Raw genomic sequence first — 72,089 nt, 5'->3', positions numbered from 1 at the left:
TGAAGGAAGCACTAAACATGGAAAGGAACAATCGGTACCAGCCAATGAAAAAACATGCCAAATTTTAAAGACCATCGATGCTAGGAAGAAACTGCATCAACTAACGAGCAAAATAACCAGCTAAAGTCATAATGACAGGATCAAATTCACACATAACAATATTAAAGTTAAATGTAAATAGGCTAAATGCTCCAATTAAAAGACAAAGACTGGCAAATTGGATAAAGAGTCAAGACCCATCAGTGTGCTGTATTCAGGAGATCCATCTCACGTGCAGAGACACACACAGGCTCAAAATAAAGGGATGGAGGAAGATCTACTGAGCAAATGGAAAACAAAACCAAAAAAAAAGCAGGGGTTGCAATCCTAGTCTCTGATAAAACAGACTTTAAACCAACAAAGATCAGAAGAGACAAAGAAGGCCATTACATGATGGCATAGGGATCAATTCAAGAAGAAGAGCTAACTATCCTAAATATATATTCACCCAATACAGGAGCACCCAGATTCATAAAGCGAGTCCTTAGAGACCTACAAAGAGATTTAGACTCCCACACAATAATAATGGGAGACTTTAACACCCCACTGTCAGCATTAGACAGATCCGCAAGACAGAAAGTTAACAAGGATATCCAGGAATTGAGCTCAGCTCTGGACCAAGCGGACCTAATAGACATCTACAGAACTCTCCATCCCAAATCAACAGAATATATATTCTTCTCAGCACTACATCAGACTTATTCCAAAACTAACCACATAGTTGGAAGTAAAGCACTCCTCAGCAAATGTAAAAGAACAGAAATTATAACAAACTGTCTCTCAGACCACAGTGCAATCAAACTAGAACTCAGGATTAAGAAACTGACTCAAAACCATTCAACTGCATGGAAACTGAACAACCTGCTCCTGAACGACCACTGAGTACATAATGAAATGAAGGCAGAAATAAAGATGTTCTTTGAAACCAATGAGAACAAAGACACAACATACCAGAATCTCTGGGACACAATTAAAGCAGTGTGTAGAAGGAAATTTATAGCACTAAATGCCCACAAGAGAAAGCAAGAAAGATCTAAAATTGACACCCTAACATCACAATTGAAAGAACTAGAGAAGCAAGAGCAAACACATTCAAAAGCTAGCAGAACACATGAAATAACTAAGATCAGAGCAGAACTGAGGAAGATACAGACACAAAAAACCCTTCAAAAAATCAATGAATCCAGGAGCTGTTTTTTTGAAAAGATCAACAAAATTGATAGACCACTAGCAAGACTAATAAAGAAGAAAAGAGAGAAGAATCAAATAGACGCAATAAAAAATGAAAAAGGGGATATCACCACTGATCCCACAGAGATACAATCTACCATCAGAGAATACTATAAACACCTCTATGCAAATAAACCAGAAAGTCTAGAAAAAATGGATAAATTCCTGGACACATACACCCTCCCAAGACTAAACCAGGAAGAAGCTGAATCGCTGAATAGACCAATAACAGGCTCTGAAATTGAGGCAATAATTAAGAGCCTACCAACCAAAAAGGTCCAGGACCAGACGGATTCACAGCCGAATTCTACCAGAGATACAAAGAGGAGCTGGTACCATTCCTTCTGAAACTATTCCAATCAATAGAAAAAGAGGGAATCCTCCCTAACCCATTTTATGAGGCCAGCATCATCCTGACACCAAAGCCTGGCAGAGACACAACAAAAAAAGAGAATTTTAGACCAATATCCCTGATGAACATCGATGCAAAAATCCTCAATAAAATACTGGCAAACCGAATCCAGCAGCACATCAAAAAGCTTATCCACCATGATCAAGTGGCCTTCATCCCTGGGATGCAAGGCTGGTTCAACATATGCAAATCAATAAATATAATCCATCATATAAACAAAATCAAAGACAACAGATACATGATTATCTCAATAGATGCAGAAAAGGCCTTTGACAAAATTCAACAGCCCTTCATGCTAAAAACTCTCAATAAATTAGGTATTGATGGAACATATCTCAAAATAATAAGAGCTATTTGTGACAAACCCACAGCTAATATCATACTGAATGGGCAAAAACTGGTACAAGACAGGGATGCCGTCTCTCACCATTCCTATTCAACATAGTGTTAGAAGTTCTGGCCAGGGCAATCAGGCAGGAGAAGGAAATAAAGGGTATTCAATTAGGAAAAGAAGAAGTCAAATTGTCCCTGTTTGCAGATGACATGATGGTATATCTAGAAAACCCTGTTGTCTCAGCCCAAAATCTCCTTAAGCTGATTAGCAACTTCAGCAAAGTCTCAGGACACAAAATCAATGTGCAAAAATCACAAGCATTCTTATACACCAATAGCAGACAAACAGAGAGCCAAATCATGAGTGAACTCCCATTCACAATTGCTACTAAGAGAATAAAATACCTAGGAATCCAACTTACAAGGGATCTGAAGAACCTCTTCAAGGAGAACTACAAATCACTGCTCAACAAAATAAAAGAGGATACAAACAAATGGAAGAACATTCCATGCTCTTGGGTAGGAAGAATCAATATCGTGAAAATGGCCATACTGCCCAAGGTAATTTATAGATTCAATGCCATCCCCATCAAGCTACCAATGACTTTCTTCACAGAATTGGAAAAAACTACTTAAAAGTTCATATGGAACAAAAAAAGAGCCTACATTGCCAAGTCAATCTTAAGCCAAAAGAACAAAGCTGGAGGTGTCACGCTACCTGACTTCAAACTCTACTACAAGTTTACAGCAACCAAAACAGCATGGTACTCGGACCAAAACAGAGATACAGACCAACGGAACAGAACAGAGCCCTCAGAAATAATACCACACATCTACAACCATCTGATCTTTGACAAACCTGACAAAAACAAGAAATGGGGAAAAGATTCCCTATTTAATAAATGGTGTTGGGAAAACTGGCTAGCCATATGTAGAAAGCTGAAACTGGATCCCTTCCTTACACCTTCTACAAAAATTAATTCAAGATGGATTAAAGACTTAAATGTCAGACCTAAAACCATAAAAACCCTAGAAGAAAACCTAGGCAATACCATTCAGGACATAGGCATGGGCAAGGACTTCATGTCTAAAACACCAAAAGCAATGGCAACAAAAGCCAAAATTGACAAATGGGATCTCATTAAACTAAAGAGCTTCTGCACAGCAAAAGAAACTACCATCAGAGTGAACAGGCAACTGACAGAATGGGAGAAAATTTTTGCAATCTACCCATCTGACAAGGGGCTAATATCCATAATCTACAAAGAACTTAAACAAATTTACAAGAAAAAATAAAACAACTCCATCAAAAAGTGGATGAAGGATATGAACAGACACTTCTCAAAGGAAGACATTTATGCAGCCAACAGACACATGAAAAAATGCTCATCATTACTGACAATCAGAAAAATGCAAATCAAAATCATATTGAGATACCATCTCACACCAGTTAGAATAGCGATCATTAAAAAGTCAGGAAACAACAGGTGCTGGAGAGGATGTGGAGAAATAGAAACACTTTTACACTGTTGGTGGGACTGTAAACTAGCACAACCATTGTGGAAGACAATGTGGTGATTCCTCAAGGATATAGAACTAGAAATACCATTTGACCCAGCCATCCCATTACTGGGCATATACCCAAAGGATTATAAATCATGCTGCTATAAAGACACATGCACATGTATATTGTGGCACTATTCACAATAGCAAATACTTGGAACCAAGCCAAATGTCCATTAATGATACACTGGATTAAGAAAATGTGGCACATATACACCATGGCATATGTATAAATCATGAATTATACAACAGGCAAAAATGAGAAGCTGCAAAGGAATCAAACCTATATGGAAATAAATAAAACATACAAGCAAAGTAGCAATCTTGTTCATTCTGCTAATAAAATGTCCATCACAGGGGGCTTCTTATAAAATAATGGAATATTTTCATAGTAATTATTATTTTAGAATTTCAATGTAACTATAAAATAGTTGGTAATTAACAAGTAACTAGTGTTGGAAGTTCTCTGGAAGATAGAGCAGTGGCTCGTAAAATACCCATACACCACGAATGGGTCTCTTAGAACGGAAGCAAAAATAAAATACAATAAGCCCTTTCTGGATTGAATATAGTAGATTGTTCTTGGGGGGGCTCCTCTATCAGAATTCTTGATAATTGACAAAAAATGTAGTGTTTTGCTTTGGTTTTTTATTCCTGTGCATCTGTTTATATTATTGGTTATAAAGGATGGAAGCATGAATTGGAAATTTTAAAATCATTTTTATTCTGAAAAAATCAGGCTACATTGATTTGATCTTTTTTCTGTCATCATTGAATGTCCATTTGCAAGGGAAGTTGTTTTATTTGATGAACAATTTGACTTATATTTATGTCTCACCTCTTGTCCTTAGAGTCTTTAACAAACCATGCAATGAATTTACTTTATGTGAAACCATGTGCCCTGCTACTTGACATCATAAATTCTTTGTCCTTCATTTCTCCCTATAGCCCACCACTGCTTCATGGCCCAACCATCCTGGTCAAACAAAAACTCAACTTTAGGGTTGAATATTAAAAATAATTTGTCCAGAACATTTTTTAAATGGAGGCATTTAGCTGGAATTTGGAGAAGACAGGAGTTTGCAACCCTCCTGCACTCCACTCACGGGTCTATCCCTGATGGGCCGTATAGCTCAGCCAAATCTTGTCTCCATGATTTCCCTTGTGGTCAGGGTATTTCAATGGCTTCTAAAAGAATCAATGCACCACTTACATGACTCACTTTTCACCTTTATTAATCGGTCCCACAAGTAAGGGCAGGGTTAGGCTGAAGGAACTTATTATATTTATTGGCCAGAATTAAATTATTCACTCAGACTTTTAAAGAGGCCACAATACTTTGTGATCCATGACGACCACAGCAGCATTGCCCCAAGCTAAGTGGAGTCAGATTTCAATTTTTTAAAAGTATTAACTAGTTGTTAGAAAAGAAGGCAGAAAAGACACTTTATCCTGAGGGCTTCTTGGAAACACAGAGTTTATTCTCTCAGATCTGAGCACTTAGACTTAAGATTCTCTTACGACCAAACCGATATGTGGCACAGGGCATGCAGTAACGTCTATAATTATATGAGTTTAATTAGATGCAAACCAGGACACCAGATCAGTGATACCTCATTGTTTGATAAATAGAATATTACTTTATATATGTCTCACATTTTCTTCTCACAGTACTTTACAAACAATACCAAGAATTGCTTGCAAATTTCCTAAAAGGATCACGTTATAATGTCCAGTTCATTGACCAATTGACAGCTAGCTATTTGTAGCCTCAATCCACATAAACTCCAGATAATGTGCTTAATGATTCTAGAAATCTGTCTGACATTGTCAGCAGAATTGCAAGAATTAAGATTGGATATCTCTCAAATATTAAATATTGTCTTTATTCCCAAATCTACTTAATCTAAGCTTTTCCCTCACCCTGAAATTAGTAGGCATAGTTATGCCTTATTGAGGAAAGTTTGATATTTGTTAAGAAAACATTTTATTGAAATACAACATCCTAAATCATAAGCGTACACTTTAGTAAATTTTTCCAAAGTAAACACAACGGTGTATTCAGAACAAATATCCAAAATTAGGAGTTTATTACTTTTTTCCAGTCACTAATTCCCTTAAGACAATCAATATCTTGACTTCAGTCATCATGGATTCGTTTTGCTGATTTTTGAGTTACATATACATAGAGGCATATAGTGCATGATTTTTTGTGTGTCTATATTATGCTTGTAAGATTCATCTACGTTCACATATGTAGTAGTTGTTTATTCCTATTACTGTATAATATTCCATTGTATAAGTATACAATCATATTATTTAACTATTCTGCTGATAATGGATATTTGGATTTTTGTCAGTTTGGGGGAATTACACAGTGTTGTTATGAAGAGGTCTTTTTGTGCCTACATGTATTAGTCTCTTTTTTTTTTTTTTTTTTGAGACGGAGTCTTGCTCTGTTGCCCAGGCTGGAGTGCAGTGGCGCGATCTCAGCTCACTGCAAGCTCCACCTCCCGGGTTCACGCCATTCTCCTGCCTCAGCCTCCCGAGTAGCTGGGACATGTATTCGTTTCTAAAGGTATATACTTAAGAGTACAATTGCAGGATGATAGTGCTTACATATGCTTAACTTTAGCAGACACTGACAAAGGGTTTCCCAAAGTGATTGTACCAATTTACATTTCAAGCAGCAGACATATTTGTCATCTAACTGTAGCATTGATTTTATTTGCATTTACTGTACTTACTGATATGTGTGGATGGATGTATAGCTGCTATCTTCCTTTTTATTTTGTTTCCCTTGCTCCTTTCTTGACTTTCAATTTTTTAATTACTAAATTTTCCTTTGTATTAACTTGTTAATTATACACCTTTTATATCTAAGAATTTAAAATATGCCTATTTAATTAATATGGCAAGCTAATATAAATTTTTGACAGTTTGGTAATTTTAAATATGTTGTTTTTGAGAATTTTGCCCATGCCCTATTTTCTTGTTGCTTCAGAGGCATTTTTGAGTGATATCCTCAAATACCAGGTTTCCAATATTATCTACATTTTTTTTTTTAAGACAGAGTCTTGCTCTGTCACTCAGACTGGAGTGCAGTGGCACAGTCATAGCTCACTGCAGCCTCAAACTCCTGGGTTCAAGCTATCCTCCCACCTTAGTCTCCCCAGTAGCTGGGATTATAGGTGGATGCCATCACTCCGGCCTAATAATCCTCTACATTTTTATTTCTAAATTTAAATCTCTAGTCCTGATCTCTCTCTTAAGCTCTGTACCTAAATACAAAGGATTATATTCACCTGAATATCTACATGGAGTATGAATTTATTATAGGCAAAATTAAACTCAACATCTTCTCTAAATTAGGTCCTTCTCCTGTATTCTAGACTTCAATAAATAAATTCATCAAGATATACAAAAGAAACATACCTCTAACCATATGCCACTTGCCATATACCAAAATCCATATTTAGTTAAATGTTCATATTAACATGTTCCTTCTATTTTCACTCTATTGTACTAGTTGAGACTCTCATTTAATTTTTGACACTATTTCCAGAATTAAATTTTTAGGCACAGATCTGATCATTTTTAAATCCACAATCTTTCACTGACCTCCAATTCTTGAAAAGGTATATTTAAGTTACTAAGCGTTTGTATTTTCCCACATTTCCCCCAATTTTATCTTATTTCACATTTTCCTGCATTTCTCCTGTTTTGTCTTATTCCCAGCCCCTAATCTCTACCCCATTTATACTGAATCTCATTGATACAAATGTCTCATTGATACCGAAGTTTTATTTCTCCATTTCTTTCTTCATGCTATTTTAATCATCTAGAAATATGTTTTTTTCTTTCTTTTTTAATTTGGAAAACTCCTCTAAGGCCCATTATGATCATCTTTCCATGATGTCTTTTGTTTTCTTGCTACCAGCAAATTAACCATGATCATTTTTCGTGCACACTTTAAAAACACTTCTATATTTGAACTAAGAACCTTGTTTTGTAAGCATCTCTCACTTAACTATAAATTCCTTCTTAATAGTAATCATTTCTTATCAAATTTAATATTTGAAGAAACTAGCATAGTACATGACAACACATTTGATATTTAATACATATTAGAATGAAATTGAGTCAAGTTAAGCTTAATATATCAAAGAAGATTGTGTCTTACAGTTGAGTTAAGGTAACATCAAGCCATTAACACACATTCAATTTCTAGTCAATACAACAGTCCATTTGTCCAAGGTTTAGTTATTTGGCACATGTTATAGAAAGCCTGTTTGAGCCTAACTCTTGCTAGTTAACTTTTCTTCAGCTCTCACTTTGGATTAAAGGCTGCACCACTTAATCTTTTTTATTGTCTCGCAAATGTCTTGGTCACAGAAAGATATCAAAGTAAAGTAAATTCACTAATGAGCGAAGTGGTCCCTAAAAAACAGAAAGTAACCTCAAAATGCATGCTTTATAGATCATCAGCAGGTCTTTTTTTAAAAAAACAGAGAGTGAGTGGCACGATCATAACTCATTGTTCCTGACTTCCTAGGCTCATGTGATCCTCCCACCTCAGCCTACCAAGTAGCTGGGACTACAGGCATGTGCCACTATGCTTGGCTACTTTTTTATTATTTTTTTGTAGAGAGAGTCTCCCAACATTGCCGAGGCTAATCTTGAACTTCTGGCCTCAAGCAATCCTCCCACCTCAGCCTCCTAAAATGGTGGAATCATAGATGTAGGCCACTATGCCTGGCCAGTTCTTCTTTTAAATAGACTTGAGACTATATATTGTGGTCACATTACAGCAAGACAAATCATTGAAGTTATTCAGAAAGGAGTTTTTTAATATTAAAATAAATAAAAATTATTTAAATTGTGGAAATGCCCAGTCTTGTATTACTAGGGAGAAGATGAATGATAGTTTCCCAGTTGTAGAAATTTAGAGGAACTAAAGAAAATAAAAGAGGAGTGGAAAGGAGAGGTAGGAGTGCTACCAGAACAATGCTTCTCAAAGTCAGAAAACAGAAAGAAAGAAGACCATTTTAGAATAAGAGCACCAGAGCTCCTCAGTTCCAGAACCCAGCTGAACCTGTCTCCAGGCCTCCCTTAAGGAACAGAGGAATCCAGGCATCCTGGGTTCTCTAACAATCACAGGTATTAAAATTAAAATTAAAATGCAAGTCATTTATATTGCTAATACTGTGTACTTATCCTCCAGAATTCTACCTCCTAGAACATGGTCTCTTATCCAAAGGAACAAAGAGTACCAGTCTAGTTTCAACAATAAAAAATAAGAAATAAGAGTATTTTTAGAAATAATTCAAAAGAAACTTTAATGTAGTCAAAGGCCAAACAAGCAGCAAATCTGAAAGGCTCAGTATTAACAAAAAATCTCAGGGCCTGTACATAGAAAAATACTTGCTAAAAAAATCTCTAGCTGCAACTTAAATTTCTAATTAAATATTATAATACATGAAACAAATATATGATAATATTTGTATACTCCTTAATAATTCAAAATTAATTAATTCTCTGAGTTTGTTTGTGGAGGTTTCTGCTAAGTTGAGTACATTTTCCCACCATGTTTTTCACTTCAGGGAATTATGGAGAGGAAGTAACAAACTGCAGTGATTTTTTTTTTTTTTTAATTATACTTTAAGTTCTGTGTTACATGCGCAGAACGTGCAGTTTTGTTACATAGGTATACACGTGCCTTGGTGGTTTGCTGCACCCATCAACCCATCACCTACATTAGGTATTTGTCCTAATGTTATCCCTCCCCTAGCCCACCACCCCCGACAGGTCCCAGTGTGTGATGTTCCCCTCCCTGTGTCCATGTGTTCTCATTGTTCAACTCCCACTTATGAGTGAGAACATGTGGTGTTTGGTTTTCTGCCCTTGTGATACTTTGCTCAGAATGATGGTTTCCAGCTTCATCCACGTACCTGCAAAGGACATGACGCCATCCTTTCTATGGCTGCATAGTATTCCATGGTGTACATGTGCCACATTTTCTTAATCCAGTCTATCATTGGTAGTCCTCTGGGTTGGTTCCAAGTCTTTGCTCCTGTGAATAGTGCCACAATAAACATACGTGTGCATGTGTCTTTATCGTAGAATGATTTATAATCCTTTGGGTAAATGCCCAGTAATGGGATTGCTGGGTCGAATGGGATTGCTGGATTCTAGATCCTTGAGGTATCACCACACTCTTCCACAATGATTGAACTAATTTACACTCCCACCAACAGTGTAAAAGTGTTCCTATTTTTCCACAACCTCTGCAGCATCTGTTATTTCCTGACTTTTTAATGATCGCCATTCTAACTGGTGTGAGATGGTATCTCATTGTGGTTTTAATTTGCATTTCTCTAATGGCCAGTGATGACGAGCATTTTTTCATATGTCTGTTGGAGGCATAAATGTCTTCTTTTGAGAAGTGTCTGTTCATATCCTTTGCCCATTTTTTGATGGGGTTGTTTTTTTCTTGTAAATTTGTTTAAGTTCTTTGTAGATTCTGGATATTAGCCCTTTGTCAAATGGATAGATTGCAAAAATTTTCTCCCATTCTGTCAGTTGCCTGTTCACTTTGATGATAGTTTCTTTTGTTGTGCAGAAGCTCTTTAGTTTAATTAGATCCCATTTGCAATTTTGGCCTGTTGCTATTGCTTTTGGTGTTTTAGACATGAAGCCTTTTCCCATGCTTATGTCCTGAATGGTATTGTCCAGGTTTTCTTCTAGGATTTTTATGGTCTTAGGTCTTACATTTAAGTCTTTGATCCATCTTTATTGATTTTTGTACAAGGTGTAAGGAAGGGGTCCAGTATCAGTTTTCTGCATATGGCTAGTCAGTTTTCCCAACACCATTTATTAAATAGGGAATCTTTTCCCCATTTTCTTGTGTGTGTCAGGTTTGTCAAAGATCAGATGGTTGTAGATGTGTGGTGACCATGTTTTCTAAGAATTCGGGTAATAAAAATGAGAATGGTGACAATATCAATGCTAGACATCACCACTAAAAGAAGGCTAAATAGCTGTGTTGATTCAATGACAGGTGATACGATTAGGACAGAAAATAATGAAAACAGAGCATTCTACACAATATGTCAAAAATAATTTGGGATTGAGCACAATGAAGAAAGAGATATATCAGTCCATATGGACATGGAATCTCACAAATTCGGTATAAGGTAGGAAAATACTGCTAAATCAATACTTTTTTCTTTTCTTTCTTTTTTAATATCACTGATGCTCCTCTTGAAAATATCAGGCATCAATGAATTTGGACCTGCCAGGGAATGTGCACATACACTGCCCCATCACTCTCTTGATTATTCTATGAAACTGAGTAAACTTATAGTTCCTGATTCAAATATTGCAACTAAAATGTGGACAAACAAAAGTGGAAATTTTGATAACATATGTGTTAGTCCTTTACAGCCTCTATGCAGGTCATCCATCTGCATATTCAGTAGACACTGCAAATGTAAATTTTGGCAAATTCCATTTTGGCAAATTCCATTCAGTCTGTGATTTCTTATGCAAGACAGAAAAATATCTTAACTGCTAATATCCTGCACATTTTATACACAATAACATTACAAGGAGGTGTGATCTGTTGAGCTGAAATATAGTGCTTTTATACTGAAGTTTGGGTCACTTGCAGTTTCTTCAAAATGTGTAGAAGCACTTACTGACATTTTGCTTTACAGAAATGGAATGATACAGCCACGTAGGCACAATCCTGCAAGGTGGCTGTGATTGTTGTAGGCCATGAAAAAGACATTAAAATGTTGTCCCTCCATAAAATCATATTTTCAAGGAGTGCAGCAAAAAAAAAGACTATCTCTAATATGGGAACACATTGAGGATGAGAACAAAGAAAAGAACCATAGTAAAACAAACATTTTTGTATTGTTTTCCCAAAGCTATTTAGTAATTTTCCCCCTATTTTAGAGGCAGGATCTTGCTATGTTGTCTAGGCTGGACTTAAACTCTTGGGCAAAAGGCAGCCTTCACCTCATCTCCCAAGTAGCTGGGACTTCAGATGTGCACCACTGTGCCAGGCCTAGGTTTTTATTTGGTAATCCTTGATGGGACATAAGAAGAAAGATGAACTGATTGCCTTGGAGTTGTTCAATGTTAAGTGTAGGTTGAGACAAAAACTTTTACTGGAATGAAATGACTGTTTTGGTTGAAAAGAAGATTGTCTCAGAACTTAAGAAATGCCACTAGAAAAGGGCAGCCAAGTTAAATAGGACTTTCTCAGTTTCTTTGCTAAAACTCTTATTTGGAATTCAACTTTGACTTCACAAGTTCAAATGACCTCAGTGCTTTAAAACCATATTCTCTGACAAAGAAAGGTGTAACTTATGATGATATCCAATATGCTTTAAAATGATGACATTATAGACATAGATACACTATATAGTAAATTTAAAGATACAAAGGGTTTGATTGACAAACAGCTGCCTACCAAAATAAGTCTGTCAATAAAAAGTAAATTCAGTTTTGGAGAGGTGTAAGCGAATTTCTACAAGTTTAAAAATCTGCTGTTTGCAGTAAGTAAAATCTCAAGTATTCCATACTCAGATATTTTTGTTTAAAAGATATTTGACTTGATGTTCAGTTCACATTGAACTGACACTAGGAATGAGTGCAAGGTGGGCTTAATAAAAACAGATCTGCAAGTCAAAGTGAATTGTACAACACTTAACTACGCTAAGTTTTACCACTACATAAAAGAATGATATTCTAAAAGCTGCAGAAAATTCAAATAAGAATTACTAGGAAAGTAAACAGAAAAAAATAAAAATATGTATGGCACAAAAATATATCATTTTAAAATCAAATATAGGTAACATTTTTTAATTAGTCATATTAATGAGTTTATATTCTTTTAAAATGTATTTATAGGCTTTAGAAAATAACATAAATAGCCTTCCAATTTATGTACCCAACTAAGAGCTTTGTAAGAATTTAAAAATAAACCATTATACCACAGAACAAAAAGAAACATCATTAAATACTGCTATGTTTTCTCATATACATTATTTAATTAGTTCTACTATTAACTATTATTGTCATAATTATGTAACAGAAAAGTAAATAATACAGAATACTATAAATTTTATTTTAATACCTGTTCTGCATAAATTGTGATAAGGTCATAAAATATATTGTTTGGTCTGGCCATATCCCAGGTTGGCTCTCTGAAACTTTGGTCACCCTAGTTGGTAAAGAAATAGAAACCCAGTTTGAAGAAGGAGAAGGTGTATCAGTCAGCTTTTACAATATTAACAAACAACCACAAACATATCAGTGACTTAGGACAAGAAAGCTTTATCTCATGCATTCCTTGTTATGTTTTCGATGAATTTCTGTTGTTATTTGTCTTCAGTCTGGAAATAAGGCTGAAGGAACAGCCCTTATCTGGGCAAAGCTGATCTGATTGTGGCAGGAAGACAAAGCTTTCCTTAGATGTGGCATGCACCCTTTCTACTGACATTTTATTGACCAAGTGGGTCATGGTGCAATGCGTTAGGGATGTATTATCCTCCTAAAGTATGCAAGAAAGAGTGCTCAAGAAAAATAATATGACTTCCTAAGCTCTTCTCTTGGTCACAATTATTTGCTTCCCTTCCTTTATTCCCATAATACACTTAACAGTAATCCTACAGTAATCCAGGAAAGAAGTTATTGTATTGTACTCCAAGGTATTAGTAAGAGAGATTGTGATATATAGTCACATCCTGTATATAGAAATGGATCCAAGGTTACACTCAACCCCTTTCCTAAGGAAAGATAGTGTCTACCACCAATTGGAGGTAGTGCTGCTGCTTGTATTTATTTTTAGACTGAGACTGAAAAAGAATATCCTGTATGGGCCATGACGCTTTTGCAATGGAGAGAAAACGAATAATGATAAAACAATGGCTTTTAAATATCCTGCTCAGACATGACATGTGCCATCCGTTCACATTTTATTGGCCAGTGCAAGTCACTGTCACCACACCTGATATCAGTGGGTGGGGCATTACTATCTCCTTAAAAAGTATGGCAGCAGAAACTTGGAAATAATAGTCAATTTCCCCAAAAGAGAAAAAGAGATGTCAAGGTAGAAAGAAAGGGTTTGAAATAGAGTGGAAGACAGAACGTAGTGTGATTCTAGGAACCACAGGAGCCACTGCCCTTTCTATCAGGTGCCTGAAGCTTTGGTTTCACATGTAAAAAAGGTTTGATACATTACCCTATATGTTTAAAGTGAAGTTTCTGTCAAAATATCCCAACATTATAGCAACACATATACCTCCAATCATTATTGTTTGTATGGTACCTGCAATTCATAAGTGACTTTTCTTCCTAAGATTGAATAGGTATTCACAACTATTATTTCATTTATTCTTCCAAGGTTTTGTAAAATAATATGTGGAGGTGGTTGATAAATTCTACCATTCTTGATATAAAAAATACAAAACTTTAAGAATAAGAAGATGCCTCTTAAGCAAGGTGGAGAACACATCCTTTAAGTCCTCAGTGAACACAGCAATAAAGATTAAGCATTAGAAGCTTTTCCATAGATAGAATAAACTACTTGAATGAACCAGGGATGTACTACTACATCTATTATTAATATTTTCTGAAATTTTTCCATAATATACTAAAACCTAAAATAAGATTTGAAATAAGTATTTGCCACAATATTTAAATTAAATATTAGAAGGACAAAGCTCATATCATAGGCTATACAAGATAAATACATAAAAATCAATAGTTTCTTATACACCTACAGTTAGGAGATGTAATAGGAAAATAATATTCCATTTGCAAAGGCATCATAAGCTATAAGGAGAGACTGAACATTAAATTTGTTGTCAAATGGAACTGAATTTGTATCCCAGCTCTGCCACTTACTGTGTGTGTCTCTTATCAAATTGCTTAGCTCTCTACATTTCAATTTATCTTACTTGGAAAACATTGATAACAATAGTACTTATCTCATAAGATTGTTGCAGAGAATAAGGAATAACTAAAAATTTTAGAGAGTTTGCTATATGTGCAGTATAAATTTTTTTAATTTGCATGTTATTTTAGTTAATCAAAGATTAATTAGTTAGTCTTAAACATTGACTCCATGAGGTAGATAACCTTATTAACTCTCTGTTTTTTCCAGATAAGTAATGATATCACAAAATTCCAAGTACCTTGCAGTGTTACTCAGCTACTAAAGGCAGTGATGAAATTTGAACCCAAGCTGTTTGACTTCAGAGCCCACACTCCTAACAACTGCATATATTCATTAATATTTATTGATGGGTTGTTAAGTGCTTGGGATGCATTAATGAACAAATAAAAATGTGTGACCTCAAGGAGGTTATACTCCAGCCAGTAGAAGTACATAAATAATAAATTGATTTTACAGCATGCCAGGAGTCAAAAGTGCTGTGCCAAAAAATTTTAAAAATGAAGTGCCAGGAGGTGTAAAATCAGCCTCATTGAGAAGGTGATGAACAAAGTTGTGGAAGATAGGAGGGAGTTGGCCAAACAGATATCTGGGGAAATGTGTTCTAGGCAAACAGGACAACAAGATCAAAGGGTCTAAGCAGAATCACACATAGGCAGAAACCACAAGGATACATGGAGCCAGAGTGGACTGAACAAACAGGAGGATGGTAGAAGAGGAAACCACAAGTGAGGAGGAGCCAGTTCATATAGAACATTTGTGAGCTTCCCTTTGTGTAATATTTTGGCTTTTACTCTAAGTTAAATGGAGAGTCACTGCAGTGTTTTGAAAAGGAATGACAAAATCCAACTTACATTTAAATTGTCACTCTGGCTGCTGTGCTGAGATTGGGTTGTAGGGGAACAAGAGTAGGGTCAAGGGGACCTGCTGGGAGCTATTGCAGTAATCCAAGAAAGAAGTTATTGTATTGTAATACCAAGGTAGTAGTAAGACAGGTTGTGAGATATAGTCACATCCTGTATATAGAAATGGATCCAAGGTTAAGATTGGCTCCATGTGAAATACGAGAAAAATGGAGTAGTCAAAGATGTCGAGTTTTTGACCAAACTGATCTGAGCAACTGAAAAGATGGCGTTACCATTTGCTGAGGTGGGAAAACTGCAGGAGGAAAATATTTGGTAAAAAGACCAATGGTTTTTCTTACCAAAAATGGACACGTTTCTTACTAAATATGAACAGGTTGAATGTAAGCTATCTCTTCATTGTCCATGTAAAGATGTGGAATTGGCAGCTACATATACGAATGAAGAGTTTAGGAGTAAAGTCTGTGCTCGAGATATGAAACCAAGAGGCTGAAGGAGAACAAGAAGAATGCAAGTATAAATAAAGAGACAAGGACCAAGGACTCAGTCCTGGAGTGCTCCATTAGGAAGTTTGAAAAAAGAGGATCCAGCAAAGAAGACTGAGAAGAAGCAGGAAGCAAAGTCATAGGAAAACCAAAAATCCTGGAAGCAAAGTGAAGAAAGTGAATCAAAAAGAAGGAAGACAGTTGTGATAAATGATAGCAGGTCAAATGCTTCTGATAAGTCAAATTAGATGGAAATTGATCATTAACTACTAGATTTAGCAACAAATGGGTTATTAGAAATCCCAATTATAATATTTAGTAGCAATATTTAGTGGGACAAATGCCTAATTAAAGTGGCTTTAATAGAGAATAGGGTGAATTTTACAGTATGTGAATTATATCTCAATGAGAGAGGAAGAATATTATGGGAGGAGAGAAATTAGGGAGAGCATCTCAACCAAGGAGTTTTACAGCAAAAGTGGGCAAATGAGCAGTGAAACTTGCAAGAAGGTAAAGTCACAGATTTTAAAATTTTTCTTCTTTTTCATTTTTTTTGGTTAAGATGAAAGTATGTTTTGTTGATGAGTATAATGAAGAGTAAATATTTGATTAAAAAAAGACAAAGTGGGAAACACGTCTGCAAAAGTGCCCTCAAGTAGGGAAGAGAGATGGGATTTGAAAAGCAAGTGTTGATGTTGACCGTGGATGAGAGCACAGACATCTCAGGTTGGGTATACAGGTGTAGATGCTTCTACATGGGTAGATGTGGTCGTGGGAATCTATGGCACACCTCTTCTGTTTACCTCAATTTTTCAGTGAAGTTAAGAGACAAAATCTCTGAAACTGAAGAAGGCAGATGGGGCTGTTGGGTATTTTGAAAAGAGTGGAGAAGGGGTGAAACAGTCACCTAAAATAAGTAGAGAAATAAATGGACTGGGATGTATATCTGATTGCCTGGTGTCATCTAAGACCCAACTGAGGTCTGCGTATCACACTACAGGATAAATATGCAAAGCCCTAAGCCAAGTGCCTGCATAATGTAAATATTCAGTATATGTTAACGTGTCATTTGTTCTTTATTCATTTGGGCATTCAGCATGTATTATTTATCGCATGTTATCCATCCACTAGGCACAATCTTAAACATTGAGGATGCAGCACAAATGAGAAAAAAAAATCTTCTCTTATGAACTTTGCATTCTAGAGAAAGGAGTTAAAACTGAAAACATGCAAAATAACAAATGACAACAAACTGTAAGAAGTGCTGTGAAGGAAAACATTAGGAAAGCAGTCTGTGTTGTCAAAAAAGTCGTCTGGAAGTGAAACTTGCATTGAAATGTAAATAAATAGAAATGTGCAGCCCAATAAATTTGGGGAAAAGCGTAACCCAAAGGGGAAAACAAGTCAAATGCTCTGAATCTGAAGGCAAGCTAAGGAAACCTGGGAACCCTGGGAAAGGAGTTTGGATGTTTTCTCATTGCAGAGGGAACCAACCCTCTCGGAGGGTTGGTTGTAAGCTCTGATCATTCTCATTGCTGTTTGAGGAATGAATGATGGACCTGCAAAATGGTTAGCAAAGAGGACAGTTAGTTCAGAAGCTCTACAATGATCTAGTTAAGAAAGGAAGGAGTTAGGACCAGGATGATAGCAATGGAGATGACAAGAAGTTGTAGGACCCCATGCATATTATATTTTGGAGGGCATGTTAAGGTATTGAGAGTATGAAGAGAGTGTATATGAAAAAAAAAAAAGTCTAACCCTTAGAATAGTTGACCTCAGAAAGATGCTGTACAATTAACTAAGATGAGCAAAGAAGGATAACAACAGACTTGGGAAAGGGCAGAACACAAGTGACATTTACACATTTTATAGATATGTTGGTTTTCAGATACCTAATAGACCTCCAAGTATTGGGTTGATGCAAAAGTAATTGTGGTATTTGCCATTAAAAGTAACTTTTAATGGTAATAAACTTTACTTTAAAAGTTTGAAAGATACTTTTAATAACTTTACTCTTAAAGTTAAGCTTATTACCATGAAAAGTTATTTTAATGGCAAATACCGCAATTACTTTTGCATCAACCTAATAGAAATGCTGAGGAGCCCACTGGATACTAAGTCTGCAATCCAAACTAAAGATAGTTTAGGATAGTTTTAGATAGGACTAAAGATAGCGATTTGTGAATAGAATTTTCAGATTTATCAAATAATAAAAAAGATGTTCATTTAAATTTGAATTCAGATATCAATGAGTATTTTTAGTAGAAATATCTCATGTAATATTTGGGATATACCTATACTAAAAAATGTGCTGTCTATTTGAAATTTAAACCTAACTGGGCATCCTATATTTAATCTGGCAATTCTACCTGTGAGTCCAGTATGTATTTGTTTACTATCTTCATACATTATTTTGTTACTTGTCTTGAAACACCTTCAAAATAAATATGTAGGACTAACATACACAGAAATTTTTTAAAAAGAAAAACAGACACTGATATTTTAAAATCTTAAAACTTAAAAGGATTCAAGGAAATCACAATTTTTTAAAAGATGCATTTTTGCCCACAGAATTGTTAAAGTTATCAGAAAATATTATGGATTACCATCAAGAAATTTATGAAAAGGAAACTTGTATACACTATTAGTATAACCAAATTAAACGTTCCTAGGAGCAATTTGGCAATATGTATCAAAATTAGTTCAGAAATGTCACAGATTCCAGGAGGGTCTACCTCAAACCAAAATTGTCTCTGACATAAAAGTACTTAACTTGATACCATTATTCAACGTTGGGGTGCAAATATCACTGGAAAGGGCAATACATCAATTGCTATCGGTTGTAAATACTTGCTTATATTAGAACCATTCTTCAGGACAACAAGTTGGTAAAAACATCCCATAGATTAAACACATGATAGATAAACTATAATAGAGGAAAACAGCTCTGGGAATAGTTTGGAAAGAAAATCCTGCTCAGAGTTGAGGGAATGCTTTGTAACTAGGGAACTATAATGAGAGCCAGGACACCCAGTGGTGTGGGCTAGCAACTAGGGGAAAAATAATGGGTAGAAAACTGCTAAAAGCAGATGATACCCCAAATTTGCCTTTTATCATCCCACTTTGAAAAAAAACTATGAAGAAAATGTATTGCAAAAGAAGAGGGTGTGACTGAGAAAAGGCATCCAGCCCTACGAACAGAAATCACAAAGGTGATCCAGAAAAGGTTGTCCATCTCCGTCCCCTCTGGATTTTGCAAGCCTGGTCTCAGTACCACGCATATAATAAAGAAAACACAGGTTGTGCAGATGTTAAGCAGGACTTACTAGTAGATGCAGTCAAGGAAAGGACCCAGGGGAGAACTCACGCAGGAACTCATGCTCTCACATTTGTTAATATGATAAATGAGTTTGGGGCACCAGTTTCTTCTTTTTCCCTTCACACTCCTCAGTACTTCCAGAACTTCCTAATTGCTTCTGTTCCTTCAATCTTTCTAATGATAACAGCATTAACTCAGGCTCACTTTTATTTTGGGCCAAATTATCCTCATTGTACCATACGGAATTAATTAAAATGTAGCCAGGAAAGGCTGCTGTGAACGACAGAGGCAGGGTTTCATTCTAAAAACCTGTGGGGATCATCAGTGAGCCATGAAGAACAGCCAGCCAGCCAGGCTGTGCCAGAGCCCTGGCTGATATTTCAAATGCTATTTTTAAGGGAGGGGATGGGGTACTTGGGGAAGGGGACAGTGAAGACAGAGGAAACGCTAGTAAGAAAGTGAGATAGCGGGTTTTACGGTTTTAAAATCAAGCTGGGGCTGTTCAAGTTGGGAGCATCATTTGGTGTAATCGCATATGTCGAGAATTTAATATCTCTAGAGAGATTTAGCTTGAGTTGCGACTTCTCACATTTAATGAAGTGAAACTCTCTCAGGCCACTGGAAGACATATCTAAGGATGAAAACCAGTAATTTACAGCTTTAGTGACCTTATTACAGTGTACTTTGTGCTTGGCTGCTCTTCTCTCTTATGTGGGCCATTATCAAAGGCTTCCTGGAATATTGGCCATTAGCTACATGCAGACCAAGGGGCTTTGTCTTCAAGGGCTGGGAAGGGTGGGGGAATGAGAAAGATATTGAATATTTTCTCTTAACTCCTAGGAAAAATCAAAATAGCAACATGCTTTTTGAAACACTAATATGCATGTGAATGCTGGTGATGAGGAGAAGTCTCCAATAACAAACAAGACGTGGAGCAAAGGCTTCTAAAAGATGAGCTAATTACAGTGACAGCCCAAATAACAATGAATATTCTCCACTAGCTGATGAATAGCTCCTGATTTTGAGATGCCTAACCTACATCTGTGCTATGGAGATGGAAATAACGAGTTAGAAAACACCATCAGATTTGCCAGATGCCAGTGGCTCACAGTGGGAGGACGAGGAGTTCAGGTTGGATAGGCCTTATTGCCAGGAGTTAACTCCATGGAAGAAATCCACTTCAACAAATGTGCATGCCTGCCCACATTCACTCAACAAACAGATGGAGCCCCTACCGTGTGCAGGCAAAACTCTAGGCCAGGAGTCAGCAAACGTTCTCTAGAAGGGGTCAGGCAAAACATATTTTAGGATTTGTGAGCCACACATGGTTTCTATCACATCCTCTTCTTTAGTATTTTTTAACAACCCTTTAAAAATGTTAAAACTATTTTTAGTTTGAGAGGTCATGCAAAAACCAACTGCAAGCTATGGTTTGCTGACCTTTGGTCCAGGCACTTGACCAAAACAAAGCAACCCAAAATCATCTTGCTGTCAAGGAGCTTTGGGGAGGGAATGAACCAGAAAGCCCACTGTTAATATAGTAAGAAAGACATTAAAAGATTATTAATGCTGGGACAAAAAGAAAAAAAAAGTAGATCTGGGCATGATGGGAGAATAGTATTAAAGAAAAAGAAATGTTTAGAAGAAAAATACTTTCTCTGATTCGAGCTTTTATGATTTGAGATTATGATGAAGATAGTACCATTTGGGTTTGAATTTTAGTGCTTTAGAAAAGCAATATGGTAATAGAAATCTCAGATATTTAAGAATCAACACACTTGAGTTTAAATAATAATTCTGCCACTTAAGGCTTGTATTGTAATCAAGTATCCAAACCTCGAAATGCATTCTGAAACTTGTTTTCCTTTCTTGTGTTCAGCCTTGAAACATATTCTGAAACTCCTTGTTTCTACCTTTTCCCACCAGGCACTTCTGTCAACAGTGCTCACTTATCCAATTATGTGCATGCTGAGAAATTTTAAAACAAACCAGACAGAGAGATCAGGCAGGCCAAAAGAGTGAGGGTCGTGATCAACTCTGTATACCATTGGAGGTTATATGAGTAAACAGCAAACTGTTTTCATAAATGCAGAATATTGGCAAACTGACAAGCTGCGTCTGCCACCCAGAAGGAATGCTGAGGGCAGTCATGCCCCAAGTGCAGTGTTTCTTGTAATTAGGCACATCTGAAGCCTGTTAGCAATAATGTGACCCTGTGATCAATTAAGCAGCTGACCACTGGTTACCTCCTGCTCCCTGCTCTTTCTATCCAATAAATACAAAGAGCTGTAGAGGCTCAAGTGGCTGCCCTTGCTCACTAGGAGCTGGGAGCCCTCTTCTTCTTCCAATGGCCCCTTCCTTTAAAATAGTTACTTTTGTTTTAAGTTTTCATTTCTGCGTTCATCCCCCTTTGTTCAGTCCTGTAGTAACCATGGCAAACTGCTGTAGAGATCCAGCTGCAGAATCCTCCTGCTTAGGGGGAGTTACAGTTAGCCCCCCACCACTGGGCCGAAGTCAGGATGATGCCAAACTGAACCTCTGGATGGGCAATTACTCAAGATAACCACTGGAAAAAGACACACAGACCTGCATCCCCCTGCCCCACTCCCACATGTTTCACACATCTTTTCCTTTTTAAACCCCTTCGCTCAGCCTCCAAAGTGGGAGTGGCCTTTTAAAGAGACAGAGGACCATTCTCCAACAGCTAGCATTTGAATAAAGATGCTTTCCTTTTACCACACCTTGCTTTCTCAGGCTTTGACCTCTGAGCAGTGAGCAGCCAGACTTAAGCCAGTTACAGTATGGCCACAAGAACATCCAGCCTGGTGGGACTCTCATTTCTTCACCTGAAAATGAGATTCTTATGCATGTTCTTCCGTTCTGCAAGTTTGCTGTGAAGCTCAATTTGAAGACAGATTTTTAGGACATTCTCATGAGAACTGCAACTACTAGGAAGGCAGTTTTTGGGGTGTTCGTTTGTTTGTGTGTTTTGCTCATGGATACTATAAAAACGGATGGTCAGCTTGAAACAAATGATACAAATACGATTTTATATTTCCAGGGTAAAGGCAAGGGCAGAAGGAAAGGGTAGCCTGTGTGTGAATGGAAAAGTCATCCTCCCATATGAAGTAATTTGACAGACAAAATACAAAAGTCCCATTTAAATAAAATAGTTTTTTACAAGGGCTATTAAAGTGCCTGCAATTCTGAGTGTTAGTTTCACTCTCTTGACTAAGTTAAATCTTGTGTCATCATGAAGGCTCCCATAACTATGAAGAATTTGGCTAGCGATGGTTAATGCTTATGCTATAATCTGTTCTAGAATGCAATTGATTTCTTAATTAAACCAGGGATAGCCTCCTGGATGAAGATTTATCCAAAGCATGAAATACTGGATTAGAAGACAGATGTTCAGGGACATCTGATAGAGTATTTGCACACTTGGGCATAAGAATTACCAGATCGCTAGGTGTGGTGGCTTATACTCAGTATCCCAATACTTTAGAAGGCCAATGTGGGAGAATTGCTTGAGGCCAGGAGTTGGATACCAGTTGTGGCAACATAGTGAGACCCCATCTCTTTATCTCTATAAAAAACTAAAAAATTAGCCTGGAGTTGTGGTGCATGCCTGTAGTCGCAGCTACTCAGGAGGCTGAGGTGGGAAGATCTCTTGAGCCTAAGAGTCCTAGGCTGCAGTGAGCTATGATCCCACCACTGCCTTCCAGCTCAAGGGACAGAGCTATCTCTAAAGGAAAAAATAAAAATACCAAAGCACAAAGCAGAAATCTAAGCAGCCTGGGAAGGCAGAAGTTCTTGACTAGCAATTGAGGCTGGAAGATGAACATCAAAAGGAAGGCATATAGACCCCAAATATGGCTTTAGCCATTTTACTTTTTTAATATAAGGACAATCTTGGGAATGTAACAGAAAGTAATGGACAAATTGAAGAAAAACCTGCCTTAGGCTTCATGGAATTTCTTTAACTCCTTAATCTTTCAAGTACCCTTGAAGCTAAAACATAAACAGACACTATGTCCTATTGCTTCCACTTTGAGCAGGTACAACAGTTTCTCCAGGCAGGATTTGGTAGAGTTGTCCTGAAATACTAACAAAGCTATATTCTAAAAGATAAAATGTTTTGAAGTCATTTGAACTGATCAGGAGCCTCTATAATGGATTCGTGAGTATACGTGAAAAGGAGCCAATGGTACTGCAAAATGTATAAATGGTGAGTATACCTTATAAAATGCCAGGACCTGAAGTGGGCTCCATGATGTAGAACATGTTAAAAGGAACCACTTCCTGAAAGAGCATTAGAAAAAATGCATACCTGTGGGTGGACGCCATGCCTACAGTCATTCCTGTTACCACAGTCGACAGCCATGCCTGTAATCACAGTGCTTTGGGAGGATAAGGAGAGAGGATCTGTTGAGACCAGGAGTTCGAGACCTGCCTGGGCAATATAGTGAGAATCTGTGTCTGAAAAATGAAAAAAAAAAATTTTAAAATTAGCTGGGCATGGTGGCATGTGCCTGTAGTCCTGGCTATTAGGGAGGCTGAGGTGGGAGGGTCAGTAGAGCCCAGGAACTTGAGGCTGCAGTGAGCTATGATTATGCCACTGCACTCCAGTCTGGGTAACAGACCAAGACCCTGTCTCAAAAAAATAAAATAAAATAAGGCAAACCTGAGACTGAGCCCATAATTGATCTATGTAAAGAATATTTCCTTTGTAATTAATCAAAAAAGATCCCTGTCCCCTACACACACACACACAAACACATAGTGAGAAATACAGATACCTGTGTAAGTGCTATCATTTTTTAAAAGCAATGAAAAGTAAGTCTTACTTTCAGAGATGGTCTCTGACAACCTGTTACAAAACTATTCCCTTTAACTCAGCCTGAGGCCAATTCATTTTAAAGATTTCTTCCTGTATAATTAAAGAACCACTGCCACACTCTGGCAAGCGCTACCAAATGTACTTTTTTAAAAACTTCAAACTCCATTTAACTGGCATTTGCCTATGTTTCCTCTCTTGTCATCCCTGATTAGCAGGATATTTATATGTAAACAGAAGCTGTCTCAGTTCTAATCAGCCTGCCCATTGCCTCTGCCTCTGATGACTCACTCACGATGCACCAGCACCATGAAAGTTTTCTGCAGTGTCCCAGGCTCTACGATGTCCACAGTTGTTGAACTGACTTATGTGGAGAGGGGGCTGGTAAAGGACAGGTCCTAGACCTCATTTTCCAAGTCAGCCAGCAAGCTATGGCACAGGGTCATGGACTTTACACACATTATGTTTGAAATCACCAATATCTATATAAAAGAGCAATTCTAATCCAGTTTTTAGTGCCAGCACATAGAAGAAGCTCAATAGTATTTAGAAGAAGCTCAATAATAATATAGAAGCTACATATAGTAGCTAGCACATAGAAGAACCTCAATAATATTTATTAAATAAATATTAAATGAGTTACTTGCAGATATAGCAATTGAAGTTTAGCAAGCCTAACTGTTACGGTGTCGGACAGTAATATAGATCTGAGCATTTCTGTTCTTGCCCAACCTGTATTAGAAACTCTATATTGTGAAAGATTGCAGTTTACAAAGCAAAATGGGTTTGTTAAATACATTAAATTGCCATGTTTTAGATATCAGAGATGTGAAACTGCCAAATAAATCTGAACAACATGATCAGCATTACCACTTGGGATTGATACACTTTCAATCGAAATAAGAAATCTGAGATTTAGTTGGCCTGTGCATCATGGCATTGTAACCACCTGACAGGTCCTTCCTGTACACTGTATAGTCAAAAGCAATTCATGAAACCATGGCATTGCAGTAAAGAAAGAGCTTAATTGACATGAGGCCAGCCGTGCTCTAAAAAGGTGGCTGAGTTTTGGGGAAGGGCTATTATCATTTAAACTATAAACTAAATGTCTCCCAGAGTTAGCTTGGCATAATCCTAAGAATAATTAAAGGCAGTTTGAAGGCTAAAGGCAAGGGGGTGTTGGTTAGATCAGATCTTTCCTACTGCCATAATGGTCTCATTGTTATAATTTTTGCAAAGGAGATTTCAGCCTTAGAATATTTAAAATAAGGAAAAGAGCTTACAAGCCTTACTTGCTACATGTGTTCAGAGAACTTGGATGGGGGCTCAATACCTAAAGAGAATTCCTATCAATCTCTCAGTTATCATTAGGAACAAAGACCTGGATGGATGCCCAGCATCAGGGTGAGGTTACAGCGTCATCCGTGTGTATCAGGGAACCCTAGACTAAAATGTCAGGATGAGTCAGAAGATCTAAATTTCTAATTTTGATTTGACTGCTAACTACCTAGTAAACTTAGGCAGATCATTTTGCAGCTCTGATTGTTTATCTTCAGCTTTCTCATATGGCTGTGCTGCGTACTATATAAAATCATGTCTATAAAATTATTTTTAAGCTATAAAATTCTACATTAACTTAGGTGTTGTAAAATAATACCATTAGTAAAGAACTGGGAAGAAGACTACATTATATTTCAAACTTTGTCTATCACACTTGCTAATTTTGTCTGCTAGAAAAATAAGCACTCAAAGGGAGAAGATCAGTGGCACTGAAACCTTCCTGAATGCAATAAAGTCATCAGCATAAACATTTGATCAACCATGTATAACTGGTAACGGAAAAATGGATAATGTTGATTGATCTCCAATTTGAAAAGGAACAAAAATATTTAATTGTCATTACATTTGATAGCCTCTGGTGAAAGGTACTATAAAATATTGATTATTGTTTCCATAAGGAGGCTTAATCCCAGCTCTCGCAGCTGAAGGATAGAGAAGGGGAGAGTTTGATTAATAAATATTTCTTGAGGGTCCATCATGTGGGTGACTTCTAGGCAGGATGGGAAAAATGCATACACAGAAAAACATGACACACTGTTTATCCCCCAAATAAGTTGGGCGGAAAAAAAATCTGATTGAGAAAATACATCACCTTTAATTTTAAATAATTTCTTAGTTTCCCAGATATGTAGAAAGCATTCCAACGTCCCCTTCCACCTAGGTTCAGTTTCTCACTGAAAAACGCCAATACTGATCCAGGCATGGTGGCTCATGCCTGTAATCCCAACACTTTGGGAGGCCAAGGCAAGAGGATGGTTTGAGGCCAGGAATTCAAGACCAATTCAGCCAACATAATGAAAGCCTGTCTCTATAAAAACAATATTTAAAAATTAGCCAGGTGTGGTGGCATTGATATAGGAGATAGATATTATTTGGGCAGATAGTAAGGGCAACAGAGTCCTTGGCAGAATTTCCCCTTTAACAAAAAGCAGCTCCAAAATCATTTCTTTTCTAACAAAGAGTAACCTGAAAAATTGAGCTGCAGACATAGAGAAGCAAGCTGGAAGTTTGCATGGGTGAAAGCCAGCAGCTATACCAATAGAAACAGGCTACCTGAAGGCCATGTATGTTAAACAGGGAGGCTCCGTCTCTTCTTTGTCACCACATGTACAATAAAGAAACAGGAAACATGGTGCCAACCAGGCTGTGAACCCATCTGCATAATGAAAGATCAAGGTGGGGCCTACAGAAATTTGCGCCCTATGCAAATGGCACACCTAGCCCTAACCAGTTTTTCATGCCCTGTGCAAATGGCACACCTGGTCCAAGCAATCTTCCATGCCCTATGTAAATCAGACACTGCCTCCTCAAGTTCATCTATAAAACCCACTGCATTTTTTTTTTTCTGAGACGGAGTCTCGCTCTGTCGCCCAGGCTGGAGTGCAGTGGCGTGATCTCGGCTCACTGCCAGCTCCGCCTCCCGGGTTCACGCCATTCTCCTGCCTCAGCCTCCGGAGTAGCTGGGACTACACGTGCCCGCCACCAGGCCCGGCTAATTTTTTTTTTGTATTTTCAGTACAGACAGGGTTTCACTGTATTAGCCAGGATGGTCTCGATCTCCTGACCTCATGATCCACCCACATCGGCCTCCCAAAGTGTTGGGATTACAGGCGTGAGCCACCGCGCCCGGCCAAAACCCACAGCATTTCACAACAGAACTGACAACCCATTTCTCTGGGACCCCTCTGTAGCAAGAGAGCTTTTCTCTTTCTTTCGCCTTTTAAACTTCCACTCTTAACCTCACTCTCGTGTGTCTGCATCCTAGTTTTCCGTGGCCATGAGAAAACGAATCTTGGGTATTTACCCCAGACAAATGATGCCACTTCAGCATGTGCCTATAGTCCCAGCTACTCAGGACGCTAAGGCAGGAGGATTCCTTGAGCCCAGGAGTTTGAAGCTGCAGTGAGCTATGATTGCACCATTGCCTTCTAGCCTGGGTGACAGAGAAGAGCCCTGTCTCAAAAAACAAGCAAAACAAAAGCGAATACTCTCCATTCAGATTGGGATTCACAACAATTATTTCCCCCTCCCAGCCCTCTATTCAACTGTATCATACAATCTAGTTGACAATAGCTCCTAATCATTTCTTGAAAGTGGGCATTCTTTTCGTCTACAAAGCCTTAGGTAAGACCTTCATTGTTTATAATAGCCTCTTGGCTATTATATTTTATATTATATTTTATTTTATTTATCTTTATTTTATTATATATGATATGATATTACATTATATTATATTTATCTTCCATGTAGATTTCTTTTTAAATGACTTGTGATGGAATTAATTTTCTAACATAATTTTTGTCAGGTCAATTTTCTACTCATAGCTATAAATGGTGCCTCATCACCTGAAGGATGAGATAGAAACAATGCTTGTGATGTAAGGCTTTGCCTCGAGTGGTTTTCTGCTGCCTTTCTAGCCAAGTCACTACTCCCTGCCTTGTTTCTTTACTCTGGTAGTAACTAACTAAAGGAGGGCCTCTCAGTAACTAGGTGAGAATTTGATAGGCTTTTCCCAAGTGTATTTGCTTATAAATCCACACTGGAACTTAGTCCAACTGAAACATATACAACTTCAAAATACACATAATGTGGATTTTTTAAACTTTTTAAATTTATTTTTTAAAATTTCCACAGATGTTTCTGAACACACACATTATATACATATGCACACACACACATATATAGTGTGTGTGTGTTTCTGTGTGTGTGTGTATACACACATAGTGGATTTACGAACTTTTGTAATTTTCTTGTACGTTTCCATCCTCATGCTTTTTCTTACTATGTTTTGAATATTGTCACTACTTTTGTCCGTACATGATATAGTGAGGTTAATAATGCTCATATGCATTTTTTAAAAGCCTAAGTTCTTCCTCCACTTAAAATGCAAAAAGTTGAAAGCCAGACTTGAGAAAAAGCCAGATAAACTACCAAATCACAACTCTTCTAGAATACATTGGAAGGCTGAAGTTACAGGGCAACCATGTATTCTGAAATCTAAGAACAACAGAATGCCTAACACAAAAAACATAACAGTGCTTCCATAGATGGTTATTGGTAATGGCCTTTAAAAATGAGGGTTGTGCCCACTTTTTCAGTGAAGACTACTTACTTGTTAGCTCATTGCTACCACTTCAGCTCTTTGGTTAAAGCGATGTATATCTATGTTAAAATAGAAATAGTAGGCCACGTGCGGTAGCTCATGCCTATAATCTCAGCATTTTGGAAGGCTGAGGTGGGCGGATCACTTGAGGTCAGGAGTTCAAGACCAGCCTGGCCAACACAGTGAAACCCTGTCTCTACTAAAAAAAAGAAAAAAAAATAGCTGTGCATGGTGCTGCGAGCCTCTAATCCCAGCTACCTGGGAGGCTGAGGCAGAAGAATCTCTTGAACCTGGGAGGCAAAGGTTGCAGTGAGCTGAGATCATGCCACTGCATTCGAGATTGGGCGACAGAGTGAGATTCCATCTCAAAAAAAAAAAAAGAAAAAGAAATGGTTAATTCAATGCATTCAAGAACAAAACAATTAATGCAAAGAAGGAAGCAATAGGGACCAGAGAACTGTGGAGCTCCAGTAAATTTATGTCCTTTCTGAAGGCTTTCGTTGCTATGTACCATGTAGGAATGCAAGCCAAATATTGCCCATTCTCTCAAGACCAGCTCAAAATTCCTTATTGTTGTGTAAAATCTTCCAATTTCAAAATATAACAACTACTTACCTCTTTTTTAAGCCCTATGGGGGATAAAGCTCATCTCTCTTTCACAGATTGCTTCTCTTACCTAAAATAAGGATTAAACCAGGGATGACAATTAAGAGTGTAGTTGCACATTGCACAATACATTTTCCCCCACAAAGATGTGTATATCTGGCCGGGCGCGGTAGCTCAAACCTGTAATCCCAGCACTTTGGGAGGCTGAGGCGGGGGGATCAGAAGGTCAGGAGTTCGAGACCAGCCTGGCCAATATGGTGAATTATAGAGACGGGGTCTCTACTAAAAATACAAAAATTAGCTGGGAGTGCTGGTGGGCACCTGTAGTCCCAGCTACTCGGGAGGCTGAGGCAGGAGAATCACTTGAACCCAGGAGGTGGAGGTTGCAGTGAGCCAACATCGCCCCACTGCATTCCAGCCTGGGTGACAGAGCAAGACTCCATCTCAAAAAAAAAAAAAAAAGTGTAAATCTAATATGTATAATCAAATCAAGTTCTAAGTGCCTCAAGGGTATTTGTGATTTAAAAAAACCCATAATAAGTTATTTTGTCTTAAAGAAAACTGTTCCCAAATTTGGTTTGATACGTTGTAGAAACAGTAGAAAATGATTATAGAAATAGAAAAAACAAGAGCAATGGAATCATACATGCTTGCCTTCATATACCAGTTCTACCATGCATGAATTGTGTAGACATGGCCTTCTATATCTCTGCTTCTACATCTTATATATTTTTGTGAAAATTAAATCAAATAATATTTGATGTCATTTTCATAAAAATTAAATAATATATATGAGGATTTAATGCTGACATTTTTTTTCTTGCTCAAATTCCTTTCTAAGGAACCTGAGGAGTTATGCCTTACAAACCATAAAATGTCCTTAAACAGGTCTTTTCTGATCCAGTACATTGTGGCTTACTTTCCAACCTGACTCTGGTATGGCTTTACATGACAGGTAACAGACCCCCTTATCTTAACTTAAGCATTCCTTTCTACTTTAGACAAAGCTTAACTCTTTCAACTAATTGCCAGCTGAAGAATCCCTAAACTCTGTCTATGACTTGTAAGCCTCCACTTCAAAATGTCCTGACTTTTTGGGTCAAACCAATGTATACTTTCTATGTATTGATTTATGATTTTACCTGTAATTTCTGTCACCTTGAAATGTATAAAACCAAACTCTTACCAGAACACACTGGGCACACCTTCTCAGGACCTCTTGAGGCTGTTTCCCTGGGGCTATGGGCACTTTTAATGTCTCTTTTAATGTTTTGACAGAATTTGGTTTTTCTCTCATCATATGTGAGGCATTTAGCAAAAATGTTTAATTAAAAGTAGATATTACTTTTATAAAGTAGGGCCCATCTGTGGTTTCAACAAGGAATATTTCACATAAACATTAATGTTTCAATTATAGGGATATTTGAGCATGAGAGACAAGACAACTCTTAGGTGTATGGTTACCATTCTTAGGTACCTAAAAATGTATGAAGCTGACAGTTTATTTCCATTTAAGTCTGGTCCTTAAGCTTGATGATCTTGAGGCCATGGGAAGGTTGTCAGAGTTTAGTCAGACATAACAAATACTCTTGATCTAAAGGTTATTAAATACCACAATGGCTCAATGCTGTCTCAAGAGACATTTAAAATGAGATAGGCGATTTTGTCATGTAGGGATTAGGTGCCAACTGACCAGGATCAGGACAAAGACAGGCTAGTTTCACTCCTGCGAATTCTTCCTTCTGATTGACTGACTGCTCTATGATTTGGGCAAAAACACCTGGCACTTTTGTGACTTCACCTTGTTTCTCAGCAGCAAATAGGGAATAATAATGTCCTCCCACTTCTAACCTCATAGGAATTTTGAAAGGGAGGACAAGACTTGAAATGACTTCATGAGAAGCCCCAGAGCACTCTGGAGATGGGTACCTTGGCAACACTGCACCATGCCATCCAAGTTTAATGTTAGCATTGACTCACAGAATTCTGACTACTGTTATTTAAAACTTAGCCTGTGGCACTAAAGCAACCACTCAGTCACATGTAAAACCTCTTTTCTTAACTTTTAAAGATACCAGAGCCAAGATTTTTTTCTTTTTAATTTACACCTTTATACTTTGTCTTGACTGTGTTTGCCTAGCAGTATGTATACATTTAGGGTCATAAAATACATTCACAGTTTTGTAAAATGCCCTTATAAGATAGACACACGTTCATCTTTGTAAATATAACTAAAGTCAGCTGATAAAAGGAAAAGAACACCTTAGTATTTCTAAAAAAAGAACTAAACATCAGACTTCTGTTTACTTATAGGATGGGAAAAAATCACGAAAGAATGTACTAGGAGCCAGACAAGCTACAAAAATCATAGATTATTGAAACCTGTAAGAAAGTTCTGGATGCAAAGACACCCAAATGAGTCAAATTGCAGAGACAATTTTCTTCCTAGGAAAAGGAGACCATCTACTGATAGTTTTATACCTGGAGGAGCAACAGAAAGAAGGTGAACCACCCTAGGGGAAGCCATGGAAAAACAACTATGATTGGTTAGTGTGACAGATTGAATCTCACAGAGGCCCAAGTACAAAGTAAGTCTGTATCTGTGAATCAATTTTATTTAGGCTTTCAGTGAGTGCACAGGGGTGAAATGCTGAGTTTGAGGTTGTGGCAAGACAGCTGAAAGAAATTCTTCAGTGGTACTTCAGGTTTTTATTGAAACTCTTGCAGCAACCAGGCAAAAGCTGGGTGCAGGGCAGTGAGTAGAAAGTCTCCTAGATGCAAAAGGCAAGGGCAGGATTTGAAAGCAATGAGAATTCCCTAGCAACTCAAAAAGTTTGCAACTAGGCTCTAAAACAAGTGATCCCCATCAGTAAAGTGCTAAAAAAAATTCTAACACAAAATTCTATAGCCAGTGAAAATATCTTTTAAAAATAAAAACACATTCAAATAACAATCACTGATGGATTTGTCTCTAGTAGACCTGTACTACAAGAAAGGCTCATATCCTTGCTAAAGGGAAGGTCCCATTTCCACTCTTAAAATGTTTGGAGCATTGGTCAATTGAGTCTAACTAAAGCTGCCACAAACTAACTTTCTTTTTCTTTTTCTTTCTTTCTTTCTTTCTGTCTTTCTTTCTTTCTTTCTTTCTTTCTTTCTTTCTTTCTTTCTTTCTCTCTCTCTCTCTCTCCCTCCTTCCTTCCTTCCCTTCTTCCTCTCTCCCTCCCTTCCTTTTTTCTTTAGACAGAGTCTCACTCTTGTCGCCCAGCTTGGAATGCAATGGCGCAATCTCAGAGTCACTGCAACCTCCACTTCCTGGGTTCAAATTATTTTTCTGTCTCAGTCTCCCGAATAGCTGGGATTGCAGGCGCCTGCCACCACGCCTGGCTAATTTTTGTATTTTTAGTAGAGATGGGGTTTCACCATGTTGGTCAGGCTGGTCTCAAACTCCTGACCTCAGGTGATCCACCCACCTCAGCCTCCCAAAGTGCTGAGATAACAGGTGTGAGCCACTGCACGTGGCCCAAACTTAAATTCAGCTCTGCTATTAGTTATATTGACACCAGTGGACTGACAGAAGAAATAAGTTGACCTTTTTTTTTTAAGTAATACTACTTAATTCAGTTATAAATAGATATAGATAGCTCGCTTACCAAAAAAATTGTGATATAATAAAAAATTAAAAGTTAATGGGGGGAGGGGGGAGGGACAGCATTAGGAGATATACCTAATGCTAAATGACGAGTTAATGGGTGCAGCAAAACAACATGGCACATGGATACATATGTAACAAACCTGCACATTGTGCACATGTACCCTAAAACCTAAAGTATAATAATAAAAAAAGAAAAAAAAATAAAGGATGCCCCAATAACCAAAAAAAAAAAAAAAAAGTTAAGTGAATTAATGAGAAAATGCTTCCCATAGCTAAAAGAAAATATGATTAATAGATGCAGACTCAGAATAGACTCAAATATTGGAATTATCTGACGGGAATTTATAACTACAATGATATACTCTTTAAATGAGTTTTGGGAAAGGTAGAAAATGTGTGAATGAGTAGAAACTTCCATGAAAAAATGTAAACTATTAAAAAGAAGCAAATAAAAATGCGGTAAATGAAAATCAAAATGACAATGTCTCCTCATATGCTTAAACTACACTGAACACAGCAGAGGAAAGAATTAGGGAAAGGTCAGTAGAAATTAAATAAACTAATACATAAAAAGAAAAAGAATGAAACAAAATAGAGCATCCAAAATCAGTAGGATGATATTAAATGGCCTAATTTATGTATATTTGGTGCATCAGAAAGAGAAAAAAGAAAAAATGGAGCAATAACAATGTTTAAAAAGACAATAGTTGACAATTTCTCATAGTATTTCTGAAAGGAATAAATCCACAAATTAAGATAAGTGAATGAAATAAAACAAGTACAAAGTAAAAAACTCTTTGGCACATCACAGTCAAACTGCAGAAAACCAAAGATAAAAAGAAACTTGAAAAAAGGCAGTAAGACAGAAAGGATATACAACACAGAGGGAACAAAGATAGACGTGATTCTTGTTTCCTTTACAGATGTAGTAAAGAACAGAAGAAAAATAAATGACATCTCTAAAGTGCTAAAAAAAATCCTAACTTCAAACTCTATATCCAGTGAAAATATCTTTTAAAAATGAAAACATATTCAAATGACAATCACTGACAGATTTGTCTCTAGTAGACCTGTACTACAAGAAATGCTAAAATAAGATCTCCAGGCCCAAGGAAGTAATAACAGATGGAAGTCTGAATCTGTGGAAAGTAGTGAAGAGAACCAGTAAATATAAGGCATATTCTTATTCTCTCCATCCTTATCACTATCTGTCTATCTATCTATAGATACTTATATATAGAGAAGTATCTATGTATAGATAGACGTCTTAGATAAATAGATACATACATATATACATACATACATAGGTTGGTGCAAAAGTAATTGTGGTTTTGCCATTGAAAGTAATGGTAAAACCGCAATTACTTTTGCACCAACCTAATAGATACTTATATTTATATTCTCAAATTTCTTTAAAAAGCCAATGACTATTTAAAGTAAAAATAATAACATGTCATATTGTTTGCATATATGCAGAAATTACATATAAGGCAAAAGATGTGTAAATGGCTGAGAAGTTTATGCTACAGAAGAGATAAAATGGAATAATGAATAAATCCATGAAAATGGATAAATACAACAAATAAAATGGAATTTGTTTCACTAAAAAAGGGAAAGGAAAGGTGTCATTGACAAAGAACAGATGGGACAAATTTAAAACAAATATGAAGATGGTAGACAATTTAACTGTTTCAAAAACTACCTTAATATTAAGGTCATAGTAGCTCCAATTAAAAGTCAGAGATTGACAGACTGAACCAAAAAAGTAATACCCAATTTTATGCTATCTATAGTAAGCACACTTTATGAAGACACAGACAGATAGAAAACAGTAGAGCGAAAAAATATGTACAATGAGTGTACTAAGCCTAACAACTCAAGACAGAAAATACTACCAGAGATAGAGGCATTCCATAATGATAAAAGGGAATATTCATTAAGAAGACATAGAAATCATAATTATTATGCATGTTTTTTAAATAAAAAGCAAAACTGATGAAGGTAAAGAGAAAGATAGGCAAAGTCATAATTTTACAAAGAGATCTTAATATGGCTCTTTCTGTAACTGATAAAACAAGTAGAGGCCAGGCACAGTGGCTCACACCTGTAATCTTAGCACTTTCAGGAGGCTAAGGCTGGCAGATTGCTTGAGCCCAGGAGCTCAAGACTAGTCTGGACAACATGGTGAAACCCTTCTCTACAAAAAAAATACAAAACAGCCAGACATGGTGGTGCATGCCTGTAGTCCCAGTTACTTCGGAGGTTGAAGTGGGAGGATACTTTGAGCCCAAGAGGTTGAGGTTTCAGTAAGCCATGATTGCGCCACTATACTTCAGCCTGGGCAATAGAGTAAGACCTTGTCTCAAAAGCAAACAAACAAAAAGGACAAATAGACACACAAAACTATAAGTAAAAATATAGAGATTTGAACAATGCCAGTTAGATCTAATTGATACTTACAGAAGTACACACCCATTGACTTCAGAACAATCACTGTTTTTAGTGGCTGTGGAACCATAACAAAGCATATGGCATAAAAAAAACTAGATGTAAAAAAGTCTCAATATTTTTCAAAGAATAATTATCATACAGAGAATGTTCTCAGGCGACAATAAAATTAAATTTGAAATCAATACCATAAAGTATGTATAAAATTTCCAAATACTTGGAAATACTTCTAATACTTCTAATCCATGAATAAATACTTCTAATCCATGAATCAAAAGTCACAACAAAAATTAAGATATGTTTTGAAAGGAATAAAAATGAAAGCACAACATCAAAATTCATAGAAAATAGCTAAAGTAGCCCTTAGAAGAAAATTTATACCTTTAACTGTGTATTTTGGAAAAGAAGAAAAGTAAAAAATCATTGAAATATTAACCTCTATCAGAAATATGGTTTGTAAATATTTTCTCCCATTTTGAATGTTGTGTCTTCACTCTGTTGATTGCTCAATTTGTTGGACAGGAGCTTTTAAATTTGATACAATCCTATTTGTCTAATTTTGCTTTTGTTGCCTGTGCTTTCGGAATGATATCCAAAAAAAATCTCTGCCCAGACCAATGTCATGGAGCCTTTCCCCTATGTTTTCTCTTTTATTCCGACCACTCCTCTTCCTCAAAAAAAGAGAAATAAACAGCAAATTAAAAGCACAGTAGAAATGGAAATAATGTGAGTAGAAGTCATTGAAATAAAACATACAGACAATAGAGAAAATCAACAAAGTAAAAAACTGATTCTTTGAACAGATTAATAATATTAACCCCAACATCACTGATGTGATGAGAAAACAGAGAGAAAACAAAAAGTAAATATATTGGGAATGAAAGAAGGTATGTCACACAACGTACCATAGTTGTGAAACACATGAAGATATTATAAACAATTTCATGTAAATAAATTTGACAACTTAAATAAAATGAACAAGTATCTTAGAAAACTTAACAAGCCAAATTTAAAACAAAATAAAATAAAAATCTTAAATAACACTATATCAGTTAAAGAAATTAACATTTTAATAAAGAAAATAGTAAATGCCTTCACTGGTTGAATTTCAGCAAATATTTAAGTAAAAAATAATACTAATACTATACAAATTCATATAAGTGATATTGAAGATATATTTCCTGATTAATTTGATAAACCATATATAATTCTAATACCACTAAAAGAAAAACATTGCAGATCAATATTCTTCATTAAATGAGAAAAAAACAAAATTCAGCAATTCATGAAAAGCTAATACATTGTGATCAATGCTGTTATCCTAGGAATGCTTATTTGGTTTAATATCTGAAAATTAATCAACGTAAATCACCACACTGAAAGAATAAAGGAGAATGTGATTTTCATAAATGATGCAGAAAAAATACATTTTTGACTAAATTTGACTAAATTCAATTACCATTCATGACAAAAACTCTCAGCCAACTAAAAATAAAAGAAAATATTTTTAAACTTAAAAGGTGTACATCAGAGAAACTCATGGTTAATATCATAATCAATGGTGAAACAATCAACAATCTTTCTTTAAGATTGAGAACATGATAAGGACGTCCACTCTACCTCCGTTTAACATTCATTGTACTGCAGGTCTTAGCCAGTGCAGTAAGACAAGTTAAGAAATGACTATGATATCTACACTGGACACTGTTAAACCTTGCCACAAGAGAAAAAAGTCCTATATAAGTAAAAAATGTATTATTTTGTATATTAGAAGACTCAATATGTTAAGATATTAGTTCTCCTCAAAATAATATTTAGGTTCAATGCAATTCTAATCAAAATTCTAGATTAACCAGTATAAATTTGAAAAATAATAGAGGTGGCGGATTTTTACTACCCAATTCCACAACCAACTATAAAGCAAAAGTAATCAAAACAGTGTGGAATTAGCATAATTTCATTATTTTGTCTACTTACATTACACATCGCAATCAAAGGAAGATAGTAGAGAGTTTAGATAGGCCCACTTATATTATCAGTTGATTCCAACCAAAGTACCAAATCAGTTCAGTGAGAACAAGATCTTTTGTTCAACAAACATGTAGTTCTAGAACACTGGGATATTCATACATAAAACAAAGGACTTAAAAATTATTTTACTCATAAAGTTAATTTTCAATAGACCAGAGACCTACACATAAAAGCTAGAACCACAAACTTTCTAGAAGAAAACAAAGGAGAATACCTTTGTGACCTTATGCTGGAGAAATATTCTTTTGGTAAATCACAAAATACTAACACAAAAGAAAAAAATAGTAAGTTGGACTTCTCCAAAATTAAGAATTTCTGCTCACCAAAAGACACTCTTGAGAAAATGAATCAGACAGCCGCAGAATGGAAGAAATTACTGGCAATACATGTATATGGCAAATGACTTGTATCCAGAATATGTAAATAACTCCTACAAATTAACAATGAAAAGACATGACACATGACTCAATTTAAAATGCGCAACAATTCTTAGTCACTTCAATAAAGAAATAGAGGAATATTTCTTATATTTCTAAAACAATGATAAACACATAGTTTATCATTAATAAACAGATAAGAACATGAACAAATGCTCAACATAATTAATCATCAGAGACATAAAAATTAAACCTACAATAAAATACAATTTCATACATTAGAATGGCTACAATCAAAGAGAGTGACAACACCAAATTTTGGCCAAAATGTGAAATAAACAGGAAATCTCATCAGCTCTCATTGTTAGTGTGAGTGTAAAATCACACTATCACTTTTGAAAATTGTTCAGCAGCTTCTTATACACAAATAGATACCATATGACCCAGCAATTTAACTCTTAGGTAAATACAAGAAATAAAAACATATGTTTTATTCATGAACATCTTGTATATGAATATTTATGGCAACTTTATTCATAGTAGCCTGAGTTTCAAGTGCAAACAATTGAAATGCCCACTGATAAAGAAACAGATTGACAGATTGCTATTTAATCATAGAATGAAATACAACTAAGTGATAAAATGGAACATAACTTCTTATATACACAACATGAATTAATCTCTGAAAATGTCATGTTAAGAAACCAAACACAAACACATACTGTATGAATCTATTTATATAATGACCACAAACAGGCAAACCAAACTATGGTGAAGTCAGAGAGAGATTGTCTCTGGCAGAAGAAATTGCTGGCAATACATGTATCTGGCAAATGACTTGGCTGAGAGGAGAGATACGGAAGGACAAATATTAGGTAAATTAACTAAAAAGGGAGCAAAAAGGGTTTTTCTCAGAGGATGAAAATATTCTACATCTTGTCAATGTAGTTATGTGATGGGTGTATACTTCATGGGCATATAGAGTTGTCAAAATCATCAAACTGAACAATTCATATCTGCATTTTATGGCAAGGAAATTACATCTCAATGAATAGAAGTAAATAAAAATGAAAAAAAAGGATTAGTGTTTAAACTGAAGAAATTCAGGAGTAATGATAGCCTCAGATAATATCATTCATACCACCCCGTGGAAAAGTGAACTCTCACATATAAACATTCATCTGCTCTGTGGGAGGCTTGCAGTGGAGAGCATATTGTATAGACAGCCTTGCTAGCGGCTGTGTTTATTTTCAGTTTAAAACAATGAGACAATAACAGGCTGTGAATTTGAGATTAGAATTATTGTGAGAAGATCTGTTAGGTGTATGAGAAATGGCAGGCAGAATGGGCTTCAGAAAAGAGCAGCCTGAATGTCTCCTTCTCAAGTGGCTAAGCTAATGAGGGGACAGGAATCAGGTGGTCTTTTGTGAACATAACAGTTTGCACAATCCTCAGATTCAAGCATCATCCTTTTAACAAGCTTAAACAGCACTTGAGCCAAGCTGAATCTATAAGGTAAAGAAAAACCTCCCTGGGACATACATCCAACTCCCTTTGTGGAGATCTAAACTCCCGATGGTAATCATAACATGAAAAGAATGACTCTTATAGTCATCACTATTTTATCTTCACAGCAGCATAAGTAATATATTCTTTCAATTACTAGTTGGACCACTTTACAGTTTGGGGAAGAGTTAAGAATCAAAGTATTTTGTAAATCTAAACACATCAAGCAATTAGTAAACTATGGCCTATTCACTGTATAATACTCTGTGGTCAAACAAAATAATTGATCAATGATTTGGAAAAGTAACACTGAACCCTTCCTCCATTTTTTTGGAGAGAAAATCATCCACTTTAACCAATGATCAATTATACCTCTTTAAAAATTTTAAGTGCTCAGACATTCTTGTCTCAGTTTTCAAATCTCTGAGGAATGCAGAGAGAATTCTAACCTCCCTGAACTTTGGTTTTTCTCACTCATAAATGAAGGTAAATGGCTCTCCCAGCTCACAGAGCAAACTGTGAAGCCATAATCCACATTATGTCCTAAAATGATACCTCTATTATTGATATCATTTTATCTTTATGTCTGTCTCCTGACAGATCCCTCCTGGGTAGGGTGCAATATACACTCTTAACACCAAGGCTAGTAAAGACATGGTGAGCATGGACCTTTTGTTATCTCATTAAAAACCATATATAGGGCTGGGCACGGTGGCTCAAGCCTATAATCCCAGCACTTTGGGAGGCTGAGGTGGGCAGATCATGAGTTCGAGACCAGCCTGGCCAACATGGTGATACCTTGTCTCTACTAAAAATACAAAAATTAACTGGGCATGGTGGTGCACGCCTGTAATCCCAGCTACTTGGTAGGCAGAGGCAGGAGAATTGCTTGAACCCGGAAGGCAGAGTTCGCAGTGAATGGAGATCATGCCATTGCACTCCAGCCTGGGTGACAGAGCAAGACTCCGTCTCAAAAACTAAAATTAACATAAAATAAAACAAAAATATAAGCAGAGATCTAAAGAAAGAGGCAGGCCAATATTTTAGACAATTCCCACAAAAGAATATATATATCTGAGGGAAAAGAAGATGACTGAAAGGAGTGTAACTTGCTGAATGAGCTGTGGAACTTCCAGGAAAAGGAGTCACCCACATAACTGTTTAGGTGGCATTAGCAGCCAATGCTGGTGTCATTCATCTCACGTTCATTTCCATATTGCCTTTGCTCATGCTTTTCTGGGTGAATATAGTATCTTAACCCCTATTGCTAGTTACATCTTTGAATCTATTTAGGATTTTTCTTACTGGGGAAATCTTTCAGGGCATGCATCTATAAAAAAGTCATGAAGGATTCAAGAGATCTGCGATTTCTTGCACAGCAAGGCTGGTAGGACATAGGGCAAAATCAGTGAGGGCAGGGAAGTGTATGTTAAGAAGGGGGCACACAGCTATTTTGATAGGATGCATCCAGGTGAGACATCCAGCACAGGAATGTGGGCAGCCAGAGTCAGTACAAAGGGGTACATATCTGCAGTAGTAGAAAATGGAAGGGAAAGCCCATGAAAAGTAGAGAGCCAGGAAGGCCACCCAATAAGAAAATTCCAGGTAAAGGACCAGTCTTCAAAGTATTAATCCTACAGATATATTTTGTTTGTTTGTTTTGTTTTTGTTTTGAGACAGAGTCTTACTCTGTCTCCCAGGCTGAAGTGCAGGGGCATGATCTTGGCTCACTGTAACCTCCACCTTTCAGGTTCAAGAGATTCTCCTGCCTCAGCCTCCCAAGTAGCTGGGATTACAGGCGTGTACCACCATGCCTGGCAAATTTTTGAATTTTTAGTAGAGATGGAGTTTCGCCATGTTGGCTAGGCTGGTCTCAAACTCCTGACCTCAAGTAATCTGTCTCAGCCTCCCAAAGTGCTGGGATTACAGGCATGAGCCACTGTGCCCGGTTACAAGTATTTTTTGAGACAATATTATTTGCTAGACTTAGTCATTAGTGCTAGGGAAGCAATTGTAAAGAAAATCAACATGAGTCAGAAATAGGCACATTTGCCAGGCACAGTGGTGCATGCCTGTAGTCCCGGCTATTTGAAGGTGAGGCAGGAAGGATCACTGGAGCCCAGGAGGTCAAGGCCAGCCTTGGGAAAGTAAGACAATGCCATCTCTAAAATAAATACATAAATAGGATAAAAATAAAAAGACTCTTGGGTGCGGTGGATCACGCCTGTAATCCCAGCACTTTGGGAGGCCAAGGCAGGTGGATTACCTGTGGTCAGGAGTTCGAGACCAGGCTGAACAACATGGTGAAAACTTGTCTCTACTAAAAATACAAAAAAAAAAAAAAAGTTAGCCGGGTGTGGTGGCGGGCACCTATAATCCTAGCTACTTGGGAGGCTGAGGCAGGAGAATTGCTTGAACCTAGGAGGTGGAGGTTGCAGTGAGCCGAGATCGTGCCACTGTACTCCAGCCTGGGTGACAGAGCCAGACTCCGTTTCAAACAAACAAACAAAAGACTCCGACCCCCTCTCCCCAACAATAACCACATTTGGCTCCGTAATTTGCGAGAGAACTAGACATGTGAGGAGTGTGGAAAAATTGTAGAAACATGGAGATGGAAGATTTTATAATGTTCTCTTTTCTTTTTTTCTGCTGTTTCTTATATAGTGATCTAATTAGTTAAGTTTTACTTTCAGGAGCTCTGAATGACTATTGGAGTTTTATTTTGAAAACTCATATCACCTGTCCCTAATTTCAGTACATGATCAGGGTATTTATTTATGAATCATAAAGCATTAATTCTATGGTGTTTTCTTCAGTGATTTTCCTTAGTGGTACATGGGATTAGGACGAGTCTTTCCTGCTGCTCTGTTGCATGCTTGATGCTATTGTACCCGCCTCACGTCTGAAGGTCCCATCTCATTAGATTCTACAGCTCTGTGTGCAGAGAGTTGGCATTACTATGATTGGAATATTATTTATTCCTATTAAACAAAAGGTGGTTTTATGTAAGTGTTAAAACATTATTGCTTTTTGACTCCTTGGATCCATCAAATATCAGCTTGTGCTCTATGGCCTGGCAGGGAATAATCATATGTTAGCATTCAGTCCTGATCTACACAGAAAGTGAAACTAGTATTGGTTTGTCTTTAAATGTTAGAAACGTGCTTGCTTCTGATGGCTGTTCTTTCCCAGAGCACCAGATAGGAGGAAGTAAACAAATAGCTTTCCTAAATCTGGAAGGTTTAGGAGGTTTGGGAGGAAGGTGGACAAAAGGCTGTCAGGAGCCTAAGCCTCACTCTCCATCTCTGAGACAGTAGGTCAGGAGAGAGAAACTCGGGGGCTTTACAAAGGCTTTGAGAAAAATCTAAGAAAAAAGATGCTGAATTAATATCAGTAGGATATGGCCAGAGAGAAGTGGAAGAAGATCTGTCCATAATTCCCAGAAAAGCAAACTGGTCAGCTGCTTCTGATCCAAAGAATATCCCTAAAAGGGGCGAGGGCAGACTTTTACCTCCATTTTTGCCTTGGATTTTTCATTTATTAAATGCAATTCCAAAAACCAGCAATTAATTCTCATGGTATTTTTATTATTTACATATGGTCACATAATTGTCATGAATAAAGAACGCTGTCATGAATAACTATCACAAGCAACTTCAGTGTAGTAAACTCAGGAAACTTGGATTCTAGTCTTGCCATTGAATGACCAGTGTGGCATTAGCCCAGTGTTTCTAAATGTGTGGTCCCTGGCCAGCAGTATCAAAGGCAAATGCTCAGTCCCTAGACCTATAGCATCAGCAACTAGGGTTAGGATCCAGAATTCTTTTTATTACAAGTACCCCAGATATTGGGCTTAATCTAAAATTTGAGGAACATTGCTTTAAGCAATAGTTTTCTGTGACTCAGTTTCCTCATCTACAAAAAGACAGGATTTACTAGATGATATCTTTAGACGTATCTTATTCTAATACATATTGATTGTGCAACACTTTAAACCATGTAAAGTATCTTTATTGCTTTATGCCCCTGGTACCTAGTAGGGGCTCAAAAAATAAGATGATTATAAGATATTGCCCACCCTGACCTAAAAATATCACAGCCTAATGTGGAAATATTCTAGCATATTATCATCCATCTATATGAATTGGATCTACCAAGCAGAATTGTGCTCAGAGGCAGAAATAAATTGGTCTGTCCAGAAGGGGCAAGAAAATATCATAAAGGAACTGTACATTTTACATGGCTCCTAAGACTAACTTCATATTCATTACAGTTTAAGAAAGTTGAGGAATGCAGAAAATACAAAGGAATTAAGGTATGGGAAAGCATTTTGGAGTATTGAAAAGAGTATATGGTAATGCAAAAATAACCTACGATTTTCATCTAGGAGTTTGTTAGATTGCATGTATTTCCCAGACTTCTGTACCCAATAATAAATTTGCAACCCAAATTTAGGTACATTTTAAAAAATCACATTTTTCCCCTTTAAAGAAAATCCCATTTGACTCCAATTTTCCATTCCGCAAAACTGGCAAACGACTCAGTAACCTTATTCCTATACTATCTGCCCTCTTCCCCAAGGGATGGGCAAAGGTTTGAGAGCGAACCAAATTGAGAATTCTAAAAAGACCCAGGTCCATATTATTTCTTTCAAGTCTGATGGTTCTGTGGTTTCTATGCCTCCCTAGAGCAGAAAGATATTTGCCAGGACTGGGAGCCCCAGTGCCTAAATGTCATACTCCCTCAGATACCAGGGAATGGCCAGGAAGTAGGTTGTCTACATCTTATGATCTAGAGTTGTATAAACCTCTCATTATTGGGAGGCCGCCACAGATGAATCACTTGAGGTCAGGAGTTCAAGACCAGCCTGGCCAACATGGTGAAACCCTGTTTCTACCAAAAATACAAAAAAATTAGCCGGGTGTGGTGGCATGTGTCTGTAGTCCCAGCTACTTGGGAGGCTGAGGCAGGAGAATCACTTGAACCCGGGAGATGGAGGCTGCAGTGAACCGAGATTGTGCCACTGCACTTCAGCCTGGGCAACAGAGCAAGACTCCATCTCAAAAAAAAAAAAAATGTCTCTACTTCATTGAAAATGAAAGAAATCTCTTCTCTCTTTTGCTGCCTTTTAAATTACTTACCCATCTCTGGGGCGCCCCCCTACATAATTTCAAATGCTGATGAGAGGATATCTGTGAGAAGCTTCTGTGAAGGCTAGCTTTTAAAAAATGGTAGAAGGAAAAAAATAACAGGAACAAAATACAAATTAACGCATCACATTCTGAAAAACAAAATCAGTAGCATGAATTTCTTCTTGATATTTGGAGTGTATCATTGTATTCCACAAAATAAAATCAAGATAGGGTGACATATCCCAAAGAACTGTTATTTTCATAATTCAAAGAGGGTTCTATGAGATAGAATTTTTATCATATCAGTTCGCGGCTTAGAAATAAATAAAAATGTCATGCTGGTAAGTGCCCCACAATTGAACTAATCTAACCGAATTCAAATCTTTGTTAAAGCACTAGAAACTAAAGTATATCAAGCAATCAGTCGCTAAGTTTTCTCCTGACATCAATAGAATCTAAACCATACTTCTGGGACTCAGACTAATTTTCTAAGAATTTCAAGAGATTCTTTGCAGGGTATAGAATGATTTTGAAAGAAAGGTCTGCTGTGTATGATGTTTATACAATTTGTGAAAGAGAAGTACATGTTGTTAGTCATGAATCATGGGACTTAGTGGCTTAGTAAGCACTAAACCCTCACATTCAGGCTGTGTTATATCCCCTAGTCCATCTCTGGTAGAAAACTTAGAAGGGCTAAACATTTAAATAACTGAGTTTTGCAACAACCAGTGAATTTTTTCTCTTAATTTTTTAGTTTTTTTATCTGTAGCTTCCCTCACTGCTCAGACACACACCCCAGGAAATTAGTCCCATTTAAAGACATGACAGTTTACAAAGGAGCAATGCATTTGCTCAGGGCATCTTCCAATGTTTCTCTGAAGTATTACTATAATTCAGAGCTTTCTGATTTCTTATCACCATTTGAATACATTTCTCCTGGCTTTTCTTTTTCCTTTTTTCTTAAGTGATATTTTCTTCGGTTTTTAAAGCAGTCATACATATTGATTATAGAATATTAAGAAAATTCAGAAAAGTAGACCCAAACACATCACATACAAAAATTACCCATAATTATAATTTTATGTCTCAGAATTAACTACTACTCACATTTCGATGTTTGTTCTCCAAAATTTTTTTCCACATATATGCACACGCACAGAAACACTCACACAAAATTACCCATTTTTATCATCATATAATTACCTAGATTCAATCATTGTTAAAATTACCAATAGATTCTAATACAATAATACACCTCTACATGCATACACATACACACACTCTACAAATTGGAAACATATTCAAGATAATTAAGTTGCTACTTACTTTTTTTCACTTACAACATTATGAACATTTTCTAAGCCCTTAAGCTTTTCCTAAAGTTAAATAATGTAAACAGAATGCAATTTATTTAACCTCCTGTTGTCTTCAGTATTTTACAAGTGTTGATATCATTGTGTTTCACTATTATTATCACTGTAATTATCTTAAAGATAAGTCATTGCACACATCTAGTTTATTCCTTAGGATAAATACAGAAGTTGGATTGCTGAATTAAAGCTATGCACATTTTAAATGCATTTGAATAATAGTGCCCTCCAAGTAGGATTTATCAATATATTTTCCTAAGAAATATTAGAATATCATTTTTTCTAACTCTCACAAACCGTGGGGTTTTTTAATCTTTTTTTACTCTTCTATGATAGATCGTTGAAAATGAATATAATTGATGCTTAAATTACATTTAAAGAATTACTAGTGAGATTGAGCTTTTTGTCAAAATGTTTCTTTGGTGATATGTATTTCTTCTTGATGAATTGGCTCTTTATGGCTGGTCAGTTTGACCCACTATTCCTTTAATTTTTATGGTTGATTTTATTTAAGTCATTCAATATAAAATATCAGCAGCAACAAATACAGCTCTGTAAGACATGGCGGTTAAGGTACCACCTAGGAGCTTATTTTCTATCTGTGGCTGAGGAATCTAGAACTCCTCTGGCTACTCAATATTATAAGTCGGTGGAAAAAAACATACTTTAAAATTACTAGTACAGAAAATGTTATTTAGGCATTCTATGCTAATACCTTAAATTGGGTAAATTTCCTTATATTTCTTTTAGATGTATAGCCACATAATCTCTTCTACAGAATAGAAGCAAATCTGACCTAGAAACTCTTGGAAAATGCTACCAGAAATCCGAGGTTCTGTTTATGTCAAGCTATTCCTTTAACATTTTCAGATTACCTTTATGCCTCCTTTTCTTTTTGAGAGCACGTGCTCATAGAAAAATTTTTCCAAAAAGGAAAAGAGGAAAAGAAGTGCAAATGATTGATTTTCCCTTTGTACTAGGCTTCTGCTATTTCTTATTCTTGAATTATGGTGCAGTTTTGCCATGAGAAGTGATTCTTGGTCCCACTTTCTCCTGGATTTCTTTGTCACAAGACTACAGTATCAAATATTTAAGATCCTGTATATTCCATGACTAATAGCAGAGTCAATGAGATACAATGACCTTTTCAGTATTCTATATTGTGACTAGCTATAGTCAATCCATTCATTTCGGTCTTTTATGGCCTCCCTGAGCTTGAGAGTAAAGAGTGAAATGGCCATCCGAATCAAAATATGATATGCCAAAAGGTCAAAATAGTAAAGTACACTAGTATGTTTCATAGAATATATTAAGGTATTAAAATCCTAATATCTTGCCCTGGTGCCAGAATCTATAATGGGAAAAGAAAATGGCAGTTTAGGAATTTGCCCTTGTGAGAACTGGAACAAGTCCAAATGTGTAATGACTACTTCTCATCTTAATTAGAGTGAAATTTTATTTCCCATATTCAAAAGTCTATATACAGTGCTACTTTTTTTTAAAAGTATATGTGTTGGAGGTTTGTTGACACATGTAATCTCACCGCTGAGGGTGAGAGGACTTGTCTCCTCCATAGCTCCTGCCATCTGGTACATCATTTTCTAAAGTTTCCCACATATTTCTAATTTCATCTTGCTCTTTAAAAGATGTGTATGTGTTTATATGTGTATCTGAAGGTAGATACAGAGAGTTAAGCAGATGGGAAGATAGAAAAATTAATGACACCATTGCCTTTCTTAACTGTTTTATGTGCTTTTCATACATGATAAAAAGCTTAAACTTAATTTTACCAATAATACTCTGACACTTTGCCTGAGGTTAGAATACCAGCTCAAGGATATTGTTTTTACATCCCTTTTCTCCTAATCTTTTGTGAGAAATCACAGTATATTTTTATCTAGGTGTATTTCAACCAAAAATGATGTCAAGAGTTGAGTCAAAGCCACAATGCTTTCAGAAAAAAATGTCTTTCTAACTCTATGTTATAAAATTAAGTCAGAAAATAACTTTCTACAGGGTCCATGCTACCAACTTTATTGGATCAGAAAAGTTTGGGCAGCTAGAATTTTTGTGGAATTTTCCCCTCAACACAATGAAAAAAAAACACATTTTTTTAACTGATGAGAAGAAATATACTTATTTTGACTATTTTAAAGATCTTTATAGAGTCAAATATTCACAAATTGAATTCCATTTAAAATACCTTGGGAAGGCTGAAAAGAGAGGTTCAAAATGATAATTTATTAAGGAAAAATGCTTACTAAACATTTCTTACCAGGACTCAATATTGTTTTAAATAATCTATGATTAAGGAATTATGCACAGTTTCACATTTAATTTTCAAATTCTATCAACTTTGATGTTACTCAAGGAAATATGAATCTAAAATAATATGGAAAGGAATAAATAAATAATTTTTATACATCTAATATAAAACATGTTTATTAAAATTTTTACATCACAGCTAATTTTCTCATGCACATGCATACAAATAAAAAAATAGGAATCTTCAGATTAACATAATCAAGACTATGAACTTTCTCTTTGATCCCATTTTAGGATTATTTTGATGAATAGCAAGCATTGATTACCACTAATGACAAAATTAAATTACCCAGTTGGCCTAAGCTTTCTCAACTTCTCTTTGGAATATCTTCTGACTCTCAGTTGTATAGTTAATTGCCTCATTTTCTACTGTCAACCTTGTTGCAGACTGCTTGTTCCCTTGCAAATTGTGCAAAGAAAAAGGAAGAGGAAAAAGTATTTTTCAGATTTTTTTTAAACTTTCCTTAACACATAGTTTAATCTGCATGGAAACCCCATATGCTTTCACAGATAGCCTTTTCTTTTCTTTTCTCTTTTTTTTTTTTTAGAAGAAATGTACTATATTACTTAACAATGAAGTGGCAATGACCATGGCAAAAATAAAAAAGAGAAATAAATATAAAATCCACATGCATAGGCACACACTCTGCATCACCAAAAAAGAATAAAGGAGTTTAAAATAGCTGACCAGTTTCTCAAACATGCCTCCAAAACAGAGTCCTCCTGGTTTATGGCATTACTTTATATAATTTATTTTACACACTGATGAAATAAGATAATAAACATTTTTCAGATAACTGATGAATACTCCTGATTACCACAGTTAAAAAAGTCATCTTTTATCAAATATTTTTAAAAATTGACTTCACTTTTCTATTCTTTAAGCAAATTATTCTGTAAATAATGACTTTTATTTAAAAATTGGAATAGTCACTGTGAACATGCAATGAGGCAGTAATACCTTTGGGACTATTTAAAAATGGCCTCTGACTACTGTGTTTTGAAGTTCTCATCCATGAGATATACAGATATAACATCTTTTTGTCTGTCTAAACTCACTTCCTCGGCTATGTGTGATGGTTCACACTTGTAATGCTTGCAATATGAAAGGCTGTGACAGGGGGATTACTTGAGGCTAGGAGTTCCAGACCAGCCTAGGAAACATAGCAAGATTGTCTCTACAAAAAATACCAGAAGATTTAGCCAGGCATGGTGGTATACATCTGCAGTCCCAGGGAGGCTTAGGTGGAAGCATCTCTTGAGTACCAGGAGTTTGAGATTTCAGTGAGCTATAATTGTGCCACTGCACTCCAACCTGGGGAGCAGAGAAAGACCTTGGCTCAAAAATTAATTAATTTCACTTCATTCACTTTCATTTCTTAGGTCTTGTTGCCCTCCTACTGGTTTAGTTTCTGAGCTATAGATTTAAAAAGAATTACTTTACAGGCCAAACTTGAAGCCAGACACATAATTTAGTATTTCCTAAAATATGTTCTTTAAATATTTGTCCAATATTTATTAAGACAGTAGCCTGAATGTTGCCTTAGGGAAGGACAGAGAAGGAAGATGGCTTATGGCAGGGCTCACCCTTTCTTCTACTGTTCTAACCTGTGCACTTTGTCCCCCAATTTTTGTACCTCACTCAGCTCTTCTTTTACTTTTTATTCTAAAAAAGTGTGTGAATTAAGCGTCTAAATATCTACTACCTGTATTTAAAAATTGATAACCTTTTGCCATACTTGCATCGTCTATTTTACTTGCTGATGTAGCTTAAATTACAGACAACAGGTCATGTCAGTCCTATGTATCTCAATATGAATCTTCATAAAATAAGGAAATGTTCTCATGTAAATACGGAATTATTGTTATATCTAAGATGATTAAAATATCTTTTAATGCCATCTGACACCCTGAATTAAATGAGACCCGGCTTCCTTAGATAGTAATGTAGAGATGGATCATCTATTGTTACGCAATCTGCTTTCTGGAGAATTACTCTCATGCTGAGGTCAACCCAGACCTCTTGAAGGCGTCTCTCTACCACACGGAGGGCTTTTCTTAAGATGATATGAGATTCTGTCCATTATGTTACATCCCCAATATTATTTAGAGTAGTAGCAACCATTTAGCAGTTGGCCTATTTCTTTGTCATTCCAAGCCTGGGAAGTTTTAAAGAAAATGCCCTAATTTTGATCTGGGATAGATAAAGAACCATCAGAACTCGATCCCACAATTGGAGTTCAGGGGACTAAGAAATAAAGCAGGGCCAAGACATAATTTGTGATCAAGCTTGCAAAGTGGAAAGAAAGCCAAAACATTTAACATCTGTGAAACTGACTCTTGCAAATGAAATTCCAAGCTTTATAATTCTGCTGCTTAAATAAGCCACAATAGGAATCTTAGATTTTTGGTCAAAATGAATTTAGCATCCTCTGTGATTTGCGCAGCTTGCTCTACCATTCTACCTCTTTGGCAGTAGTCACAGTGTTTTTATTGAAGTTGAAACTGTGTGCACCAAATGCTAACTGGACGTATTAAAACAGTCATGAATCAAGGCTAAGACAGATCATATCTTCAGGGATCTGTGCCCTTAGATGTGTGGTTAGAATGAAAATTGCAGTTCTTATACACATTCGTTCCCCAAGGGAACATGAATTTGGAAGAGCAGAAGCTGCCACAAAGACTCATGAGTAGAAGATAAAATGTCCTTTTTCATCTGCAAGACAAAAGTTGATGTTCACAGCAAAGAGGAGCGTCTTCATGGGGGATTTCCAAGCATTGGTGATGATGACATTGAAGTCTGTATTTTAATGATGGCAAATGGATGATATTTCTTTGGAAATTAAGTGCTTCCCAGTGGTAAGCCTCAACTACAGAGTAACCTTGAATGCTAAGTGATTAGTGGAAAAGAAATTTTGGGAAGAGGAGATACTGTATCTGGATGGCAGAATATTGAACATAATTTGCAGCCCGACAGTGCAGAAAGCCACATGAATGACCAGTATAATGAGGATACATGCCTTTCTGAACCTTTTCTCATCAAGAAAGTCAAGATGAAAACAATGTTGACTATTATTCTATAGAAATTCAAACAGAGTTAGCATTGCCCTCATTGGGTTCAAAATTTGGCCTTGCAGCTTATTAGTTGGGTAATATTGGGTATTAAAACTCAGCCTCTTTAACTGTAAAATAGGGAATCTACCCCAAAAAAGTGATTGTGGGATTAATTAATTAAATATAAGACGAGTTATTTAAAAACACATATTAGCCTTTATCCGTGTGGTTTGTTTAGGGGAGAGGGATCAGTTTGATATTTTGTAATTATAACACATCCAAATGCCTTAATGTGGTAGTCTCTAGTATGACCCCACCCCAATGATCCTCACCTCCTGGTGTTCATGGCCCTGTATATTCCCCTTTCAAAATGAATGAGGTCAACCTACATAACCACTAGGGTATTTTAGAACTGATAATATATGACTTATACAGCTAGATCATAAAAGACATTATGGCTTCTCTCTTGCTCTGCCTTGGAACACTCTGAGGAAGGCCAAGTGCCACGTTGTGAGGACACTCAGGCACCCCTGTGGAGGGAACCATATGGCAAGAACTGAAGTCTCCTGACAATAGCCAACAAAAAAACTGAGGCATCCTGCCAACCTCCTTGTGAGTAAGCCATCTTGGAAGTAAATTCTTCTATCTCATTCACACCTTCACATGACTATAACCCTTCACATGACTATAACCCTAGCCCAATTTCTTGAGTACAGTCTTGCGAAAAACTCTTCTCCAGAGCTATACAACTAAGCCACTCCTGAATCCTTGACTCACAGGAATTGCAAAATAATAAATGTTTGTTGCTTTGAACCACTAAGACGGAGTAACTTGTTAAATAGGAATAAATAACTAATACACCTCCCATCCTAAGCTAGGCTAGAAATGAAAAGATCCATATAATATTGGTAATACAATCAGCAATGTATATCAAGGTATTTTCATGTTGATTGAATCCCAGTTTAATGAAAGGTTTGCAATTAATACATGACAATATTCAGTCAGGATATAAACTAGCTAATTTAAAGACTATGATAGGAAGTAGGATGACTGAGAACTAGTGGAGTAGACAGACTGAAAAAATTTGAAGCTGCAAAGCTGCTATGATCTGAATGTTTAATACCCAATATGAACACTGTCCCCCCAGTATTCATATGTTGAAATCCTCACTCTCAAACTGATTATGTTAGGAGGTGGGGCTTTGGGGTGGTGATGATGTAATGAGGGTACAGCCCTCATGAATGGGATTAGTGCCCTTATGAAGGAGCTCCCAGAGAGATGTCTTGCTCCTTCTGTCATGTGAGGTCACAATGAGATGGCAGCTGTCTATGAGAAAGTGAGCCCCCACTACACACCAAATCTTTTGGTGCTTTGCTTGTAGACTTCCCTGCCTCCAGAACTGTGAAAAATAAGTTATGTTTTTATAATCTTTATGTTTTTATAAAGTCTATGGTCTTTCATTAGAAGAGCCAAGAGTCTTGCAGGAAAGAATGCAGAAAACAATCTGGCAAGTAGGAATTCTAACAAGGTAAGGTACATGTTTTACCTTTCTGTGTATCAGAGGCAATAATGTGACATCTCAGCCAGCCACAACTCACTGCAGACCAAAATCATCCATATGAGAGTATTTGGTGAGATTCTTTTAGACAAAGAATAATCCAGGATTTGCATGTAGTTTGGTGATATGACAAGTCCTCATTGATTATTGCCTCTTTTGGGATATATTCTGTAGTTCTAAAACCCTGGCTGGCATCAGGAATGTGGCTAAACTCACCACTAATATTGAAAAAAGACAGCCCTTTCTTACTTTCAGAGAATCTTCCATATCTCATTATCCCGTGATGTGAAAGACCAGTATTAATACCCACTATTTATCTATGAGCCAAGAAATCTGGAGAATACTAGGAACTTAAAATGCATCAGTCAGTTTAGGTTTAAAGAAAAATTGACCAGACCAGAATGTACAAAGAATTCTTTTACTTCCTCACTCCCTGCCCTGCCACACACTTTCTCCCATCATTAACATCTTCCATTACTGTATTACATTTTTTACAATTGATAACCCCATACTGATACAGTATGATTAATGAAGGTATCTAGTTTACATTAGAATTCACTGTTTGTGTTGTTATTCTATGGGTTTTGGCAAGTGTATACTGACATATATTCACCATTATACTATTACATAGAATATCTTCACTGCCTTAAAAATCCCATGCACCACCTATTCATTGTTCCCTCCCCCTGATCCCCTGGCAACCTCTTATCTTTTTGTCTTCACTTTTGCCTTTTCCAGAATGTCATAAAATTGAATCACGCAGTAAGTACATATCCTTTTCAGATTGGTTTCTTTCACTTGGAAATATATATATGCATATATATACACATATACGTGTATATATGTGTATATATATGCGTATATGTATATATATACATACACATATATATTTAAGATTTCTCCAATCTCCACATTTCTCCACATCCATTTCGTTTTATTGCTGATTAATATCCCATTGTACAGTGTACCACACTTGGTTTATCCACTCACAGCATTACTGTATTGAAGGACATCTTGCTGGCTTCCAAGTTCTGGCAATTATGTATAAAGATGAGATGCTGTAAAAATTTGTGTGTAGATTTTTATGTGGACATATGCTTTCAACTCATTTAGATAAATGCCAAGGAGTGCAATTGCTGGATCAAAGAATATGGTTAACTTTGTAATAACTTGCCAAACTGTCTTCCATAGGGGCTATATCAATTTGCATTCCCCCCAGCAATAAATCAGAGTTCCTATTGTTCCACATCTTTGCCAATACTTGGTTTTGTCAGTGTCTTGGATTTTCACCATTCTAATAGGTATATAATGCTATCCCATGGGTTTATTTGCAATTACCTAATGATGTAGGATGCTGTGAATTTTTCATATATTTATTTACCATCTATTTATATTCTTCAATGAGGTTCAAATCTTTGCCTATATTTTAGTTGTTTGTTTTCTTATTGTTGAGCTTTAAGAGTTCTTTGTATATTTTTGCAAAAATTTTCTCCCATTCTGTAGGTTGCTTGTTCACTGCGATGGTAGTTTCTTTTGCTGTGCAGAAGCTCTTTAGTTTAATTAGATCCCATTTGTCTATTCTGGCTTTTGTTGCCATTGCTTTTGGTGTTTTAAACATGAAGTCCTTGCCCATGCCTATGTCCTGAATGGTATTGCCTAGGTTTTCTTCTAGGGTTTTTATGGTTTTAGGTCTAACATTTAACTCTTTAATCCATCTTGAATTAATTTTTGTATAAGGTGTAAGGAAGGGATCCAGTTTCAGCTTTCTACATATGGCTAGCCAGTTTTCCCAGCACCATTTATTAAACAGGGATTTCTTTCCCCATTTCTTGTTTTTGTCAGGTTTGTCAAAGATCAAATGGTTGTAGATGTGTGATGTTATTTCTGAGGCCTATGTTCTGTTCCATTGGTCTACATATCCATCTGACAAAGGGCTAATATCCAGAATCTACAAAGAACTTAAACAAATTTACAAGAAAAAAACAACCCATCAAAAAGTGGGCAAAGGATATGAACAGACACTACTCAAAAGAAGACATTTATGCAGCCAACGGACACATGAAAAACTGCTCATCATCACCGGTCATTAGGGAAATGCAAATCGAAACCACAATGAGATACCATCTCACGCCAGTTAGAATAGCAATCATTAAAAAGTTAGGAAACAACAGATGCTGGAGAGGATGTGGAGTAATAGGAACACTTTTACACTGTTGGTGGGAGTGTAAACTAGTTCAACCGTTGTGGAAGACAGTGTGGCAATTCCTCAAGGATCTAGAACTAGAAATACCATTTGACCCAGCCATCCCATTATTACTGGGTATATGCCCAAAGGACTATAAATCATGCTACTATAAAGACACATGCACACATATGTTTATTGTAGCACTATTCACAATAGCAAAGACTTGGAACCAAGCCAAATGTCCATCAATGATAAACTGGATTAAGAAAATGTGCCACATATACAGCATGGAATACTATGCAGCCATAAAAAAGGACGAGTTCATGTCGTTTGCAGGAACATAGATGCAGCTGGAAACCATCATTCTGAGCAAACTATCACCAGGACAGAAAACCAAACACCGCATGTTCTCACCCATAGGTGGGAATTGAACAATAAGAACACTTGGACACAGGGCGGGGAACATCACACCTCAGGGCCTGTTGTGGAGTGGGGGGCAGAGGGAGGGATAGCATTAGGAGAAATACCTAATGTAAATGATGAGTTAATGGGTGCAGCAAACCAACATGGCACATGTATACCTATGTAGCAAACCTGCATGTTGTGCACGTGTAACCTAGAACTTCAAGTATAATAATAATAATAATGAAAAGTCATTTGTATATTTTGAATACTAGTCATTTATCAGATATATGTTTTGCAACAATTTTCCTTCAGTCCGTAGCTTGCTTTTCATTCTCTTAGAGTGACTTTTAAAAATTTTAATGAAGACTAACTTATCATTTTTTTCTTTCACAGATTGTGCTTTCAATGTTGTACCAAAAAAGACATCATTGCCAAACCTAAAGTCACCTAGATAACAAAGGAGATGCTTCCCCCTAGAAAATTTATAGTTTTGTGTTTTACATTTAGGTCTATGATCAATTTTGAGTTAATTATTGAAATGTGTAAAATTTGTATCTAGATTTTTTTTTACATGTGGGTGTCCAGTTGTTCCAGTAACATTTGTTGAAAAAAATTACTATTTTCCCATTGAATTACCTTTGCTCCTTTGTCAAACACCAGTTGACTACATGTGTATGCATCTATTTCTGGGTTCTATATTCTGTTCCATTGATGTATTTGGCTATTATTTCACCAAAACCTTACTCCCTTGATTATTGTAGCTTCATAGCAAATCTTGAAATTGGGCCATATCAGTCCTTCATCTTTGTTCTTCTCCACAACAATGTTGTAATGGCTACTCTGGACCCTTGCCTTTCCATATAAGTTTTAGAATCAGGCTGCTAAAATCCACACAACAATTGAAACCATATGGAAAATAAGAGGTAATAAAATCAGAAATCTAATAAATCTAAAATATTTCCAAATTTAAAAAAACACAAAACAATATGCTGGAATTTTGATTAGAATTGCATTGAACCTAGAAATCAAATTTGGAAGAATGAGTATGTTTATAATAGAGATTTTTTAATCCATTTTCAAGGAATATCTTCATCTATATGCATTTTTTTCTCGCATCAGAATTTTATACCTTTTCTCCTATAGCTCTCATACATCTTTAGACATATATCAAAGTATTTCATTTTTATGGGTATTAATGGAATGGTGTTGTGTTTTTAATTTCAAATCCCACTTGTTTGTTGCTGATCTATAGGAAAGTGATTGAGTATTGTATATTAATCTTGTATCCTGCAACCTTATTATAGTTGTTTACTAGTTCTAGGTTTTTGTTTGTTCGTTTTGTCTATTTTTCAGATTTTCTACATAGACAATTATGTCATCTGTGAAAAAGTTTTATTTTTTCTCCTCAATGAGTATATCTTTTATTTCTTTTTCTTGTCTTAATGTATTAGATAGGACATTTAATATGATGTTGAAAGGGAATGGTGGGTTGAGGCATTGTTGCCTTATTCCTGATTTTAATTGAAAATCTAGTTTCTCACTATTAAATATGATGTTGTCTGTAGGTGCTTCGTACATGTTCTTTATTAATTTGAGCAAGTTTCCCTCTATTCCTAGCAAACTAGGAATGGAATGAGAGACTGATTCATGAATGGATAGTGAATTTTGTTAAATGTTTTTTCTGCATCTAATGATGTAGTCATATTTTTGTTCTTTAGATTGTTGATGCAATAAATTACATTTTTTTTAATGTTGAATCAGCTTTGCATACCTGGATAAATATCACTTGCTCATGGGAGATAATTCTTTTTATACTTTTTTTTTTCAATATGCTAATATTTTGTTGAGGTTTTGCACCTGTGTTCATGAGAGATATTAGTCTCTGCTTTTCCTTTCTTGCAATGTATTTGTTTGTTTTTATGACGATAATACATCCACCTAAGCCCCAGGTTGTGGCCATGGGCAGGGTATCCTGTTTTCAGGGTGCTTGTCATGCACTGGTCGTCCTGCTGCTGGGTGTGATGGGGTTGCTGCCAATGGCTCACACTTTGGCCCTGACAGCAGCAGCCAGCAAAAGTGGCAGCTGTGAGTGGGGAATGTCAATAGCAGGGGGTGTTCCCCGCAGGTCAGGATGCAGTCTGGTCGGAAGCTGGGCTCTCAAAATGGCATCTTGTTGTAGCTGCTTAGGACTCAGTGGTGTATGAGAATCATCATAAGCACTTCTGGAGCAATACTGTCATATGGTCTCCAGGCAGCTTCCTATGTTAGTCTCAGGGACTGTGAGGGTCGAGGGGCTTTCCTGTGGCTAGAATGGCAGGAATTCATGGTGGGAATGTGGACTGATGGGGATCCCTCACTTACCCTTTCCCTGCAATGGGAGCCTCTCCAGGCTGCCAGCTGATCCTAGCTAAAGAGGTCACCTCTCCTTCCTTCCCTTAGGTGTTTTTTGTCACTTCTCTGTTGAATTTCAGTGTTCTCTCTTAGAGGATCTATTTGTGAAGTGTGATTACTTGCTATTTTGGTTCTTCTCTGAGTAGGAGGTGAGTACCAGATGCCTTAGTCAGTCATCTTGAAGAAACTGGACATGATGTACTGGGGGGAAAAAAATGGAAGTAAATACACCTTCAAGTGTGAGGTCTTGCGTTTTTGTGGCTAGGAATTCGGCTGTGTTACTGTTTGCTATAGCTGTATGGGTCAGAAGCTAAAATTTCTTCTGGTATCCTTTTTCTCGTTTCCTCTGTCGTCTTTGGATTTCCCTAAAGACTTCTCCTTGAATAAGATCTGAGATGTGCAGTTCATTCAGGTGCATTCCTCTGTTATTTATACAGGAGCCCTATTGATGTGGTGATAAGGTTTAGGGGGAAAGGAAGCATTCTAAGGTCCTGTTACTATGTCTTACTCCTTTTGTAAGCCTCTAACTCTGGGCTGTGGCCTTCAAAAGTACTCTTCAGTCTCTCCCTGCCCCTTAAATGAGGCAGTAATGCTAGAATAGGTTGGACTTGGGTATTTCTCTTCCCCTATGATGGAAGTTGGAGTGAGCTGCAGTTTAGTTTTTCTTTCTCTTTGGTTGGTTAGACTAGTAAACTCCATTTGGGGTTAGACTCAGGAAAAATACTTTCCTTTAAGGGAAGTTCATGTTAAAAAGAGCAGAATGTTCTGAGCATATTTCAGATGGCTACTTTTCCCTTCCTCATGCCAGAAGCACACAGGAGGTTTTCTTTGTTCTTTTTTGTGAAAACCTGGTAGATTCCTGGAGGGAAGACTCACAAAACTATGAGGGTCTCACTAAGACAGGGCTCCTGTGGATTTTTTTGTAGCTCTCAAGCTTATCCACAGTAAGCCTCAAGCCTATTCCTCAATTATAGTTAATTGTTTCTATCTCTGTACTGGCTCAAGTGATGCAGTCTGCTCCTAGGCTTCCGCCCCAGTAAGCTGTGATTCTCTGTATTCACCTCTCTTTCTCTATAGTTTGGGAAGAAGCAGTTTGCCCATTGACCTCTTTGATGGTGCTAAAAGGAGTTAGTCATTATTTTCACTTCGGGCTTTTTTGTTGTGAGAATGGTAGTGATAGCTCTGAGCTCTTTACATTCCGGACTTGAAGTCCTGAACAGTTTTTAATTTGAACTATGGAGGGAAGCTGTACCTCCAGCAGGGACTTTATGCAAAGAGAAGCTAGTTTCAGCCAGGGTTCTATGGTTGAGCCCATGGTGAGTGCGACTTTATAATTGTCAGAAACCTGTTAGTAAGAAAGATAGATTTCAGCATGCATTAGAGACCAAATGCTGAACTGAGGCTTATACATGGCATCAGAAGTTCATATTCTGAAACCAGGTGAAGAATGGGCTAGGGATCAAAGTCTGAGCTTTGTCAGGTCCTGTATATCTCAGAGGAGGCACTAAATTTGGAGGTATCCTGGGGTTATACCAAAAGGAAATCATTACCAAGTCATCCTTGGGTATAGAAAATGTACAGAAAATGTTCCAAGACATAAAATTAAAATATTTTAGTGCCTATAAAGTTGTCCAACCGTATATTGACCTAGGAGAGCAGACAAATAAACTGTTAGTTAGGAAAGGAATGGCCAGAGTCAATACGAGTGGAGAAGTATGCTAGAGTGGTTCTACAAATAATTCTGTAAACATAGCCTGTCTCCCTCAATACCCTCTCATGTACTGCTCAGTCTGTTTCAAAGGATCTTGGTTATAGCCACTAAAGAACAAGTGACAGTGTCCTCTGTCACATTTCAAGAGAAATCTGAAACGCTGCTCACCCTCCCACTTCAAAACACTCTTCTCATTTGTAATACAGTCTGAAATTCTACCTGTAGAAAGTTCTTAAGGTTTCCTCTTACTGCAACACTCTTTAAAACATGAATACTTCTGAGAGGACAAAAACATTTATTTTTACCATATTTCTATCATGTATCAAAACACTCTTCATAAGAGGAACTCGGTTATGAAAACTGGGTACTTGGAGAGGGAGAGGAAGAGAAGGAAAAAACAGTGTGGAAAGCTGCTGATGCCTTACAACTCAGGCAAGTTGGATAGCAATTTGATATATTTTAAATTTTACATATAGGTGAAAATGTAGGTGTATATAGACACATTATCCAAAAGTGATCTCATCAATCTCAGAATATCATATCATTTTATTTGAACGTGTTATACGATAGGATAGTTGTCCTCTATTGTCCACGAGGGATATGTTCCAAGATCCCCCATGGATACCTGAAGCCATGGAAGGTGAATCCAAGTTCCTTTTTTGATAAGATGGAGGGGTACTTTACTTGCAAATGTCTATTGCATATTATACCTATGTTTTGTTAGCCATAATAGATCTTACACTTTTAGAGTTCAAAAGTTGTATCTCATAGATTATGATTGAAGGAAAAAATTCATCAGTCACTTACACACTTATTTAGGCTTTTTTTATATGCAAGATGTGTAAAGTGCTAGATCAGATATATGAAAGTAACCATTAATACTTCATGGTAACGATTCATTTGTAGATGACTGCTGTAGGAGCTAAACCCTTTCATACACAGAAGATTTAAAGAAACTAAGTACAGAACCACAACTAAAAGGAAATAGGCTCAAGGACCATATGTGCACCATAAAATTGGAAAATTCCCTTAGCAGTTCTTTATAGTCCCTGTTAGGTACTTACTCAAAGGCAGATTCAGGACAAGAGGGAAATAGTAAAAGAGCCTCAATACTGCACAACGGTTTGCTAAATTTCACCAGGTCTCTTGCTGATAATGAATCTCATATGTATTACTTTGTAAGTGGAGTTGACTGAAATTAAAGAATGGATAAGCAAAAACACTCTGTGGCTCTTGGAACTTTGGAGATTCAAAAGCAATTCACCTGCTAATGTGTTGCTGATTTGTAAGAAAAATAGCATCTCATTTTTCTTTATCAATTTAGTTTTAACCGGCTAGGCGCGGTGGCTCACACCTGTAATCCCAGCACTTTGGGAGGCCAAGGCGGGCAGATCACGAGGTCAGGAGATCAAGACCATCCTGGCTAACAAGGTGAAACCCAGTCTCCACTAAAAATACAAAAAATTAGCCGGGCGTGGTGGCGGGCACCTGTAGTCCCAGCTACTCGGGAGGTTGAGGCAGGAGAATGGCGTGAACCCGGGAGGCGGAGCTAGCAGTGAGCCAAGATTGCACCACTACACTCCAGCCTGGGTGACAGAGCGAGACTCCATCTCAAAAAAAAAAAAAAAAAATTAGTTTTAACCAAACACAGGGCAATAAATTGAGCACCCCATAAGGTTTAATACCTGCCCCATATGCCAGTATTAAAGTGGTATCCTTGTAGTTTTGTGTTTGTAAACATAGTTATATGAGAAAACATTGCCTTTAATTTAAGTAAACAATTATGATGTTGACACAGTTGTCATTATAACACCAGAAAACATAATATGGCTCACTGTGTGTCTTTTCTCTTCTGCCTCTCTCCCAACAACATTGAGGTTTATTGTATAAAAATATGATTATAATAGATGGACCTAAATCTGTCAGTACTCAGAGACTTAGATTTGTGACACAGTAACATGTTTGCATTGGCTTCTAACACACAGTCAAAGTAAATTATATATGATAGACAGGTAGGTAGGTAGATATGTTGGTAGATAGATACATAGATGATAGCTAGGTAGTTAATTTATAGATGATGATCATGATGAAAATAGATGATATAGATAGATAGATAGATAGATAGATAGATAGATAGATAGATAGATAGACAGACAAAAGCAAAGCAAGTCCCTCTATCTCTACCCCACAATAGCAATATCTTTGAACAAGATACTACTATCTCCTTTACATGAATGAGAACCAAATGAAGAGAGAAAATATCTTGGGCTGGCTCATTTTTAACTCAGGACTCTTCGGTTCTCACAATATTAACTAACATTACCATTCCCATTACCATAACATAGCACTATCACTTCACTGTCTTCTAAATTTGCCTGAAGAAAAAAAAATCTTGGTTATTGTTAAAAGCATAAATTCTGCTCATCAAACAGAATTGGCTAAATCAGACTTTCTCAGGGTAAATACTTTATAATCTGCATGTTTGACAGAAACCTCAGGCAATTCTTATTATTAGGAAAGATTGGGAAATCATGATTAACTGTTTCATTTTATTTGAAATGTATCTGAGCAACCATCTGAAGTAGGAGTTATGAGATAGATGATACCTCAATTATTACAAATGAGAAAAGTGACACTCAGAGACATTTAATACCTTAGTGAAGGTCACACAGCTAAAAAGTGGCAGAGCTAGATCTGAAACCCACATATTCTGGCTCAATTTTTTTTTTTTTTTGAAACAGGGTCTCACTTTATCGATGCAGACTAGAGTACAGTGGCACAATTTCAGCTCACTGCAGCCTCGACCTCCTGGGCTCAAATGATCCTCCCACCTCATCCACCTGAATAGCTGGGATTACAGGCATGCACCACCACACCTGGCTAATTTTTGTATTTTTGTAGAGATGGGTCTCACTATGCAGCCCAGGCTGGCCTCGAACTTCTGAGCTCAAGTGATGTGCCTGCCTCAGCCTCCCAAAGTGCTAGCATTACAGGTGTGAGCCACCACACCCAGCCTATGGCTCAATTTTTTTTTAATACTTCTCCACCAAATGCTGAACCACTTGATACACTGCTAATCACATGGAAGCTACTCAAGATAAAGGCTCTGGACAAAATTGCATAGTAAAACATAACCTTCTCTCATCACTTACTGAGGGTCTGTACTATCCACTGGTTCTCCCGTTCCTTGCACAGAAGATTCCTGGAAACCTCTGACAAGCTGAAGCATTCCATTAAAATCTCCTACTAGGACGACTCTTGTTTCCTCTTGAAGGGCCCAGGCTCCAATGTTATCTTCCCTTGTCCAGCCTCCTCTTTCCTCTGCACTCATTCTTCCAGGCAGAGGCTGAAATGTAAGATGCAAAAATCACTGAGTATTTAATGAACTAAAACTAGAAAACTGGACTCTCTCTGTGGCCTGAGGCAACACATTCTTTGTGTTGCCCATGTGAATTACTTAATCTGATCAGAGACTCTACAGCTATAAGAATTTAGGAGTCAAACCCCTTATTTTAGAAGAAAAGAAACTAAAATGCTGAACGGTAATTTAGTAATTCAAATGGAATTGTAAACCTAAAATGTGTAAGGTAATATGTATGAGCATATACTGTCTTTCTTTGTCCCTTTTGTAAGTTGAGCCCTCCTTTTCCTAACCCACGCTGATCACAAAATAGCTCTTCCTCTTTTTGATACCACTTCTCCAGGCCAAACTTTTCTCTGAATACTTTATATACATTATTTCACTGAACTTCAAAGCAACCTTTCAAACAAAATGATTTACATATTAGAAACCTGTTACTTTTTGCAAAAACAAGAATAGGATCAAGACAAGATTCACATTTAGATATTTTTAAATTCCAAAACATGTCCCTCCTCCCCTTCTCAAATAGTGGTCACTTCTCAATCTCCGCTTTTCTTATTTTTAAATAAATTTTATTGTTTATATTTAAGGTATGCAACATGTTACAGGATACATATAGATAGTAAAAAGGTTAGTAGAGTGGAGCAAATTAACATATCCATCATCTCACACAGTTATTCATTATTTTTTGTTTTTGTGGCAAGAGCAGCTAAAATCTACTCATTTAGCATGAATCTCACATATAGTACAATTTTATTACCTATAGTGCCCACGTTGTACATTAGATCTCTAGACTTGTTCATCATGCACATTTGCTGCTTTGTATCCTCTGACCTACACCTCCCCATTTACTCTCCAACCATCACCCCGGTAATCATCGTTTTATTCTTTGTCTCTGTATATTTGACTTTTTTAAAGATTCATCATATAAGTGGTATCATGTAGTATTTGTCATTCTGTGTTTGACTTGTTTCACTTAGCATAATGTCCTCCAGGCTCATCCATGTTGTGACAAATGGCAGGATCCCATTCTTTTTTAGAGCTGTATAATATTCCATTGCATATATGTACCACAGTTTCTTTATCCATTCATCCATTGATGAACACTTAGGTTATTTTCACTTTCCAAAATGCAAAATGCTTCCAAAAATAGTTAAAATAAGTATATGCTAGAAAACAATGCTCTTGTGTACAAAGCTAAATAATAATTAATAGTAAAGGTAATAGATAAAGGGTAACAGATTCATGATGTAAAGAAGGCTCAGTGGGCCAGAACAATTAACCAAAATCAACCAAATGAAATGTTAACCTACCACACATGTCTAAATTTAGGTATAGTGCAGATACACAGATACAGGATAAAAAATGCTAATGGGCCAGGCACAGTGGCTCATGCCTATAATCCCAGCACTTTGGGAGGCCAAGGCAGAAGGACTGCTTGAGGCCAGAAGTTAGAGACCAGATTGGGCAATGTAGGGAGACCCCGTTTCTATAAAACATAAAAAGAAATTAGCCAGGTGTGATGGTGTGCCACTGTAGTCCCAGCTACTGAGGAAGCTGAAGTGAGAGGATAGCTTGAGGCCAAGAGTTTGAGGTTCAGTGAACCATAAACACACCACTGTACTCCAGCCTGGGTGAAAGAGCCAGATGCTATCTCAAAAGCAAAACAAAAGCATCCTAATGTGATTGTTCAGCTGTCAAAATGTATTAAATTCATTGTTTTTCAGGTGCTTTTTTAGGCCCTGGAAATACAGCACATAATATTTCAGAAACTTATGTTTCAGTATGCAAGTGAGGGATGTGATAAACAAATAAAGCCAATAAGAAAAACCTAAGAATGCTAATTTCAGGAACTGATTAGGTCAATAAAAAGGATAAAATAAGGTAATGTAATAACAAGTGACTGAGAGGTCTCCTTTAGCTATAGTGACCACAGAAGGCCTTTGGTAAGAAGGTACTATTTACATTAAATCCTGAATAAGGAGCAGGCAGCTATGCAAACATGTAGAAGGAAGAAAATGGTTCAATCAGAAGAAACAGTAAGTGCAAAGGCTTTGCAATGGAAAAGACCTTGCTATGTTCAAGGGACAGAAAGAATGCCAAAGTGATGTTGTCTCATAAATAACTGAGAGAATGAATATAGATAAACAGAAGCCAGATCACAGAAGGCCTTGTAGGTTACAGTAAGATTTCATTCTAGATGTAATATGAGGCCATTGCAGAGTTTGACATTGAATAAGGACATGCATTTCAAAATATCACCAAGGCTGCTTTGTGGAGAATAATCTATAGGATGATGAGAGTGGATGCAGAGAGATATGAGGGGAGGTTCTTGCTAGAGTTCCATAAGGAATGATGGCTTTGGGGACTATTGTAGAGTAATAGAGATAGTGAGAACTGGTTGAATTTTGTTATATTTTGTCAGAAGAGGTGGCAGAACTTACCCAATAGATTGAGACTAGATTATGAAAGAAAAATAAGAATCAAGAATTATTAACACCTAGATTTGTAGCCTGATCATCTAAGTGGTAATGGCATTACCATTTCTTGAGGTAATGGGATTGCTTTGAACTAAGTTGGAAAACAACAATTGATAGTTCTTCTTTGGCCATGTTCAATTGGAGATACCTATTAAATATTCTTCTTTTTTTTTTTTTTTTTTTGAGACAGAGTCTCACTGTGTCACCCAGGCTGGAGTGCAGTGATGCAATCATGGCTTAACCCCTGGGCTCAAGCAATCCTCCCACCTCAGCCTCCTGAGCAGCTGGGACAATAGGTATGTGCCACCATACCCAGCTAATTTTCTTTTTCTTTTTCTTTTTCTTTTTTTGTAGAGACAGAATCTCACTATGTTGCCCAGGGTGGTCTCAATCTCCTAGGCTCAAATGATCCTCCTGCCACAGGCTCCCAAAGTGCTTGGAATACAGGCATGAGCTACTAGGCCTGCCCCCTATTAAATATTCTAGTAGTGATTATTTGGCTATGTTAGCTGGTTATGTTAGACTTGCATGCTGGGGAAATATTCAGATGGAGTTATCTTAAAAGTTCAACAAAATACAAATAGTATTAACACGGAACTGTGAAAGAAAATTTGAAAAACGCAGTTAGTGAAGTAAGAACGAAACCAGGAGGGCATGGTGTCCTGGAAGGAAAACAAAAATACATTTCAAGATGGATAGAATCATCAATTACATTAAATACTGTAGACGGCACTAGCAAGGTAATGGAGAACTATTAGCCACAGGAAGATGTAGATTAACAGTGAGCTTGTTAAGAACTATTTACATACATTTATGGGGTCCAAAGTCTAATTGGAATGGTTGGAAAATAAAATGCAAGGGAAGTATATGGAGACTACAAATATAAGAAACTACCTTCATGATTTTTTTTCCATGAATAGGATCAGAGAAATAGGACTCTAACTGCAAGATTATATGAGGGTAAGAAAAAATATTTTTAAAGATGGTTTGAAAGAACCAGGAAGGAGTGGAAATGTGGTGATTCAGGACAGAAAGTGTTTAATTGCAGAAATTAAATTCTTAAGATAGTAATAGTGGATTAAATTTGTGGCAAAAGCTAACTTGGCCTTAAGTTGGAACATCATTTTTACTACAATGAGAGAAACTACAATAAGGGAAACTATAATAAGGGAACTGATACAGTAGGGTAGTCGAGTTTTTGGTGCAGTTGAAGTAATTATCTTCTAATTCTATTTACTGTACGCAAGATCATCAGCTCAGACATTATGTGGCTGTAGACACTAAAGATCTGACAAAAAGGCATGAAATTGTTATTTCAGAAAGTGACTAAGTGAATTTAATAGGAACGTTTAGCAGAACTGTCTCATTGTGGAGACTGCTTTTTATACAGTGGACATAAATGTAAAGTAAGTCCGATCAGTGACTCTTCTCTAAATTTTAAGATACTTGTTAATAAATACAAAATAAAATGGTAGTGAGCTTAATCAAGGTTCTGGATATTCCAGGTGAATAGAATTTCAGGAGAGAGAGAATAGAGAATTCATAAGGTTTGTAAGGGATCACATAGCTGGACTAAATCGGGTGTTCTCCTGAAAGTTATGACTGGGAGTGATTAACCGATAGTGAAAAGGTATTAAGACAAATGGAATACAAATTTTCATGCGTTTTGAGGATGGTTGGAATAAAAATATTGAAGTAAATAAGCTGAAAGAAGAAAAGTTGATAAAGATTGAAATATTTGAAACTAACATTTTGGGAGTAGTATAGTTATAGGTAATGACAAGATCATTCCTGGATGGTCAAGAGAGATAGGAGGAAAATGTTGGAAACAATTATTTAAAGGTTCTAAGAATGTAGGAGGTGTATGTATCATCAATATGCATGAGGAAATCTTTAAAAAGTCATACCTGTGGAAAGAGAGACAAGAGCTAGGTATCCTCTGAGAGGAGGAGGTAAGGACAGTGTCTATAGATGGCAGTAATAGAATTGGGAGCTAAAAAAGTCTGATGGTTGAACCTGACAAAAAGCTAGTGTTTTAAAGGAGAAGGGGAAGAAATGGTTCTGAAGTGGGGATACAGAATAGAAAAGACACTTGAGTTATAGGGAGTGTAGAAGAAAAAACAGCCTCCATTCAAGGGGTTATAGAGATGTATTTTCAGTGCAGTCACATTTCAGTTAAGCAAGAACATAAAGTGATCATTCAAAGAAGGGGTTGAGAACAGAATGGAGTATGCTTGTGACAGTGATTCCAAAACGTACTGAAGGATTTGAAAATGGTGGAGGGTTAGGTGTTAAGATCTGATCAGTAAATGTAAACAATTGTAGGGGGATAATCATTTGTATTATGCTTTATGGTATTGAAACTTGGATTTCTGTTGATATCCACGGGTAGAAGCACAGTGGATTAATTCTAGAAATCAGAAAAGGGATTGAATAGCCTAAAGCGGCTGTTCATGGCCCTTGGGGAAGCATCAATGCAGCAAAACATGGAATCACTAGAGACTGAGATTCAGTTTTGCCCCTGAGTAAAGAAGCTGACTTGCAAAAGCACAGAGGTGATTGGATGACACAATTTCAGTTGAGAAATATATGAAAGATGTGAAGGTTCTAACTGACTATCAGACCAATAAAAGCTGAAAACATGACTCCAGTAAAGAAGACAAACAATATATTCTTTGATTGTGTCAATAAAAATTCACTGCCCTGCCAAAGTGAATATACCCACTGGCTGATGTAATGTATCCAGGACACCAAGGATAATTCTGGGCTTTATTCTTAAAGAATAACATCGGTAAGTGGGAGTCAATCTCCAGATCCCTAACATGCGGTGGAAATCAGGAAGTCGTCAAGACATGCAGAATGAGAAACAGGTCATCAGTGCCTTGAACAAGCCATGTATCGATAAGTAGAAAGTACTACTTCCATAGATATAGGCGTCTGGACCCTTCATGATATCTTAGGACCCTTTAAGCATATAAAGGACAAATTGCTTGGGAAATCTGATCTCTCCTTTTACAATGATCTTAATAAAAATGTAACCTGTGGGCCTTATGTTTCAGAATAATCTAGGAAGGTTATTAAAAAGTGTATGCTCCTGGGTCCTTTGTCAAACCCATCCAATCACATCGAGAATGGATCCAGAAATCCGTATGTTTTAACATGCACAGGGAATCTCAGATCATTAACGTACTAATAATAGGAGGCATTTGACAGGTGGTCAGTTTGGTATCCTGTGCCATGTTAGACAACAGCTAGGCTTATCTTGGCTCACTGAAATATCCCAGGGCCCAAATCATGCCCGGCACATAGTGAGTACTCAAATATTTGGTGAATTAATGACTGAAGAAATGAATGATTTCTCTAATCTAGATTTAAGCCCTCTGTCCTCTCAACTACAACTCAGGATATTGCTATCAATTAAACACCTCTGTTTCTCAGCCTTTACCCAGACACCTCCTCACCAAATTTACCTGTTCCAAAGTCTCTCTATGATTGAGCTCCTGCCGATTTAATCTTCTTCTAATTCACTCTTATCTTTAAATTCTGACCCTCGTATTATAAGCTAACTAATAAGTAAGGGTGAACCTTTTCATTCAATTGTCAACTTTGATGCTTAGTTAGGACAGTCTCACCTGGCCTGAGAAGTCCTCAGAGCTTCAATCAAGCCCATCATGGTTAAACATGGCCATGTCAATACCACTTCTGGCAGAGCTAGAAATATGATTTGCCAAGGCTTAATGTGGTCATTCATTTCAAATAGTTGAAGAACAAGCCCATGAAAAAGAAAATAGAGTTATTCTGAGTTTCTCTAAGACAGATCTAAGATTAGCAGGAATAAGTTATAGAAAGATTTTGATCCAAAATAAAGAACAACCTAAAATTAATCTTTCTACTATGATATCAATTGCCCAAAAGTAGCCAGCTCCCTTTTACTAAGAAAATTCAAGTCAAAGCAAAATAATTTATCTGGAATAGAATCATAAAACTTGAAATGATTTAGATACCAATTCAATATACTATTCCAACCTCCATTCTATAAGTGAAATCTAAGGTCCAGAAAAATTGAGACATATCTAAATGCATATAGCTTATTAAAGCCAGGCCGGGCACGCTTATAATCCCAGCACTTTGGGAGGCCAAGACAGGTGGATCACCTGAGGTCAGAGGTTCAAAACTAGTCTGGCCAACATGTCTGGCCAACATGGCAAAACTGTGTCCCTACTAAAAACAGAAAATTAGTCGGGTGTGGTGGCACATGCCTGTAATCCCAGCTACTTGGGAGGCTGAGGCAGGAGAATTGCTTGAACTTGGGAGGCAGAGGTTGCAGTGAGCCGAGATTGCGCCCTGCACTCCAGCATGGGCAACAAGAGTGAAACTCCATCTTAAAATAAAATAAATCCAGTGGTAGGAACATAGCCTGGCCTGAGGGCTTTGTCCATATATCTACTCAAATTGTAGAAGCAATATCTGCTTTGATTTATATGACTCCAAATGTCTTGTCTAAATTCTAGGACTTAGGACTCTGTATTTTGAACTCATCTTTTTTCCTTCTTTTTTGCTTATATCCAGAATTTTATAGTTAATTAATTTTTCATGGAAATGAAGTGAATCATGACTCTTGATTTGCATATTTGCAAATTGAAGAAAAAATAAAAAACAAATCTGCCTGAAAACAGCATATGACAACCTGTTATTTACTGACAAAATGTATCTCTCTTTCTCTCTTTTTTTAAGGTGAAATAAATTAAATGGCATCCACTGTCTTGTTGTGTGTAACATGATCCTCCCCTTGGGCTTGAGAATACGACTTTTCCAATGGTAGAAAAAGGAAATAACATTTACGGAATGTCTGCTTGCTAGGTGCTTCATATATGTAATAACATCTAATTTCATTTAATCCACACAATATCTCTGTGAAATGGTTATTATAGCCATTTTACAGATAAGGAAATTGGATCTAAAATGGTTCAGTGCCATGCTTAAAGCACTGTAGTTAGTATATGGTAGAAGATGTGAAATTAGATCTTAGGGGACCAACTGTTCTGATTAGCCTAAGACTGAGGAGTTTCCTAGGACATGGGACTTTCAATGTTAAACTTGGAAAAGTCAGGCAAATTGAGATAATTGCTCACCTTGGTTAGTCCTAAATCCAGGGAAAAGTGAAGAAAGTTCTCTCCTAAGACCACCAAATGCCAGTGACACAATTTTTTTTGGTGGGGGGAGGTAAGGGTGTAGTTTTGATATGACATGTTAAGACATGCAGATTTCTGGATCCATTCTCTGTGATTTTGATTGAACAGGTCTAGCATGACAGTCCAGAACACATACTGTTAATATCTTCCTAAATTATTCTGACACACACGGCTCCTAGGTGACATTTTTAGAAAGCTTTTTTAAGAAAGAGAGACTTCCCAAGGAGTTTCTCTTGTATACTCTTACAGGGTCCTACTACAGCCAGAGGAGCCTAGCACCTGCATCTGCTAGCATCATTAGTAATATCTGATTTAAAGACAATCATCATTCTGGAGGCCTCTGTTCACATGTATTTGGCAGGAAGCAGATAACTAGTCTTTTCCTTAAGAGAAGATCCAAAGCCATTTTACAGCCTTTGTAGCCAAAGACCACGACTTAGGGACACCAAACAAGCACTGTCAGCATTACTCAGGCATTGGAATAATCTAATCAACCCAGTAGTTCTCAAACTCCAGGTGTATAAGAAGCACGTGGGGATCAGTACAACATAGATATTCTTGTACTTTATATTCTAAGAGTCTGATTTAATTGCTCTGAAGTAAAATTTAGGAATATGCAATTTACACATTCTTTTCTCCCTGCCAGCTGACTTGGCTATCTTCTTGATTCTTTGTCTGTGATACGGATTCATAAACTTACATTCATTCTTTGCTTATTGTGTACCCAACACAATATTAAATCCTGGCTCATGGAGGGAGATTTGGAAAACACTAAATTGTATTAAACAAATAATAAACTTTTAAAATAATTTTTAACTTAGAGGACAACATATTCGATCATACTCCTGCCTTTTTTTATTTTCTTTTTTGCTGACAAAATATCCATTTTGAAACTGTCCAAAATAAAAGCATCTGCATGGGAAAAAAAAGTACACAAGACATTTTACTGATTTCTTCTCTTTGTCATTCATATTTCAGTGCTAAGTTTCTAAAGTCTCTTACGCAGAACAGTTTTAAATTCCATACAAGGTAAATTGGGCAAATTCCATTTCAGAATTGCAGTTGTGTTGACACACGGTAATCTTATTAGCAATAAAAGGATATTACCTATAATTGAATAGCTCTGCAATTAAAAAATTTCAGAGCCAGGGAACACCATCATTCTTCCATTTTACATTTGTTTTTACCCACAGCAGGAAATGTTTGAATTATCAACAAAACTATTAGCATGTTCTTGCTCTACTAAATGAAAAAATAACTTAATAAAAAACTGTTTCACCCAGAATAAATATTAACTACAATTCATGCAGATAAGCTTAATTTAGCAATTAGGACTGTGTTGTACTCTTACTCTGATAAATAAAGTCTGCATTTATTTTATGCAACATAACATCTATGTCACCCCAAAACCTAATCAGGTGCAATTCTGTGTTGGCAATAAAGGCCCAGCTTCCATTTATTTAAACAAATACATCTGTGTGAAAAATAATTATTCAACTGGGCAAGTTATATTTGGTGTTTTCATGACAACTGTGTAATTGGGTCATTCTAATATTATAATGCAGGTACACACACACAATTTCTTTTAAAAT

Source organism: Hylobates moloch, unplaced genomic scaffold (genome assembly GCF_009828535.3).
Source record: "Hylobates moloch isolate HMO894 unplaced genomic scaffold, HMol_V3 SCAFFOLD_22, whole genome shotgun sequence".
Classification (NCBI taxonomy): domain Eukaryota; kingdom Metazoa; phylum Chordata; class Mammalia; order Primates; family Hylobatidae; genus Hylobates; species Hylobates moloch.
The sequence above is the reverse complement of the archived record's forward strand: the minus strand, read 5'-3'. Positions refer to the sequence as shown.